The sequence below is a fragment of the Zootoca vivipara genome, chromosome 6, assembly GCF_963506605.1.
Source record: "Zootoca vivipara chromosome 6, rZooViv1.1, whole genome shotgun sequence".
NCBI classification, from domain to species: domain Eukaryota; kingdom Metazoa; phylum Chordata; class Lepidosauria; order Squamata; family Lacertidae; genus Zootoca; species Zootoca vivipara.
Window position 1 is genome coordinate 83768640 of NC_083281.1, and position 61386 is coordinate 83830025.

At 43.4% G+C, this 61386-nt stretch overlaps 1 protein-coding gene across 2 annotated transcripts; it reads right to left on the minus strand.

The window, feature by feature from the left end:
* Window positions 1-15400: 15400 nt before the first annotated feature.
* CTNNBIP1 (catenin beta interacting protein 1) lies at window positions 15401-60020 on the minus strand. 2 transcript variants are annotated; one of them, XM_035118309.2, is made up of 6 exons: window positions 59565-60019; window positions 44259-44344; window positions 40912-41019; window positions 39270-39391; window positions 37299-37389; window positions 15401-18360 (listed from the first exon to the last, which is right to left on the minus strand). In XM_035118309.2, exons 4-6 carry the CDS (start codon window positions 39363-39365, stop codon window positions 18302-18304), a joined length of 246 nt encoding a protein of 81 aa, XP_034974200.1. In that variant the 5' UTR covers window positions 39366-39391; window positions 40912-41019; window positions 44259-44344; window positions 59565-60019; the 3' UTR covers window positions 15401-18301. The 2 variants fall into 2 exon arrangements, with proteins under 2 accessions (XP_034974200.1, XP_060132211.1); XM_060276228.1 differs by lacking the exon at window positions 40912-41019 and having other exon boundaries at window positions 59565-60020.
* Window positions 60021-61386: the final 1366 nt, after the last annotated feature.

Consider the following 61386-nt stretch of genomic DNA (forward strand, 5'->3'; position numbering starts at 1 on the left):
TATGAGTAGGGTAGCTGGCAGGTCTTGAACCCTCAAGGAGTTAGTGACTTCCCTTGCATGCGAAGACCGGCTCTGGCGGATTGAGCGGACGAGACCAATAGTGGGTCCAATGGTGAAGGCGGCGGCTTCGGCATGTGCCATAGAGGGAAGTGAGGGGCAGATAGGACTCGTCGACCTAGGAAGGTGGCCCATCTAGGATAAAGAAAACTCTGGTCTGAAACCTTCGTTGCCTTCTGAATTATCTCCATGAGAAGAGGCTAAGCAACAAGGGGGCTAAGGAACAAGGCTAGATTTCTTGGTAAGGGAAGTATAGCTGCCTCTAATGAATAAAATACTAAAACAGCCATTAGATAACATTTCCCAAGTGTTCAAGCATTTTGCATATATAGTAGTTATAATCCTTACACTATGTATAGGGAATTTCAAGCCCAAGGGCTGAGTGCAGCTCTCCAGATCTGTCTGTTTGGCCATGCCCTCCTCTCCCTATGTAGCCATACCCATCTGCTTTATTCATACCCTTCTGGAGTGTTTTTGCCTGGCTGGAAGGTATCCTCGGACTCTAGCTTTTGCTTCTCAGGGGTGTGCTCCTGACTGATTGAATTGTCATTGTATCTCACATCTTTGGCTCTCAGGGCTTGGTTCACAACAGAAGCCGAACATACTGTCATCAAACATAAAAATCATAAAACGATAAGCAACAGCAAAGAGCAGGCATCCCCAAACTTCGGCCCTCCAGATGTTTTGGACTACAATTCCCATCTTCCCTGACCACTGGTCCTGTTAGCTGGGGATCATGGGAATTGTAGGCCAAAACATCTGGAGGGCCGCAGTTTGGGGATGCCTGGCAAAGAGTTTTAAAAGCACAAAACCAGAAGAAATTAAAGTGTTTTTTTTCTTTCTCCAAAAGGCTTGGGGACAATAAAAGGGTCTTCCTTCAGTGTTGAAATGATATCGAAGTGGGCACCGGCCTTCTATTTACTAAGGCCTTTGGCAGGTTTCAGTTTATGGAAAATTCTGGTTTCATCCTCTGCTTTTCTTGATTTATATTGGACAGCTGATGTGCCTTCCTTTATTTTTGCTTTTGTGCTGGCCTCAAAAAATTGGTGCAAGTGAGCTTGGACATTAAATTAACAAAAAGGCAAGAGAATGAAATATTCTTCCAAATGGGGACTCATGTAGGAAATCTAAGAATGTAAGTGGAGCTCTGTGGGCTCAGAGCAAAACAACAACAACACAAAAAACAGCATCTAACCCAGCATTTCCAACAGTGACCAATCTGATGCCTCTGGGAAGCCTACAAGCAGGGAAGTGAGTTTTCCCTGTAGCTTCTCCCAGCAGACAAACTGCCTCTGGTCATGGAAGTTCCACTGAGCTCCCATAGCAAACAGAAATACCCTCTTTAAACAACCGAGAGTCTTGGGGCACCTTCAACACTGATACATTAACTGATGCCACAATAAATTTGTTAGTCTTTTATGATGCCACAAGACTGCCTGTTTTTGCTGCAACAGGCTAACTCACACACCTGCTCTTCTGGAAATTACCCTCCATAAACCTGCCTGACGAGGACACACAGATGCTTTGTTGGCACCAGGAGAAGAGCACAAGGCTACCACTGTGCCCGCAGATGCCACATTTGTGACCCCAGATGTAAGTGTCCTGTCTGATCAATGAACACACAAAGCTGCCTTCTGTGTTCTAGGCAAGATTTTGCTTCCAGGTTCGTCTATTGATTCATAGCCGCTCTTCAAGGTTCTACCTGTATATGACTTTTTTTTTACTTTTTAAAAAAAAGCCTGACAGTTTATTAGAGAATCATCCTTTTTCAATAATAACATAGTTCAGTCTCCCTCATTCTCTCTCACTCCATGAACGCTTTAACTGGAGATGTTGGAGGCTGCGCTTGGAATCTTCTGCATGCAAAGCAGATGCTCTAACCACTGAGCTACAACCCTTTCCTTAAGAAACAGGAGCACCAAAAGCTGCCATAGCAAGACCATTGGTCAATCTGGTTCAGTATTGTCTACACTGACAGGCAGCAGCTTTCTGGGATTTTGGGCAGAGGACATTCCCATTCCTACCTGGAGATGCTGCCAGGAATCGAACCTGTGTCCTTCTGCAAGGAAAGCAGGTGCTCTACAATTGAGATCAGGTCTGTCTCAAAGGTGAATCACTGCCTCTTTTGTTTCAGATTGAACAGGAGGGTTTTTGTTGCTGTTCTTGTTGGTCAATAAGTCAGTATGCAACCTATGCAATAACTTTAGACTCTCCCAGGAAGATTTGATGGGGATAGAGAATGGAAAGCAAGAAAGCTAATGGATCCTAGCTGTGGGTTTTTGAGTGTGAAGCGGACATAAAGAAAAGTATTTTTCTCCATTTTCTTCCTACATTGTTCCTTATGCTTTAAAGTTGTCTTCATCTGTTACTGAGTGAGTGGAGGCGGGGAATCTGTTGTGTTAAAGAGGATTAATCCTGCCCCTCACAACCCTCCCCTCTCCTTTTCAAAAGTTTCCCTCTTCCTCTTTGATCATGTCTGCGGACTGTGTTAGGGGATGCAAATGAAGGCCTTGCCAATCGAGTAGAAGAAAATCATCTCCCTTGTCGTTTTTGGGGAGTGTGTAGGGAATTCTCACTAAGCCATTGAAGTACAAGCTGATCAGAAGAAGGAGGGGGGGGGGAATAAAACAGGAAAATTCAATAAGGCAGGGACCAGAAAAGAATAGAAACAGACAACAAAGAATGTGAAAAACGACGAGTGTTTGCTACGGGGTGGGGAGATGGAGGCACAGCACCCAGACCTGCTTGTTGAAGCCTCTGTTCTACACTACTGCATTGCAGGGTGTATAAATATGTAAGGGCAGGATATGACATCTGGGGAAAAAATTGAGATCCTAAGTAGTAGTGACAAATTAAGAAGTGCAGGGTCCCTTCTGGATGGTCACAGCCACGTCATCTCTAAGCTTACACAATAATCATATAAATATGGATGCATTGCAACAGTCATTGCAGATCTCCATGCGCTAGTTCAGCTAGATCCACTGTTTTCGATGCCTCACAAATGGGGAAATGATTTGGAGTCCTCCAATATCTCCTTTAAGAGTGGCTTGAGTTGTGTTTTACATTAAGTTCCATTGCATGTAACAGAACTTGTGCGGCATTCTCTCAGAAGGGAAGCAGCTTTTGTTTTCAGTGTTTCTAAACGCTTAGCATCAGAGCACACAGAACAACTCGTTTTCTGAATGCTTTATCCAAAGGGACCCTAGGAGCCAATCCTCAGCGGCTGATTGGCTCTAATCAGCAAAAAAGGGTGGGGATACTTTTTCTCAGTAGCCAGAGTCTATTAATATATGCTTGTGCACATGTGCAAGGAATAACAAGTTATGACAGTATCATCAAACAAATGACAACCCATAATTCAGAAATGCTTTTAGGTTTGTCCAGATCTTGACCTGCACCCCCCTTCTTTTTCAGAGAAGGGGACGTGGCACAGGTTTTTTTATTTTTTATTTTAAATCCTGCATCCAGTGTTAATCCTACTCAGGGTAGGCCCACTGAAAGGCATAGGCATGTACATTAAGTCTGTTGGTTCCAATGGGTCTATTCTGAGTCAACTTTAGCTTAACTACAAAATTTAGCTATGATTCCTGCATTGCATGCGGAAATTATTATTCAATATTCATTTCATTTCAACGCCACTTTATATTTTTTGGGGGGGTTGGAATCGAAGTGGTGTACAATCTATTCTTATTATTATTTATTAAATTTTTATATCACCCTTCCAAAGATCACAGAGTAGTTCACAACTAAAAAAGACAAAATGAGAACACAAAATACAAAAATCAAACACCCCCCCCAAAAAACCCCCACATTTAAAAGACTCTAGAATGTAAAACAGTCCAAGGCCTGGTTGTAGAGAAACATGTTTGCCTGGTGCCTAAAGATAGGCAATGAAGGCGCCAGGCAAGCCTCCCTGGTAAGAGGAGACAATCCCACAAATGGGAAGCCTACATTAAAACATCAGATAAAACAATCCCAAATAAAACATTACAGAAGAAAGTCAAATATAAAGTATACATTTGAAGCAACATAATTAACAGGAAACTTAAATATTACTTTAAATATTTCAAAACAAAACATTACAAAGGAAGTCAAGTACAGTCTGCACATATAACACAGCAAAGTTAACAAATATATAAATCTATCTTAACATTTAAAAATAAAACATTACTAAAGGAACTCAAATATAAAATGCACTTTTAAAACTGCACAATTTGCAAGAGAATAATATATTAACTTAAGCAATATTGCTGCTGCTGCCGCCGCCGGTCCTGCCAATGGTGGTTCATGGCAGGTGGTGGGAGGCAGCTGTGGAAGCTCCATGACTTAAGTATTCACTGAGAGTGAGTCAAGATATTCTCTGGCCTCTCCAGCAGCCACAGTTTTTGTAGCTGGAGTCCGTCAGGGCCCCACCCTCCCAGGCCTGGTGGGAAAAGGCCTGCAAGGCAGGGAGCTGGTCTTCCAGGACTCACAGCCAAGGGTTGGACTAGATGATTTTGGGGGTACCTTCCAACTCTATGAGGGACGTGGGTGGCGCTGTGGTTTAAACCACTGTGCCGCTTGGACTTGCCGATCGGAAGGTCGGCGGTTTGAGGCCCCACGACGGGGTGAGCTCCCGTTGTTCGGCCCCAGCTCCTGCTAACCAAGCAGTTCAAAAGTACACAGTGCAAGTAGATAAATAGGTACTGCTCCAGCGGGAAGGTAAATGGCATTTCCGTGTGCTGCTCTGGCTTCACCAGAAGCGACTTAGTCATATGACCCAGAAAAACTGTCTGTGGAAGCAGACAAATACCGGCTTCCTTGGCCTGTAAAGCAAGATGAGTGCCGAAACCCCAGAGTTGTTTGTGACTGGACTTAACTGTCAGGGATCCCTTTACCTTTACCATTTCCAAAACTCTATTATTCTAATGTATGGACATATAGGCGGCCACATGGCAGTGTGGGAAAGAACTCTATCTCAAGGCAGAAAGCCCGAGGAAAACAAAGGAATCTTCTCCCAGCAGGAACAAGGGAGGCGAAATGGAACCAGAGTTAGCTGCCAGCGCTTGAAGCTGCAATCCGTCACCTCCCCCCCCCCCCAGCTTGTTTTGAGAGAGGCACATTCTCCATCAGCTCCTCTTAAATAAACCATGGAAAACTCACAGGCAACAGCCTCATGGCATCTATTAATAAGCTGCCTCTTCCACGTCTCAGCATGCCACCTGAGAGAGAGCTGATCCCTGAGAACCAAGCTGATTTGCTGGCTTCTTCAGAGACGCGGCCCCCTGCCGTCACTCCAGGGCGACAGAGCCTCTTGCAAGGGAGGTTTCTCTTGTCTCCAGGGAGGCAGGCTGTTGTTCTCCTTCCTAGGGATGCACTCTCTCTGTATACATGGGTTTGCATCTGAATATATAAAGGTGGGGACCCTTGTTCTGCCTGAGGGCCACATGCCAGGGGTGGGTGGGGCCAAGAGGCAAAAGGGAGACAAAAATTGATGTAATGTTTGCCTTTGTACACTAGGCTGATTTCTTAACACATTCACACGCTCCTTTCTCTCCTCCATCCCAGGCAAGCAAAGAGGCATGTCCAGGGTTCAAGGACATTTTCCAGCCAGGCAAAAATACTCAAGGAGGGTGCAAAGTAGAGTCCAGAGGGCCAGATGAGAGAAGCTTAGGGGGCAACATGTGGTCCTGAGGGTTCCCACCCTTATTGTGTGTGCATACACAAACACACAACCATATATAAGCTTATTTAGGCACCAATCTTGGCATATAAGAACATAAGAAGAGACTGTTTTCAGGATCAGGCCAAGGGCCCATCTAGTCCAGCATCCTGATCTTGCAGTGGCCATCCAGATACCTTGTGGAAGACCACAAGGAGAGCCTGAGAGAGACAGCAACTCTGCCCACTTTTGATTCCCAGAAACTGATATTCTAGCCTTATCCAGCCTGCTTGTTAACACGTGAGGTTTGGGAACGCCTGGCCAGACCTGCTTCTGATGTGCAGCCTCAGCCCAACCCATTTCTGGGGGTTCCCTCACTGCGAGAAGCAAAGCTACAGGGAACCAGGCAGAGGGCCTTCTTGGTAGTGGCACCCGCCCTGTGGAACGCCCTCCCATCAGAGGTCTCAGAGATAAACAACTACCTGACATTTAGAAAATACCTAAAGGCAGCCCTGTTTAGGGAAGTTTTTAATCTGTGATATTTTAATGTATTTTAATGTTTGTTGGAAGCCGCCCAGAGTGGCAGGGGGGACCCGGCCAGATGGGTGGGGTATTAATAATAATAATAATAATAATAATAATATATTATTATTATTATTATTATTATTATTATTATTATTATTATTATTATTTCATAAAATGGTCAAGCAGGAGCCCACAGGGTACAGCAGACTCCTCTTGGACAAGAAAGTGCTGTGGGGCTGGATTTCAGGACCTTGGAGAGCACCCAGGAGATCTCTTCCTCCAAAGAGGTCTGGCACTTGGTGGAGGCCTTTTATCCTTTTGGAGGGATCGTGCTGCTCCTTTCAGGGTCTGCCTGCTTCCTAAAGAGTGGAGCGTCTTAAAAGGGGGGGGGAGTCTTGTGGCCCACAGCTTAGCCCTCCCATAACATCTCACTCAGATCTTGCCTTGTGTTTCAAGCAGGCACTGGGTAGTATAAGTCCCACAGCATAAAGAGGGGTCACACAAAGCTGCCAGACCCATAGCCCATCAGTATTGTCTACACGAACTGGTAGAGAGAAGAAACGCCATGGTGCACCTGTAGCAGCAAAACCGGACGCCTTTATCTGCCCTAGCTGCAACAACAACAACAACAACAAAAAGGTCTATCCTGTATTAGGCTCTACAGCAGCCACTGTAACTCTCCAACGGTTTGACTTTACCGCCTCCCCAGACACAACTCTTCCATGGTCTCCTGAGACAGACGGATACCAACAATGTGACTGGCACTGACTCAGTTTCAGGTGCTGAGAGTTGTTAAGAGACACCTACAATTCCCAGAGTTCCCTATGAAGGGGGATTGATTGCTAGATCACTCTGGAAATGGTAGCTCTTGGAGGGGAGTAGGGAGTCTCCAAACAATGTTCAGCACCATTAACAAACTACAGCTCCCAGAATTCTCTGGGGGAAGCTATGACTGCTTAAAGTGGAATCACAGCGCTTTAAATGAATGGTGTGAATATGTGTGTGGCCAACTCTTTTGGCCTTAGAATCAGAGTCAGAAGAGATCTTGGAGGTCATCTGTAATCTCTGCTCAGTGCAGGGTCTGCAATGCAGGATGTAGCCATCCATAACGCCCCCCCCCACAGTTAAAGCAGATTTAAAGTGTTTGATTTCCCCCAAAGGACTCTGGGAACTGTTTAACCCCCCCCAAAAGCTACAATTCCTGGTACCCTTCACAAACTACAGTTTCCAGCAGTCTATGGAGGAAGCAATGTCACATCATAGTGCTTTAAATGTATGGTGAGAATGAGCCCTCCTCCCTCTTCCTCTCCAGGAGCTACGCAGGAACTCAGAGGCATTGTCTGCCTCCGCAGCTCTGCTTGGAGACGAGCTCTGCTTATTTGTGGGCATTAATTTATTCCTTCTTGCTAATTTGAAATGAAGCATAAACACGAGTGCGCTGCTGTATAGCCCATGACCGAGGGTGCAGTTTAAACCCAATTATGCACTATCATCAGAATACATGCCCTTTTATTCTGGTGGCATATTAATTGTAGCCCTCCTTGTGCTGCTTATTAGCACAATTATAATCTTTCTTCCCCTCCTCTCCCCCTCAAGGCTCCCCTTTCATCAGCCAGCCTGCCTTTCCTTTCTCAAAAATTATTATTATTCCATCAAAACAACATTCTGCTGTCCCAAGGAGGCTTCAAGCATTATTATTAAGAAATAATGGGAGAGTTTGCCCGGGCCCTTCTCTTGCAGGGAAAAAAATGAAGCAGCATTCATCATTAAAGTGTGTGTGTGTGTGTGTGTGAGAGAGAGAGAGAGAGAGAGAGAGAGAGAGAGAGAGAGAGAGAGAGAGAGAGAACATGGAACTCGTCCTCTTTGATAAGGCCTGAACACAACTGTCTGGCTTTCAGGCCTTGAAAGGAAGTGCCTAACCTACCTCGCAGGGTTGTTGTGAACATTTTGACTGGGTGCCCAAAATGGCCCTCCAGGTTTCTCAACCTGGCCTGGGAGGCTCATACCACTCACTTTAGATGCTCCTTGATTGTCTTGGCCTGGCTGGAATGCCTCCTCGAACTCAGATCATGCCTCTCGTTTGTCTGGATAGAGAAGCGCATGTGAATGGGATTTAGGAAAGAGAGGGCATGTGAGCGCGTGTAGAAGCTAGCCTATTGCACATTTTAAATTTGATGCTCCACCCACCTTTGTCTCTGGCCATGCCCACCATCTACATGTGGCCCCTGGAAGGTTTCCCAGAAGTCAACGTGGCCCTTGGGCTGGCAAAGGTCCCCCACCACTGAGGCAGCCCCGTTCAGCCTGAGAAACCATATGGCTGACACCGATCAGAATAGGCTATGCTGGGCTAGGGGGATCAATAGTATGGTTGCTGCCCTGCTCTGGGCCATGGCAAGGCTCAACAGGAGAGCAGGACAATATGAGGTTCAAGCTGGACACAAGGCAAGATGGAACAAAGTTCAGGCTGGCTGCAAGCACAGGCTGCACTCTGGGAAACACGGAGCTCATAAGTTCCTCCAGCAAAGAACAAGTTGGAACTGAGTCCCCTTGCAGCAACAGCACCAGGTGCAGACTAGTTCTGAACACCACCTGTGCTACAGGATGCTTCTCTACTTCAAAGGGCCCAACCTTCTCTAGCAATCTCCACTTGTGATGGAGCAGGACAGGCTGGAGTTTTCCAGGGTCAGAAGATGGCAGTGCCACACCCCCAGGATGTGGGGTTGGGTAGAACTGGCCCCACAGAGCTTGTGGGGCAGGCCTTGCTTGGCCCCACCATTTCAGGAGTCCTCACCTTCATCACCTGATAATAATAATAACAATTTTATTATTTATACCTCGCCCATCTGGCTGGGTTTCCCCAGCCACTCCGGGCAGCTTACAGCATATATAAACATAATAAAACATCAAACATTAAAAACTTCCTGATACAGGGCTGCCTTCAAATGTCTTCTAAAAGTTATGTAGCTCTTTATCTCCTTGACATCTGAAGGAAGGGCGTTCCACAGGGACTTCCCTGTAACTTTACTTCTCGCAGTAAGGGAACCATTAGAAGGCCCTTGGAGGAGCATCTCAGTGTCTGGGCTGAACGATGGGAGTCGAGACGCTCTTTCAGGTATACTGGGCCAAGGCTGTTTAGGGTTTTAAAGGTCAGCTCCAACATACTGAATTGCGCTCAGAAACGTACTGGAAGCCAGTGCATAAAGAGGAATCCAACAGTTGGTCCCTGACACCTTCCTGGGCACCTGTTTGACTGCATTAATTTGTTTATATTTAATTAAATTTATTGGTTGCTTTTTTTGTTGCCAGTGCAACCCAAAGCGACTTTCAACAATATATAAGCAACATACATTAAAACTACCATAAAAGGAAACATAGAAAATCTAAAACACAATCATATTTTTCAAAAGGCAGGATTAAAATATCCCAGCTGCTCAAGGAGGTGCCAGGGAATTAAGAGCCAAAGGCCTAGTGAAGAATAAAAGTTTTTAACTGGTACCTAAAGGTATGGAATGATGGTCTCAGGTTAGCCTCCTGGCAAAGAGCATTCTACAAGCTTGGAGCCACCACTGAAAAGGCATGTTCTTCTGTTGCCACTTTCTGCACATGAAGGGCCTCAGATGAGATCTCAGGGCTGGGTTGGTTCACATACGGAGAGGCAGTCCTTGGCTCCTGAGTCGCATTATGCTTTAGAGGTCAAAACCAGCACTTTGAATTGGGTTTGGGAAATGGTAGCCAGTGCATTCAGACCATCTGCTCAAAACCTCTTGCCCTGGTGAGTAACCTGGCCACCGAATTCTGCCATCTGAATTCCGATGGCATGGCTGTTGGGGTGCACAGATAATCGAAAACTATCCCCAAGGGAAGGAGAAAATGAACACCCAGCAGGTGAACAAAATAGCAGTGACAGAAGAAATGGGGAAGAATTGGGCTGCCTTTTCTTGAAAAACACCATCTGGGATGGCTTTTCCTGCTGCCTTTTAGATAATTGGCCATCCGCCTAGGCAGTGTGCGAGAATAGCATGCTAACACATACACATGCACACACACCACTGAACGGATACGTTTGCCAATTCAGTCTCTCTGGAAAGTGCATCAGCACATAGCCACTGCCCTGAATATATATATATATATATATGAAATTGAAAGTCACAAGATGAGCTTGAAGGGCACTAGGTCTGTGGAGGAACCAACTGATGCCAAGCCAGTGATTCACTCTTGTTTTTCATACTCAAGGTTTTGAAGACTTCCGTTGGCGCTGGGTAAGGCACCCAAGCGGGTGGATCCTTGGAGAGCCAAAACAGTACCACCCACCCATAATCAGAGAGAAGCAGCAGGCTGAGGGAAACCCCAAAGTTTCCAGAAGTACAAAAGAACTTTACCAGCTGGGTACAAAGCCAAAAAACAGCTCAGTGAGGATTGGCTATGGTCAGTGTGTGTACAGGCTGCTGAGAGAAAATGGGGTGGAAGTAGCGGAATGTATTTATCCTCGAGTATCCTGGAAGGACTGGCTGGTTTCCTGAACAGGAGCATTCTGAGCTGCAACATTTTGTTGCAGTTCCTACTTGCAAAGATTAGCAGCCACATGAACTCAGCATGCTGACAGACCACATACCATTGGCTGTCAAGGGCAAACAAGAGAATGTCACTGCAGCTGTTGTGCCCTGCTTGCAAGTGGCAACTACTGTACATGAAAAGGTCCTGGATTTCTGACAATAGCATCACCTGGTTCACAGTAGCCACACAGGTACATACGGAAGCATTGTCTAGACTCTACACTGACTGACAGTGGCTCTCCAGGATATCAGCAGGGGTCTCTCCCAGTCCTACCTGGAGATGCTGTTGAGGATTGAACCTGGGAACTTCTGCATGCAAGGTAGATGCTCTAGCACTGAGCTATGGCCCTTATCCCTGAATCCAGATTGAACAAGAGTAAATCCAGATTAAAAACCATTTGAGGTTTTTAAGCAGAGCTTGGATGGCCACCTGTCATGGATGATTTAGTTGAGAATTGTGCGTCTCAGGGGGTTGGACTAGATGACCCTTGAGGTACTTTCCAACTCTTAAGATTCTATGAAATGGGGGAAGGGAAATGCAGGCTGGATTATTATTATTGTTGGCAATGATGTTGTGTGGATGCCATGAAAAAAACAGCATGCTTGAGGAACACTCGTCCCACAATGAATACCTGTCTGGGAGCATCCTGGGAATCAGGACTTCTCATTTTGAAAGATAGCACACCCACCTTTGATACTCTTTACCTGAAATGAACAGCTTCTGCATTTTTTGTTTTAAAAAGAGGAAGTGCAAGCCCTCTCTTTGTAAGAACATAAGAGGAGGCCTGCTGCATCAGGCCAATGGCCTGCTTGGTCCAGCATCCTGTTCTCACAGTGGACAACCAGAGACCCCAATTGGAAGACCATGAGCAGCGCCTGACTGCAATGGTGACCAACAACATCAGAGGTAGTGGAAGGAGAATACAGCCATCACAGCAAGTAGCTGTCTATAGCTCCATCCTCCATTAATTTGCCCATTCTTCTTTTCAAGCCACCCAAGATCGTAGCCATCACTACAACAAATTGATTTGTAAGAAATTTACCTTTTAGTGCAGGGAGATTTAACACACACAAGTGGCCCTCATGCCATTTTGGCAGCCCTTGGCAACATTTGAAAAGCTTCTATCCTGCAGCCCTTGCACTGCCTTCCCAAAGGTGGGTAAGCTTGGGAAGGAGGCTTGAGGGCGCCGACATGGTCCTAGAGTTCCACAGTCACTTCCCAAAGCCTTGTTAGCACTTAACAGCTTTGGGAAGGAGGTGGGAGGGGTCTAGGACCTTGCCAGAGCCTCACACCTCCTTCCCAAAGCCCAGCATCTCACTTAATAGGTGCAAGGGCTGCAGGACGTGTGTGTCAGATTTTGGCCTTGCTCTCCCAGTGGGTTCTGTCTCAAAGTACTCTTGCGGCCCACTTGGTATGAACAGTTGGACCGCCCTGTTTTAGTGTGGCATCCACACTTTGGAACTCCCCCTCTACTGAACAATAGGCAGGCCCCTTCACTGTACTCTTTTTGGCACCTGCTAATAACATCTTAGTTTTAGCAAGCTGAAACATGCTTGCATGTTTTCAATAGTTGTTTTTAACTGGTATTTTTAACTGGTAATTTTAGTGTTTTGTAAACTGTTTTTGTTTTGTGTTTTACAATCAAGTGGAATATACATTTTGTGAAATAAAAAAAAATTAATCCTGTGGGATCAAAAGTGCAGAGCTGTGTGAAGAAGCCAATCCATTGGTCAGCCCTGACACTTCTGACATTCAGCTTGAATGGCCCAGAGTTCTTGTATTATTGGACAGAAAGGGGGAGGGAAGCCTCTCCTTTCTGCTTTCTTCACACCTCTCTCTCCATCATGTCTCTCTCCACCATCTGCTTTAGAATTTTGGAAGGTCAAAGCAAGGTCAGGCAGCAGGGGGCAGAGAGGAAAAAACAGGTGGATTCCACTAGATCCCCATCTGGTAAAATAGCAGCTCTGAATGACTGTAGACCAACACTCTGCTCACAATCCCTTTCAGACGGGTGCTTCTGCTGGTGAGGCTTACCAGGCTGTCCAGTCTAATTAGTCTCTTCCCTCCATGGCTCACAAGCGGCTTATAGAAAAGCTGCAGCACAAAAGGATTATTTTTTTAAAAGGAAAAAAAAGTTCCCCCACTTCCTAGTGCTTCAAACAGGATATAAGAATGTTAAAATTCTAAAGGAGTGAAAAAGGAGCAATGGACCTCAAGCTCTTCTTTGAAACAACCAAATACTGTTCTAGAGAGCAGAGGTGGGGAGGTATTTCCAGAGGGCCACATTCCCTTCTGAGCCACCTTCCAGGGGCTGCATGCTAGTGGTAGACAGAGCCAGAGGCAAAGGTGGGTGGAGTGATAAATTTTACCTTTTGGTAGAGTAGGCTGGTTTCTACACACGCTGTTCTCTATCCTCCACCAAGATCAGCAAAAAGTTTTATCAGAGCTCAGGGACATATTTCATCCAGGCAAAAATGTTCATGGAGGGAATGAAGCAGGGTTAGTGATGGGAGTGGGGTGGCCAGGAGAAAGAGTCTCAAGGGCCAGGTAGACAGACCTGGAGTGTCAGATTTGGCTCCAAGCAATAGAGGTAGAGAGGCTTTGTTCCAGAAAGTTCCTCTGCTTTGGCAATGAAGGGGTGCTCTAAATGGCCTGGGGAGGTAGTGGTGTTAACTAGTAGCAGGGCAGGAGGTAAGCTTCTGTTCCCAAATTCAATTAAAGGCTGGCCAATGCCCCCTGCTGTCCTTCGTAGCCCCTTCTTTCCTTAATACTCTTCCTTGCATTGTTTAAAATGGGACATTGTCATTGTTTCATTTTCCACTTACATTATTGTATGTTGATAGGCCATAGCTCACCTTCATTTCATTCTGTATTCCTTACATTTATAGCCCCCTTCTGCTCCCCAATCCAATTTGAATTTTGGGGTGTGTCCATTCAGGAAAGCTGTATATCACCATTTACCATTCTGGGTGACATTGGACAGATTTATGTCTTACTGCCCTCATTCACTGGTTTGTACAGGTAAAAAATTAAACGTGCACACACATAGCTCATCTGAAGTGCTAAAGACAGGGGAAAATCTCCCTCCCCCCACAGAGCTGATTAAATAGAATTCCACATTATATTGTTTTAGGAATTGTTTTGTTACAATCCGATGCTGAGCTCTGATGGGGCCTTTTTGGTGCTGGTGCCACAATTGTGGAATGCCCTCCCTAGCAAGGAGCCTCTCCTCCCTCATCATTAATATTCAGAAATAAATTAAAAACATTATTCCTTACCTGGACATTTGATGACTGAATATTCCTAGCAACCTTAGCTGTGATTATGAGTTTTAATTATATAATTTTGTTATCTGGTGGTTTCTGGCCTGGGGCTCCTTTGGGAGGAAGACAAGCCAAAAAACTGAATACTGTAAATGAAACACATTTTTCCTTTTGGAATGTAGGCAAAGAGGGCAGGTTATGTATGTCATCATATGGAAGGGTATTTTTCTCAGTACTTTCAATTAGGTGGTCACTGTGTAAGGCTGAAAATAGATTACACTGGATAGTCAGCAGGGAAAAAAAAAACCCCTTGCTTCCATTTCATGCCACAATGAACAGTTCCCTCTGACGCCACATCTCCTGTTGGGTGTCAATTCTATTGAAAGGCCACCTCTGATTGTAAAAGTAGCCTTGCATCCTGCTGTATAAGCAGATCCCATTTCTGGACTCTCAATTCCTCAATTCTGGACTCCCCACCCCACTTTACAGAAATCGCCTACTTGCTAATGTAATGATAACCATCTAACTCTAAAGAGCACCCAAGAAAAAGTGATTGCAAACATCCGTGTCCATTTCAGGCAGCAGCTGGGAAGTAGAGAGGGCACATTTAGTGAGGCAGAGAAAAGCTTAGCGGTTGAGGGCACTTGGTTTGCACATGACCAGTTATCACATGATGACCTGCCTTTGTAAATCCACTGTATTTATGATGCCAGAGGCAGAGCTGTCCAAGTACATCAGACACAACAGTCCTTCGGTCAGCTGCTCATCATGGAATAGGCCCATTTTTCAGATCATGCGACTCAGATACTAAACCATGTTTTTGCATTTCAATCCCTTTCCATGTGTATTGACAAACCAAGCTAAAAGTGCTGGTTATAATCTTTAAAGCCCTAAAACAGCAGTGGGGAATCTGCAGCCCTCTGTATACTGCTGGACTCCAACTCCCATCATCCCTGACCACTGGGTCTTGCTGGAGGGGGCTGATGGGAGACTGGGAGTCCAATAACAAATGGAAGGCGACAGGCTCCTTAACTTTGCTATACAGACTCTGTCTATTTTTCTTATACTGCTATTGTTTTGAAGCTGTGACTTGCCTTGTGGGGTAGAAAGTACATGATTATGTAAACTAGGGCTGCGTTTGAAGGCAGAGGATGCCTACTCCAACAGTCCCATTGAGTTTGATGGGGCTTTCAGCCAGGGAAGTGTGCAGGGCTGCAGCCCCAAACTATTTCCCTCCCTCTTGGCATAAGGAGGGCGTCTGCTTTTAAAACTTGGATCTTGAATTTGCAATCTCACCCAAGAGCAACACAAGGACCTTTTTCATGTTCAGTTGGATCAATATAAAACAAGAAGCAAGGAACAGCTCTTACAAAGTGTATTTCCCTCACCCCTTTCAAGTTACATTTTTAGCCCTCCAAAAGTTTAAAAACCACAGAAACATGTAAGTTTGCTTCCTTAGAAAGATGCAACAGCTTGGAAATGCCATATATCAATGGAACACAGGCCGCAACCAAACAACAAGGCTGTGACAGTGTTGCCTGGTTGACCCAGCAAGCTACCAGTTGAACTTGTTCACTGAATTTCCAGCAGATGTTTTAGTTGTCGAATCAGCCACAAACTGGGCAACAATCCACTCCTGCGCAACAGAGGTACATACGTAGTGCAGAAGCACAGGGTGGAATAGCCTTTCTGCTACTTCTTTAAAAAACAAAAAAAGATGTGGAAGATCTGTGGGGGAGCATAGGAAAAGAAGATTTCTAGGAGGCAAAAAAGATTAATGAAATGTTGGGGCAATGCCACAGCAGGGATAGAGAAGCCTTAATGGACCACATGTTTTCACAAGAACTTCTTTCTGTTAACAGGGGAGTGTTCAGCCTCCATTGCAGTAAAACATAAAAGAGAAAAATAAGTTAATAAAGTTCATCCAATGACAAAGAGGTGGATGGGTAGGGAAAGGTGACCCAGACACTAGCACATCCACCAGCCACTGCAAAAGAAGTGACAGCTTGGCGGGGGGGGGGGGAAATCTCTCAGCAACAACACACTTCATTTTGAGATTTAGAGAAATTAGACTTCCCGATCATGGAAGTGTTTGGATGAGGGAAAGCATCAGGATTCTCTTCAATGGAGCAAAAGCTGCACATTTTGTCATGCTACAAAACAAAACACAACAAAACCCTGATAATTAGGATGAAGAGCTGTCCTTTCTGACACATTTAAAAACCGGTCATGGGGAATAAAACCTGAACTGCAAGGGTGAACTGCATTTATTGCTGGTTTTATTGGAACAGGTGTCATCGTCAGCCCCAAGAAACTGAGGCTTTTCACATTGGGAACTTTTATGAAGTTGCAAATAAAAACTCAAGTATTATTTCCAGAGAGGGAACACCTGCTCTTTGCAGGTAGACCAATTCATTTGGGATCGTCTTCGTTCCTCTTTTCTGTATATTATCTCTTATCATATGCTATTATTCTTGGTATCTCCTCCTCCCCCCCCTCCTCTCTCTCTCTCTTTCTCTCTCTCACACACACACACTCAGATAGCAATAGCACCCCTCATAACCAAGGGCACTTGGAAACTCTAGTTCAGGCATCCCCAAACTGCGGCCCTCCAGATGTTTTGGCCTACAACTCCCATGATCCTTAGCTAACAGGACCAGTGGTCAGGGATGATGGGAATTGTAGTCCAAAACATCTGGAGGGCCAAAGTTTGGGGATGCCTGCTCTAGTTTGCCACAGCGAGGTTCTCAAGCTGGTTCCTCTAGATAATGATATCTCATGCAAAGACAGTGAAACCACAAGTTTCTATTTCAATGTTCCCCCACCCCCTCAAATACTTCATCAGTACCATCTTACCTAGGTGCCTTCTTGGAAGTACTGTGAAAATTCACGGCACAGAAGGGAGGAGGAGACTCCTGGATATAGGCAGCAAACAACTCACAGAACTTAAGGGTTCTAACATGCAGCTTCCTGGCAAGCCAGAGAAAGTAGGCAATGAATTAATGCCACTGTCTCTGTTTTTCAACAAACCGGTTGTATCACCTGAAGCCACTTGGATATTTTCAGTGGAGATGTTCTGCCTCCAGAGATCAACAGGCACACAAAACCAAGCCTAATTTGAGGAATTCGTCAATTTCATCTCACTAAGTCAGTGCAGGCATTAGGCCAAAGCTACACAATTCAGGCTCTTACTGCACTGTCACATGTGAAGCAGCCAACAGGTTAAAATCAAACTGTGCAGACTGCTTAGAAGAACTGGTTTGCACTCCTTCCAAGTTTGACACTTTGCATCTCGGAGATATTTGGGAATACAGAATTCTTCCATAGTACTGACAGGCCTTCTGCAGGTGCAAAGGGAGTTGCCCAAATTTGCAGGAGAGGCTCATTGCCACAACTCTAAACAAAGTGTCAGGGGCTTCCAACCACCTCCTTCCTGCATGGGCAGAATTGAGAAAACCAAACATGCTTTCAAGCAACAATTTCTTGAGGAGAACTGAAGAACAGAGGAGACCAGCGGGGAAAAGTCAGCTGCATGTAGACTCTGCAGCCAACAGGAAGTCAACAGTTAAGCCATTTTTTTTCTTCAAAAAAGAAAAAAAGGCAAGCAAGCATGTAATAAATATGGCAAAACATTTTCCCCTCCCACCTTGACAATAAATGTGAAGCAGTAACTAAATACGTTAATTCCCTCTACCCTTCTTCCCTCCCCCCACAAATTTTAGCAAGGAAAACACTGATGTCAGCAAAACACCTGAAAGCCACTCATTTTGCAAACAGCAGCGGCAGTCCATTTCCAGTCTCACACAGCCACACCCCTCTCCAAAAACACACACAAGCATGACCTAAATAAGCACCAGAGCTTGAAGGCTTTTAGAAGTAGGATGTCAGCAATAATTCTTAAAAATACAAAATTAAAAATTAAGGGGAGTGTTTCCACTGGTCAAGTTTACTTCCTTTAGCTAGCCAATCACAGTCCACTTTTTTTTTGAGCCAATCATGAAAGCATTCCTAGAGTTGTCCTTGATTTAAACTGCCTTGCTGACCCACCAACAGGGCATATAGAACAGACGGCTGTGAAATGCATTCAGAAGGTCAGGTAACAGGAAAACTGAATTCAATGGGGTGGGGAAGGCTACCACGGGACAAGACAAAAAAAACCAGGGGAGGGCAAAGGAACTCATGATTGTCCGGCCATCTTCCTTGATTTCCTAGAGCTTATTTGCCCTGCTCCAGCTCTGAATTGCTCCGACAGCCCTTCAAGCTACTGCCTTCTGTCTTCAGTCTCCGATCTGGAAAATGCCATCACCCCATCCTCAGCACCTGTAGAGGAAGGCAAAAAATGGGGTATTATTGGACAGGTAAGTTTTATTTGCTTAGACAAAGAGTAAGGCATACTAGCCAGTTTCCTGTATTGTGAGGAGATCTATTTCCCAAAAGCTAGGAGGGGCTGTGGGTAAAGAGAAATATGCCGATTATTAGGGCAGATAATTACTATTCTTTATCACTGTGCAGGCTTTGAGAAGCTTTTAAATTATTGGCTACAAGGTTTTGAGAGAGAGAGTGTATGTTAAATGCAAGTTATAACACCTTATTTTCACCTTGTGTTCAGAGGAATCAATGTTGTTCCCAAACACTGATTATAATTAAAACCTACAGTGCATTCTGAGAGCGAGCTAAAGTGCTTCTTTTTAAAGATGACTGAAAGTGTTAAATGACTCAGAAGTCCAAAAGAACATAGTAAAGATGACAGATCAGAGACCTGGCATGCACAAGCCAGCAGTGCTGTGCGTGGGTTGTACAAGTGATCCTCCCATTCCTCCCTAATTCAACCCCCCCCCTGTATCATATGCAGACAGATGTTGACCCTTTTGTCCCACTGGCTAGAAAATTCACTACTTGTTCTGTTGAGTGATGTTGAATATGAGACAAAGGACTACAGGACAAGGTTAAACAGTGCTAGCTATTTTGCTTTCCTCCTCAAATCATTCATATATAATACTTATACAATACTGGGTATCCTAGATTTGCTAGAGTGGTTGTGGTGTACAATATTAGTGTTGTTAAACTGCAAAGACCTGGGTCTGAATCTCCACTTAGCCATTGAAAATAACTGGTTAACCATGAGATGACAGGCACATTTTCTCAGCCCAACCTACCTCACAGGGTTGTTGTGAGGATAACAGAGGGAGACCATGCTATGTATGCTAACCTCAAACTCCCAGGGAGCTAGTACATAAATGTAAATATAAATATAAATATAATAATAATAGCAGCATTTTAATTACAGGGAAGCAACTGGTCTCAGTCCACTTCACCACACCTGCTGTTACACAAGGCCCTTGCTGCCTTGGTGAAATTCCCTTATTCCTATCTTCTAGTGGCCTGTGACTGGAAGTTCCCAGTTCTTTTTCTTGAATAGCAAGATGTTTATGAAGTAATATGGGGATGGAATGCTTTACTGCTTCCAGAAACCACACAAACAGGAAAGTCCCTGGATGAGTGCAATCCCGAGTCTTCAAGTGGTAACTTGCTGCAGTCTGTGTACAACCATTTAGGAAGCCTGTCCTGTTAAAGGGAGATGAGAAGATCAAAATCTGGGGAAGCACAAACAGCCTTCTCCCCACTTAGGCAGGCAATACAGGCAAGCTGGCTTTCCAGATGGCTACATCAACCCTAACAAGCCACCATTCCATAAAACAGGTAATCTGCATCCACTTGATGACCTATTGTGAACTACTTGCTCAGTACTTTGCTGACAAAATCGCTTGGATCCTTTCTGATTTGGATGCTATAGTTGATATAGGTCCAGTGGATGTAACTTTGGCCTCTGCTTGTCCAGCGTAAATGGATACCTTTCCATTTCTACAGCCTGAGGATGTGGACAGGATCCTTGGAAATGTGAGAGCTACATGTGTGCTGGATCATTGCACAAGGTCTAGCAAGGGGGTGCCCCTCTGGTCAATGCCTCCTTACAAGAAGGCAGGATTCCAGTGAGCCTAAAGGAGGCAGATTTAAGACCTTTATTGAAAAAGCCCTCCTTGAATCCCACTGTACTGGAAAATGATTGGCCAGTCTCCAATTTCCTATTTTGGAGCAAGGTACTAGTGTGTGGTGGCATCTCAGCTCAGGGGTTTCTGGAGCAGACTGATTACCTAGATCCATTTCAATCTGGTTTCAGGCCTGGTTATGGGACACAGACAGCTTTGGTTGTCTTGGTGGATGACCTATGCCAAGAACAGGGAAGGGGGAATGTGTCCTGTTGGCTCTGCTGGATGGCCATGTTATCCTTCTGGACTGCCTTGCTGGGATGGGACTTGGAGGCACTGTTGCACAGTGGCTGTTCCATCCTAGAGCAGCGAACCCAAAAAGTGGTGCTGGAGGAATCCTACTCGATGCCTTGGCCATTGGCCTACAGCAGGCATAGGCAAACTCGGCCCTCCACCTAAATCCAAGGAAGCTGTCTTGGTTCTAAGTCAGCGTCTATCATCAGTAATGGACTGGATAAGGGTGAACAAATTGAAACTTAATCCAGACAAGACAGAGGCGATCTTGGTCAGTCGGAAGGGAGAACGGAATAAGGAATCAGCCTGTGCTGGATGGAGTCAAACTCCCCCTGAAAACCCAGGTTCACAGTTTAGACGTACGTCTAGACTCAGCCCTGAGCATGGGTGCCCAGGTTTCTTCAGTGGCCAGGAGTGCATTTGCCCAGTTAAATTTAGTGCACCAGCTGTGCCCGTTCCTTGAGGTGTTTGATTTGGCCACAGTGACACATCTGGTAGTTAAGCCACTTTTGTGCACGGCTGGGAATGCAGTACAGGATGGCCAAGATCTACAGCAGAACTTTCCACCCCCAGGGCCCACCTAAGAGGGCTAAAAACTATCGACATGAGTAGTTACAAAATGGGGTGCAGGGCTGAAGTCAGTCACAAAATGGCAGCAGGTGGAGGCAGAGTCTGACGTTATCAGTCAGTTATTACCACCATCATTTCCCCTCTTTGGAAACAGTTAAATTATTTGGCACAGCAGATTCCATAGTTCAGTCTTCTTAAAAGTTAAGGAAAACATTGAATGGTCATATTGTGACTCAGACTCTCAATTTAGGCAGAAACTGCTGTTTCAGAGGCTCTAGGGGAGAAGAGGACCTCTCAAAATAGTTTTACTTCATTTCGGGTCATTTCTCCTTTCATACTTGTACCCTATTCCAACCCCAAACTGACAGTTCCTTTATCTCTTTCTGCTCTTACATTCACTTCCTCCTCCTCTAATAGTTTCCCTCTTATTATCCTATTCCTCTTTATTCCCAGCTTTTATATTATACTATAGTTATTGCTATTATTATTATTTAAAGATTAACCCTCTCTTTCTAATTCACTTCAACACCACAACCAGTTCTTTCCTTTACAGAATGGAGGAGTGGCTTCCTGGCTTGGCAAATGACTGCATGGGAAGGATGGAGGAGTGGGGTGGGGGTGGGGGTATAAGCAGAGATGTGAAGCAGAGGGGCCAGAACCCCAAAGTGCTTCTTCTTTCCCTCTCAGTCTGCCCAACCTTTCTCCTTCCTTCCTTCCTTCCTTCCTTCCTTCCTTCCTTCCTTCCTTCCTTCCTTCCTTCCTTCCTTCCTTCCCCATCCCCCTCTTCTACTGTCCTGTCCTCTCCTTCTTTCCCTTCTAACTTGGTATGATACAGCCTCACTCTCTATCTCCTGCTCCCATGCATGCATGTACAGTATACCGTGTGCAAAGGGAGCGGCTGACATTGGCTAGGGGACAGGCGACTGCACTGAGGCCCACTAGTAATCCCTAGCCCAGCAGCCTGAGAAATGGTGATCTAGGACACATGGGGTGGTGGGGAGGGAGAAAGATGATCCATCCAGTTAGCCTTGAGCCCCTCTTTAAAACAGGCTTCTGGACAGCAAGGTGGTCTTATGGGGAATGTCTTATGCCATGTTTAATTTGCTGCAGAACTTCTGGCCTCCCAAGGCTGACACAAGAGGAAGCTGCTGGTACTTTCATCTGCAGATCCTCTAGCAGCAATGATCAGAATCAAATTAAGAAGCAGCATGCTCTCCAAGAGTCCCCACCCACATGGCTGCGGATGTTTAGCTAAGCCTTCAATTGATCTTTAGTTTTTAAAATGATCTTTGCCATTCAAGTGCAACTGATAACATAAAAGCATCCCCCCCCCCTGGCCCCATACCAACTAATTAGGCCTGTATGAACGGATTATTTCCTTTAATAAGGCTTTCTTTGAAGCCTCTTGGTTAAAAGGATTAGATAGCAGAGAGAGCAGTTCCAAATGCAACACACCAACAGACTCAAGTTTTTTCTTCCTCCTGAAAGACACTCAAGGAAGCCACTTTGCTGTTTTTGCTGATGGGAGATTAATTTAAGTCACTGTCTTTTGGCAACTTAGTTCAAAGCAATGCATTGCCCCTGGACAGAGATAAATAGTAAGGAGATGGTTATGACAACAGTTTTATGTCTTGCAAAGTTGCTTTAGTTATAAGTAGAGAAAGCAACTCACAGACCCACCACCCACAGGCTCATTTTGGTCAGAACATAGTACTCTTGGATGTAGAAAGGAAGCACGGCTACTAAGTGTCATGGACTGGTTGGATGCAAAGGAATGGTGGGAGCCAGCAGGGGAACCACCAAAAGAAGGCTCAGCCTGGGGAGTGGTGGTGGGACGATGATGAGTGGTCACAGGGAAAAGCAGGAAAAGATTGGGAGGTGCTGGTGTCGGAACACATCATTGGGGGAAATGTGTTCCTCTGACTGGAAGTTTGAGATCTGTGTTTATAATGTTCATTATATATTACAATTTACTAACTCTTAGTAGCACAAAAGGGAAAACCTGAACACCACACAAACAGGTTGTTGCAAGTAAGCATTATAATAGTAACACTAACTGCCAGGGGAATTAGTGATCCTATAAAAAAGAAACACACAGATTCACAAATGCCCTAGGGGAAGTAAAATCCTCAGTGGCACTTGGTTTCAACACCAAGTGACAGCACCAGGTTCAAATAAAGGACGAGGAGGTAGCAGTTATTTTTGGCAAAATAACTTGTATTGTATTCAGAATATTGTATTCTGAAATACAGTAATGGTAGATATGTTTTTATTAATGGGACAATGAATGGATCTGTATATGCACCAAGTTTGAAGCAACTTCATTTTATTCAAAAGGTATTACATACCCTCCAACATTTCTCTAATGAAAATAGGGATGTCCCATTCCATAATGATAATTTTACTATTTATAACCCACACATCTTCTTGGGTTGCCCCAGCTCTCTGGGCAGCTTCCAACATATATAGAAACATAACAAAACAGTAAACATTAAAAAAAAAACCTTCCCTGTACAGGAGTGCCTTCAGATGGCTTGGGGGTTGGATAACTCCATACCCTCCAACATTTTTCCAATGAAAATAGGGACATCCTACCATACCCTCCAACATTCATCCTGTGAAAATAGGGAAATCCTACGGAAAAGTGGGACATTCAAATTAAAAACTGGGACGGCTTTTCTAAATCAGAGATGTCCCTGGAAAATAGGGACACTTGGAGGGTCTGGCAATATGTAAATTCAATAAACTTGCTAAAGGGAAAAGTCATAATAGGGGGCGACTTCAACCTTAATGTAGTGTATGTGGAGTCTCTCTAAAAGACTTGAGCAAGGGCGCCACCTGGAGGAACTTTTTAAAAGATAAACACTTAGATTTTTTTCTTTTTACACCTGTTTGCCAAAAGTCGAGTTTTTACTTCCATATTCATAAAAGCATTGTTTCACTTATAAGAGGTTGACTAGTGTATTATTAATTTCTAGTCTATATCTTGCCTCTTTTATTCAATTAATCTGAGTTGTTTTGAACCTAAACTTTTATATTTAGTTAGTATATCAGTAATTTCCATTTCTAGTTTGGTTATTGTTGTAGAGGTTTAATATATGATCTTTCTTTGAGACATATACCTCTTGTCACTGCTTTCATAGCATTCCCAAAGCTGGTAGAATTGGTGCTGTTATTGTTGTATTCCTTAAAACAGAATTGTAGGGATTCTGCTATCCTTTATCTAGATAGTTGATTGGTCTCTAAAATAGGGTTAAATGGATTTGGATTTCATTGCTCAGTCCTGTGGTCACTTCTACTGGAGCATGGTCAGTGATCTTGATGTTACCAATATTCATCGATTGTGTGAAGGGAAATAACTGTGGAGTGAGCAGTTAAAAGCCTGTAATCCGGATTGAGAACCATGTTGGCTTGAATGAAATGTAAAACTGTATTCTTTTGTATTTTCTTTGCAACGTGTATCATATAAGTTCCATTTTGGAAGAGTTATAATAATTTGTATGCATCTTATTTTTCTCTCGCCTCCATCTTTTATGTGGAGGAGGAATAAGGATCTGGAAGAAACTACTGTCTGGACAAACATTACTGAAGCTTTAGTAAGCTAAGGAGCTTAGTGTGTTGAGATAAATTAAGTGGAAAGTCTTTAAAAAGAGCTTTAAGAAAAATAAAGTCAGTAAAGTAATCTTCTGCAAAACACCTATTAGTTAGTGAAAACATCTCAATCATGTGAAGGACTATTAAATTCTCATTTTTACAGGATGAGGTACAAATCTCAAACACACAAAATTACACTGAAAGATCAGTGTCCTAGTTCCAAATTAAACCAGAGAGCTTGGAGCAAAGTTATTTTCCTGGAAGTCACTGGGTGTAATTCAATGTAGCACAGTTATGTTTTGTCTGCACAAGCTTTTCAGTTTGCGTAATACAATGATTTCCCTCCCCCTCACTGCTTGGGGTTATCCCAACCCCCACACCCACACCCGCCAATTTGAAGTGGGAGGGAGTGCAGAGTGGGAGGAGAGGAATCCCCATTCACAAGGGGCTTATTAGGTGAATCCTGCTCATTAGTCAAACTGCAGTGGATAGATCCAACAAAGACACTAAAATAGATAGATAAAACTAACCAACTAACTAACTCCACTGAAGTTAAAAAGGCACGCTAGAAGGTCAAAAATTGAAGATTCAATGCAAGACCAGTTTCTGTTTGTGGTTTAACTATTGTGCCAGACCTTCTATATTCGTTTACTTCTTTGCCCTCCTTACACAAGTCCCAAGGATAATAATGCAAGCCATTCTGAACTTCTTAGAAGGCTAGGAAGTATAAAAATGCAACAAGAGAACCTTGCATCAATTCATTACCTTGAGGGCCATTATCGATCCTCTGCTGCTATTCTATCCTTTGTCAAAATTTATGGACTAGACAACACTAGTGTTGGAAAAACATCCATACTGTTTGCTATTTGGGTGTGTTTAAAAAGACAATTATTAATATGACGAATTCCAAAGAAGTAGCTGCAGAATCTGTCTTAAAAGCAGATATTTATTGAGAAACCAGCTTTCAAGAGTTGCAGGCTACTCCAATTGTATGGTGGACGATGTCCATCTCTCCATCTCTCTCTCTCTCTCTCTCTCTCTCTCTCTCTCTCTCTCTCTCTCTCACACACACACACACACACACAAGATTTGGAAACAATGAGATCAGAAGTCCATGAAAGGCGGGGGCAATAGTAAGAGGGTCCCATTTTCCTGCAGAGTCCAAATATATACTAACAAAGTGGAGCAGTCCACTTTCAGCTATCTTTCTTGCTATGCTGACTTATCACAGACAGCTGCTTATTGGGAGTAAAGGTAAAGGGGCCCCTGACCATTAGGTCCAGTTGCGGACAACTCTGGGGTTGCGGCGCTCATCTCGCTTTATTGGCCAAGGGAGCCGGCGTACAGCTTCCCGGGTCATGTGGCCAGCATAACTAAACCGCTTCTGGCGAACCAGAGCAGCGCACAGAAACGCCGTTTACCTTCCCGCTGGAGCGGTACCTATTTATCTACTTGCACTTTGAGGTGCCAACTGCTAGGTTGGCAGGAGCTGGGACCGAGCAATGGGAGCTCACCCCGTCGCGGAGATTCAAACTGTCAACTTTCTGATCAGCAAGCCCTAGGCTCTGTGGTTTAACCCACAGCGCCACCCGATCCCTTTTATTAGGAGTAGATCAGTCTGATTTTATTGCTTTGGCTCCATCCACAAAGGAGCTCAAAGGTGACAGAGGACTCTCTGTTCTTGTTACAATAATGATGCTGCTGGGTTCATAAGAGCAGTCCTACTGAATCAGATCAAAGGCCCCAAGTAGCTCCTTCGTAGTAAGAGCCTGAGAGAGATGCTATGCAGGTTCTACTAGAATCACATTATTTTGGGGAAAGAGGGGAAATCAACCAAAAAGAGCAAGGCAGAAGATCCAAGCAGGAGGCTTCTTCTTCTAATGTGCGCTACTTTTAAACCCAGAGGTGCCTTTGGTGTGGAAATTCCATGGAAGCAAAGTTTCCTAGCAACAAGAAGATAACAGATGACATCACGGCCCACAAAGTAGATGATCAGAGTTATCTAACAGACAGCAGATGCTTCTTCCTCCCCCATCCCAATCCCAATCCCCACTCTTTTCCAAAACCCCATTAAAAAAAGAAAAGAAAATCTCTAGTGGATCTTATGTAAGTACAGGAGACTTATTTCAAGATAATCCTCCTAGCCTTCCAAAAGCCCCACTGCCAATTTCAGCAGTCCAAATCAATTTTTCCCCCTTTGCCATATTACAGATTACAGTGGCCAGAGCAGAAGAGTTTACAAAGCAACACCCTAAGAAATCTCCAGCTGCACAGAAGACAGGAGGATTTCCACAGTTGGATTATATATAGCCAGATTACACAAAGAAGCTAGAGGAAAATGCAGAAATGAATGGCATCTATTTAATTTCTTAAGTACCATCATTCACTGCAGAACCCAAATCATTTGGAATAAAATCTTAGGTGAAGATGAAATAATTAAAGGTTGTAGTCTGTCTTAGTCCTACTCAGGGTAGACCTATTTATATAACCCTTTGAGGCCCAGTAACTTCAACTGGTCTATCCTAGATCTTGAAAGCAAACCTTTTAGAAAAGATAGTAAAGGTACTGTAATCAAGTTTTTTAAGTAGTCAATACCCAGTTAAACCTAATTCACTGAGCTACAAGAGGTTCTTTTCAGGAGACAAACTGTAGAAATGAATAAGTATCTGTGCAAACTGTGGAAATGAAGAAGTGTGCATGCACACGAAAGCTCATACCAATGACAAAATTAGTTGGTCTCTAAGGTGCTACTGGAAGGAATTTTTTATTTTTTATTTTGAGCAAATGAGGTAAGTAGATTCAACCAAAACTGCTCCACTGGGCTGCATGTGGGCAGCTCTGCCATACAGAGAGAAATATGTAAGAGAGAAATTTTCTAGCTTAGTCTTCAACTCATGCCAGTTTTCTGTGAGAAGAGAAATTTTCTAGCATAGAAGTTGGTCCCATAATGGGAGTTATAAAAGGCAGCGTGAAGCAACGCAGTTCAGAAACAAGTTTATTGCCTCATCCCATTTTCTGAAAGCGGACCTGATTTGCAAACATTTTTTGGGCCAGAAGTGGCAATTTGAGATGAAGTTGCCTATTAATTGAAAACCTGTGCTTAGTAAGCAGCTTGTGTGGCTGATTTTGTTTGTTTGTTTCATGTGTGAGTCAGCAGACACAGAGCAGACTCAGGTGACTTACAATCAAATTTAAGCATCAAATGGCAATGCTGAAAATAACCAGTCTGTAGAAATAAATGCTGACTGGGTTGCTGGAGATTGAGAATTCAGTCCAACATTTCATATAGCAGTTGAGGAATCTACACCAGTTACTACACCAACAACTCACAGGAGGAGTGAACCTAAGATCACTCCCAAGCTGAAGTGAAGGTTTCAGTTGCAGCTTGTTCAGACAAAGCTGTTGGTGCAAAGCCTAAGATACAGGTGAAACTCAGAAAATTATTTTCCATTTAATTTTTACAAATACTTTCTTTTGGAAATTCCACAGTAATAAAACAAATAGTTACAATAATAAAAAAATAAACAAAAATAAACATCGCTATTAGATTTCATTAATTACATTCCATTTATAATTGACCCGCCTAATGACAAATAATTACAATTACAACAAATAAAGGCTTGACATATCTTGCTTTGCATGTCATGCATCTATGTCATATATTGGTTTCACCTTTTAAGTCAGGCATCCCCAAACTTCGGCCCTCCAGATGTTTTGGACTACAATTCCCATCATCCCTGACCACTGGTCCTGTTAGCTAGGGATCATGGGAGTTGTAGGCCAAAACATCTGGAGGGCTGCAGTTTGGGGATGCCTGTTTTAAGTTGTGTTACTGAAATAAATGCACTTTTTGACGATATTCTAATTTTCTGAGTTTCACCTGTAGCTGGCTACGCCACTGATGAGAGTATCAACTCACCCCTAGCCAAGCTTATAAATAGCCAACTGCCTGTGGAGACTAAGAAATTGCTTCCAGGTGATCAGGTGGAACAGTTGTTAGGGCACAAATGAATGCCAATGATACATGGAAGCAGGTGGGCTACTTTAAAAAAAAAAACCAGACCTATTTGCAAAGCTGTTCATGTGTGTGCAAGCACAGATATTTTAACTCTTTATCTTGCATTAAGCTGCCTTAAGTCTATACTGTACAGGAAAAAATATTTAAAGGCATTGTGTGGTCCAGCATAATTCTTAACATGAAAAATAGCTTGCACAAGGCAGTGGAAGAGCCTGTTGCCACAGGACAATTGCTGTGAATCTGAACTGGTGAACCATGAATATTATTTCCCAGGCAGCAGGACCTGAAGCTGTGTCTACAGTTACAGTTCTGAGCAGAATTTACTTCCTCTCTCCCTCCTGCCAGACCGAGCTTTGATTTTTATACCGTAGTGGCCTCAGGTTTCATTACAGTTCCTGTCTGTTTCTCCAGCAGGACAATGGCACCTTCTAGCTATGGGGCATCATCTGCTTTTCCCGTATTTTATTTCCAAAGGGAATACAGTTGTTGCTCCCCCCGCCCCGTGCCCCAGGTAGAGTTGCAAAAGCATACACCAACAAAATATTGAGTAGGAACCTGGGTCTGTTTTGGGAGCAAATTAATCTGTTTGAAAGTGAGGTATCTTGGATACTTGCCTTAAATTGACAGAGTTATTGGTTTTTACTTTTTCAAACTCTGGCAGACATCAGGTTTGACTCATTGTAACCTTGACACTCCCCATCCCAATTAAGCTGTTTTTGGTATCCTTCTGTGTCTGACATTCTATAAGTGTATGGAAGAGAAGCTGCTTTTCACTGCTCATGTGCAGTATATTATCACCATATTCGAGAGACTATATGCAGCTATACTGTACTGCTAAAAGCAGCGTTTGTTTTTTTAAAATCATTTAAAATAATGAATCCTGTTACTCAAAGGCAAAGGAAACTAGTGTGATAAATTCACCAGTTGATCAGCAAGAGTAGCAAACTCTTGCAAACAAAGATCAGAAAGTAAGGGCACAGGTCCATAGCTCAGACAGGTAACCTTTATACAGTAATGAATATGTTTTAGAAAGGAAAACACATCAAAGTAGAACATTTGCCAAATGCCTGAGAATCAGAGGTGAATCTATATGAACATTATTGCTGACACTTCCAGTAACATGAAGAGGAACTAGAAAAAAATTCTGTGCACATGTTTGTTGGCCAATTGCTATTCAAGCTGCCTGCTTACAAAGGTCTTTGGTATCTCATATTGTCTTCAATTTTTTCAAACCCAGGAACCACCTTTAGCTCAAACATGCATCTGGGGACCAGTTTCTTATATTTTCCTTACTCTGTGGTGCATTATGGTAGTGCTACCAGTATGTTCACATGATATGCAAACATCCTTCTACTAGTCAGTTAAGAACCCAGTTCAAGTGGCGCACAAAAAAAACAAAAAATAGCAGACCTTAAACCTGTTTAATTCTGTAGCTGTATGCCCAAACGATGCTCTCCAAACCACCTCCAAGAGGCATGCCCTCCCAGGGTGACTGGGGCAACCCAGTCCGATGGGATACAAATAAAAAATATTATTATTATTATTCCAATAATTAGCTGCTTGGCACATAAAACTGAAAATGGCAGGAAAAGGGGAATTCTATCTCAGTGCAGCAGTCTTTTCTTTTTATTATTATTATAGATTTATTCGTTTAAAAATTACGTGCATCCTCTCTTTTTTTTCAAGTTGTGTTTTCTACAGATCAGTTTCATTTGTTGTGAGACATTAGTGTTGCATGCAGTATTAGGTTGGGAAGAAAAGAGGGGGGAGGGGTATGGTAAGTGGGGTGGGGTGGTAATGCTTCTATTCTTCCATATGTGGGGTTTTGTGTCAGCGTCACTTGGATGAGTTCTCTAACTATTCGCTTGTTATATTTCCTTGGAGGTGAGAGAGGTTGGGGGTGGCCTAGGGTGTGGTTTGTTGTCTTTGGTTGGCTGTAGTGAGAATTGTTTATGTGTGTGAGGGGGTGAATTTTTGGATCAGGTTAGACATATTGATTTGTATGCTGTTGGTGGATTCTTGTTGTTGTATTCTTAGGCTATGTATTTGATAAAGGGGAACCATACTGGGGTGACACAGCTTCCACTCTGGAAATATTTTCATATTTTCTTGCCATTTACCTCTTTTTAGAAAGAAATTGAATAGCCTTGAAGGTTTGGAAACTGGTTAATAGTGTTGAACAGCAGAGAAAGCTGCAGGTGCTCACTAGGTGCTGCATTCACTAGTGGATATGTCTGTTGTTCAGCATGAACACAGACTTTGTGAACAGACAAAACCAAGTAGGAAGCCAGTTGTGAAGATTCCCATTAGATGATTCATCTTAGCAAGTCCCAGTTTACACAGGTCTCTTCAAGCTGCTCAATTCCATGGCAGATTAGACTCCAAAATTATGCCCAAAAGCTATGCTGAGTGACTCACACCAACTGTGTCTGGGCTAGAAAAAGGCAGATGTGACAAATAATGGAATCACAATAATAGGTGGGAGGGGAGCAATTTTATAATGTGGTCTGGCTTCCTGTAAAGATATCTGACGTTAGGAATTAGGGTGTTTTCTATAGCATGATTTATGTGGTTGAAACTCCCTTATTAAATTCTTCTCTACCTCTTTAGAACCTAGGCTACAAATCTGCCTTTTGAAAATGGCCCTTTATTTATTTATTTATTTATTTATTTATTTATTTATTTTCCTCCAAGGAGATCAGGACTCTCCCATCTCAGAGCCACCCTGCGATTAGAAGAGAGCAAATGGCCCCTAGTCACTAAGTAGGTTTCATGGAAGAACAAAAATTAAACCAAGCATTTCCCTGGTCCAACACTTTACTGATGCCCTCCAAATGTTGTTCCCATCATCCCTGATCTCTGGCTGCACTGGCTAGGGCTGATGGGAGTTGGAGTCCTACAACATTTGGAGGGCCACAGAATGAGGAAGGATGTACTACCCTATACCAGCTCTCTAACCAAAGGTGTTGCAATTCTGTAGGCAGCTGCTGGGAACATTTTCAGTAACAGCTTCAAATCACAGGTAGGTAGCCGTGTTGGTCTGAGTCGAAGCAAAATAAAAAAATTCCTTCAGTAGCACCTTAAAGACCAACTAAGTTTTTATTTTGGTATGAGCTTTCGTGTGCATCAGTGCATCTTTGTTTCTCTGGCATGTATCTATAACATTTTGGGAATGAGTGGTGAAAACACAAAACATTTGTTTGTTTGTTTATTTCGTTTTATAGAAGTATTTATATCCTGCCCTCTTATAACATATCAGGGCAGTGTTCAGCAACATAAATACACACACACACCCCATTAAAGAGAGTGCAGAACAATCATTAACATGTCTGGTTACTCAAGAAAATGTCAAACAACTGCATAGGCCTGACAGCATGTTGCTAAAGGCAAAGCATTCCTCCATAGCCTTCAAAGTATCCTTTTCCTTTGTTCATGTGCAAAAAAAGATCCTAAGCGTGTGCTAGCAGGAAGGAACATACAGAACAATGCAAGGCATCCCAGCAAAACCAAGTACAGTGGTACCTCGGTTTATGAACACAATTAGTTCCGGAAGTCTGTTCATAAACTGAAGCGTTCATAAACTGAAGCGAACTTTCCCATTGAAAGTAATGGAAAGTGAATTAATCCGTTCCAGATGGGTCCGCGGCGTTCGTAAACCGAAAATTCGTAAACCGAGGTGTTCATAAACCGAGGTCCCACTGTATTACAATCCTGAATCCAAATCTGATCTCATCCCCGTCTACTTTTAAACCTCAGGCAACTTTCTTCCCCTGAAACAGTACTCTACAACCTTGGGTCCACCATTGCTGTAGGATTACATCTCCCATCATGTCTGATCACTGGATTAGCTGGCTGGGGATGATGGGGAGTCACAGTCCAACACCAACTGAGGACTTAGGGTTGAAGAATATTGCACGAAATTAATAGTGTAGGCTGAGTGGCTCCCCTAGTCCATTAACCTATCTGCACAGAGTTTATTTGCATCTCAGCTCTGTGCTCCCCAAGGGACCTGGCTCTCTCCAAGAACCAACAAGGCACGGTTGCTGCAGCAAACAGTAGCAGCAGAGTCACCAAGGTTGATACTCCCACTTTAACGGTCACACAGATTCTGTTTTCCAGTCTCATTATACAAATAACCAACAGCACAACCTAATTGCAACCTCTTCATTTTAAAAAGCAAAAAAACCCAGATGCATCCAACTGTATTTACACAGAGCGTTTCAAGAGTGTAACGCCTTTCAGTTTATCTGACAAGTAGCAGCTTAGCACAAACCCTCAAATGCTGCTGCTTTTGCTCCTTCTTTAATAGGCGGGAAACTAATGCAGAATAGATCAAAACAGATGACTGGGGAAAGAAGGTGGCCAACATTCCCCCAGGCATGTACTTACATAGATTAAGGCCTCCATTCTTCAGATCTTTCATACCTCTGAGCCCCTGCCGAAGAACAAACCTTGGAGTTCAGTTTCAAAATATCCCTTGGTATCAAAGACTCCAAGAGGAACAGCTTGCGTTTTGAGAAGTACTGTGCTAATTACCTTCCAGTGAATTGTTAACATCACTTTCACTGCGGCACTTCCAGATTGCAAGGTAGGGAATTCTAGAGCTTTCCAGCTTTCACCCATGTTTCTACGACAGCCATGTAGCTTATTCCCACTCTGAACTCCTCCACAGAACTTAAAGCTTCTCCAAATCCTTTCTGCCAACATACTTGGCAAATGTCTAAATCACACTGAAATGGGAGCACACCCCATCTGTTAAAGCATGAAGACTGAACAGCATAACTGATGTTAAATCATCTAACGTGGCTATTCTGCACATAAGAGACCAATGTATTTGGGGTAAGTGACAAAGTAACCCTACCTGAAGACAAGATTTGCCACTCAGCAACCAGTTACCATTTTCTAGTGTTGAGGTAGCCAAAGTGGTGCCCTCCAGGTGGTGCTGGATTACAACTCTCATCAGCTCAGCATGGCTAATGGTCAGAGATTATGGAGGTTGTAGTCTAACAATACCGGGGCGGGGAGCACTAGGTTGGCTACTCCAGCCTAGGGACTAGAAATTGAACCAGTCTTCCGCATACACCTCCCTGCTTTCTAGCTATGTCAACAAAGGCATAGCTGAGCAACTGCCACAGTGTTTTGCCATTGCAGAGGCAGGGAGTTGGTCCAGATGAGAACAGAATATGCAAAAGGCAGAATTTCTATTAAATGGAAAAAAGCAAAACTTTCATGTACGATCAAGCTATGAAAGTTTGACTTTGCAAATTTAGGAATGTGGCTGGATTCAGGAGAATGTGGAACTCCATGGTCAGGATCTGAAGAACCATTAAATTAATACCAAGCCCCAAAGGGGATTTAGATGGATCTTTGATGCACATCAAAGGCTTTGCAAATCAGATTTTAAAATTTCCTTTGACACCTAGATGCAAGATATAGGGGTAGGGGGGTAGGAGGTAAATAGACACTATTTTCTAGGGGAAATGGGAATATTTTAAATTCAAGCATTTCAAAGGTTCTGAAATTGGTTTTTTATAGGAAGCTACTGCCATCTAGTGGAGAAGATCTCCATTCAGACAACCGATTTCAGTTTGGCTAATTAAGACACTGGAATATAGGGTACTTGATGTTATTTAATTACCTCCATGGCTACCTCTTCTTCTGTCTACAGAATAAGAATGAGAAAAGCAGTGACGCCCTAGAGCAGAAGTTCTAGTTCCTGTGAAGCTCTGCAGGTTTAAGATGCTCTTGGTTTAGAGCAGTGGGAGGGCTTCTGCAACCCTCCAGATGCATTACCATCCCTGACCATGGACCATGCTGGCTGGGGTTGATAGGAGCTGGAGTTCAACATTTAGAGGGCTGCACAGGTTCTTCGCCTCTGATTTAAAGTCAAGATTTTGTGAGGTTATGCTTTTCCCCAGAAAGCATAAGGCTTCCATCGGTCAGCTGGAGTTTGCTTAGGTGGAAGTAGGGCACATACTTGTCTGTACTACACAAAATAGGGGGGAAAGCCCCTATTTGTCCAAGGAACACATTCTGAGGTCAGGAAGGGTTGGCTTTAGGCTAACATTTGTAAAAACAAAACTCCTCTAAATTAAATAGAAGGGCACTTTCATGTGCCTTTTACTAGGCCTTATATTACCAGGTATTCTATTTCCTCTGCACCACATTTTGCATAGAATATTTGGGCTTGTGCACCAAAACCAGTATAAGTGATAAAGCAGCGAGAGTACCCCAAAAATGCATCCCCACCAATGTCAACTTAAACAAATGAGTAAGCTGATGTTTCACAGCAGATTCAATACTGCTTCTGCATCTAGTGGGGGGGGGGAACAAAAAAAATATACAACCTTTTTCTAGCATCACATTTTATGTTTAGGGAAACAGAGGAGAGGGAATACACTCTTATAGTGAGCTACACACACACACACACACACACACACACACACACACACAAGTGCTTGAACAACTGAGGCATTTCAGTTACTGTAATCTGTTAAAGCTATGGAAAATATTTGCAAGTGAAAATATTTCCAACTCTGGGACACTAAGCAAAAAAAGGGGATATCTTAATATAGAGACTGAACATCATAGCACTCTATGGCCCCAACTTGGAAGGAAATACTTCAAGTTCTACCTATGAGTTTAACCTTTTTTATATAAAAACCTCTAACTATACTGTTTTTCCATGACAGATGTCATCTTCCCCAAAACTCCATTCTCGTCATTCTTGTGGGCCACTTTGGCACTCAGTATCAGGTTTAAAATCGCAACTGTGTTGTTGACAAAGGCAGAAACTGACACATTTAAATAATCTTAAACCTCTGGCTTTTCACTTATTTTTGTGACTACCTGTATCCTGCTAGGATCCAGAGCCTACCTAAATGCAGTTTAATTGTGCCCTGCCCACAAAGATCTACACTACATAAGCCAGTTCTCAATATTCTATCACACTTTAGAATAAAAAAATTAAAATAATTATTCAACATGTCTATATTTCAATTTAAAATTTACACAGCAGTTTGCAATCACTAATAAACATACAAAATAGAGAACTGTGGTTTAATGTTAGTTCACAAACAGGGATCTTAGTTCATGTACAAACTGTTAAATTTAGTAAACTTTAAAGTTAGTAAACTGACATCAATTCTGTTTTGGACTTAATAGGGAACGTTAACCTAAGTAAGACTGGCATGCCAAGGAAGGGACGTAGCAAGCGTGTCCCAACATCCATTTTCAGCTGCTAAACTATGGCTTGAAAAGCTGGGCAATGTATGACCAAACTAGGTTATATTTCTTGTACTTGCCAACTGAGTGGATGTTTCAGCTTGTTCTGTATAACCTTTGGGGGATCATAGATATCATACCAGCTGTGCATCCATTAACATTTCCACAAGCTACAAGACTCACATTGGCATCAAAATTAATGCATTTCTACATTGCTCTCTTAATTTTGGTTTAATGCCTTAATGGGGAATTCCTTGAGCCCCAACCTCAATAACTTTTGAGGAATAATGCTCCAAGAACAAAATGATTTGTAACCTCCCTCCTTCTAACAGAAGGCATCAGAGTACTCCAAAGGTTACTTCCAATTTTGGAAACCGAAACAATTAATGTCACAATGTCAGCAGGGGGCTGCTAACACCAAAGGGGAGATGTGGAGTCAGAATTAAGAATTCCTTCTGCGACTACAGATGCAGCTTAGCTCACAGCCAAGAAAATGATCAAAACCCAAGTTCCATCATACAGGAGCCTGGACCTTGCTACTGTCCTTCAGTGAACTCCCCTGCTGGTGGATGGAGCATTTGAAGCCCTTGTGGCTTATGCTGCTTTTTGTTCCTCAAGCATCTCTAGGGTATTTAAAAAGAACTTCATCCATCATTAAAGCTGAATTTTCATCTTCTGCATCTTACATAGATCTTTGCTCCTTCCCCTTCCCACAAAAACAACAGCAGACAAATGTAATACAATCAAATAGAATCATATTTGACAAATTTATGGAGGCACAAGACTTAGCTTTATTTCTTGGCAAAAAATTGTGCTACCTTTCTTGCTGATTTTGGATTTATTTTAGCACAGGGAGCACAAAGTTTTTTCCTTCCTGAGCCTTGATCTTCCAACTTGGTAGCATCTATGCTTTTCAACTCCCTGTCTATGAGCATTAGACAGGCATCCTCACTGTATTATTTTAGATCAGGGGTCCCCAGACTTACCGAGCGGCGGGCCGGTGCCCGCCGCGCCGACCGCGCGGTGGGCCGGACTGCAGGGGAGTGCGCGCGCAGCGGGCCGGAGGGCGGGGGAGTGCGCGCCCGTGCGCATGCACACACGCACACGGGCGGAAAAAAAATCGGCGAAAATCGCTTGTGCGCATGCGTATGGGCCTCCCCCGACCCGGAAGTGCACCAGAAATGACCTCTTCCGGGTCGGGAGAGGCCCGTACGCATGCGCACAAAGGATTTTCGGCGATTTTTTGCCGATTTTTCAGATCGCCGCTGCGCCGCGCGCTGTGAGAGCGGGCGGCGGCAGCGGGCGGCGGGGGTCGTCGCGGGCCGGATTGGAAGGCCGATTGGGCCGCATCCGGCCCGGGGGCCGTAGTTTGGGGACCCTGTTTTAGATGCTAGCTACAAAATGTTTTATTTCAACAAGTCTATCCAGATATTTACTTTTTTCCTAAGTAAAATAATGTAAATAAACCTATTCTGTAGCTTTAAAATAAATTAAAAGCCATTTCCACAAAGAACACTTATACCAATAAATATTTGGAAAGCTTACATGTCTCCCTTTCCTTTGCTACTCACCCTGATCAATTGAATGCTGAGGAAGTTGGCTAAGTTGGCTATTCACTACCCCTGCGTACGTCCTCAAGAACTCCTCTTCACTGGTGGTTAACTGTACAAGGACAAAGAAAAGCAAATACACAAATAGAGCAATAGAAACTCAGCAGTAGGGTCTGCGCCTATTCCCATTTGCTATTCAGAGTACAATTCATCACAGTTCAGTTCAGTTTTCTTTACTGTCACTTGCACCTTCTTCCAGTCACACAAGAAGGGGCCATAAAACCAACTTCCCCTTTTTGTGAAACAGAGTGTTGACACCACACTAAATGATTCCCATGAAATAAAACATAATTTGGAGACAGCTACTGTTTTATTCATCTACGCATGGCAATATAAAATGAAATTATTTTCCCCAACAATTTTAAAAAAGGAGACAGAGAGAGAAAAAAAGAAAATCCTGGTGCTACAAAATATTATTTATTATAAACCCAGTAAGTTCCCGGGGGGACGGGACGTTTAAGGGAACATTTTAAGCAACATTTCTAACATACAATGGATACTGAGATAACTCCTGTGTCCCTGGTGCGTTAATAAGCATTCCCTTGATAAATGATTTTTTTCTGAAATACATTGGTGCACAGGAAGTAAGATTTTGTTGCACTTGAATTTTCTTCCCCATGTTCCTTCCCACCCCCACCGATAGTATTGCTCCCCTGATTCTGTGGTTGGCTTCCAATGACCAAGAGAGCCTGTTATGTGTCAAAATAAGCCAATGAGTAGTCCCCAATGAGTCCCCAAGTAGACACTATACAAGCGTCATCTAGTAATATCATACATTCATTTTACAGTTTTAATTTTCAAAAAGCAGTAGGTAGAAAAATTACAGAAACCTAGATGTAGTATCTGCAAAATAATGACTAGCATTTAGGCTATTAGTCATCATAGCTATTATCTTGGGATCACAAGTGAGAGAATGAAAGTGCCCTCATTTTGTCTTTGTGGACTGCTTTTAGGCACCTGGTTGGCCACCATAGCTGCCAGGTTATCCCTTTTTTTAAGGGATTTTCCCTTATGCTGAATAGGCTTCCTCGCGAGAAAAGGGAAAACTTGGCAGCTATGTTGGCCACTGTGAGAACAGGATGCTGGACTAGATGGCCCTTCAGTCTGATCCAGTTGCAAGGCTTATCTTTTGTTCTTATGGGATAAAGGTTTGGGGGCAAAAATTTAGTATTATTGTATCCTTTTTAAGATGTAAAGTCAAGCAGTAGTACAGTAATATTATCCTGTACCACATTCAAAGTTGTTTAATTAGAATCATGATCTTAAACATTCCTGGTGGCACCTTCATCTGCTCAAGAGAAACTGGAACCTTTAAGGAAAGCTATAGGTAAAAAAGATAAAGGACCCCTGGATGGTTATGTCCAGTCAAAGGCAACTAAAGGTGCGGCACTCATCTCGCTTTCAGGCTTTCAGCCGGCGTTTGTCCACAGACATCTTTACAGGTCATGTGGCTAGCATGACTAAATCGCTTCTGGTGCAACAGAACACCGTGACAGAAACCAGAGAGCATGGAAATGCCGTTAAGCTTCCCACCACAGCAGTACCTTTTTATCTACTTGCACTGGTGTGCTTTCAAACTGCTAGGTTGGCAGGAGCTGGGAGTTCACCCCGTCGCGGCGATTTGAACCGCCAATCTTCTGATCAGCAAGTCAAAGGGGCTCAGTGGTTTAGACCACAGCGCCGCCTGCATCCCTAAGGAAAGCTATAGAATAATATAGTCACAAAAGTCCATGATTGTAACTAGCTACCCCTCTAAGTTGCCCAGTACAAGAAAGAATCAATTTGAGGTGAGCAAGCAAGAAAAGTTTTGCAAACTGGAAAATGGCTAGCTCTCTTTAAACCCCTAGAGTGCCACTATTCTAGAAGGCTAGTACAAATTACGCTAAACTAGTAGCTTCTGTGAGGGTCTACAAGGCTGCCTGCAATACTTACATTTGATCCCATCTTCCTAAGCATTAGCAGGACTCTGACTTTCTGCTGAATATACATCTCCTCCGGACTCTTCCCGGGGACACCCTCACGGTTCATTCCCCTCTTCCCAGTTCCTGAGACTTCTAAATATTAACCACCAACAAAAAAGATACAAGAATGGTTTACTATGTTAAGAATAATAGGCAAGGAATAGGCTAAGTATTAACAGTTAAAACCAGCAATACCCTTTTCATAGGAGCTGCCTAGTTAGCAGCAGTTCTTTCCTAAACCAGGGATGTGGAGCCTGTGGCCCTCCAGATACTGTGAGGCTCCAGTTTCCATCAGCCCTTGCCCACATAGCCAGTGGTCAGCGAGAATGGAAACTGTAGTCCAACAACACCTGCGGTACACCATTTAATTCAGCTACAAAATGTCATCATGCTGGATCTCCTGGAAGTGCTCAGCTGGGGCCACAATATAGTAAAGGCTGACAAGTTCACTTTCCGCAAGAAAATAAATGGTTTACAGCTGCATTGAACAAGATGCTGTTAGGAGAACATGTTATAATGCTACAGTCCTGTGGGCACACTAATAGCATTTGACACAGAAGCAAGTGACCAGGTATTGAAGTCACTGTTTTTAGTTTTTATTTATATGTTTCAACTTTATACATTTCACTAATTTTACAATCATTTTAACATTTCAAAGTTTGACTTCCTTCCCCCTCTTTCTGCGGTTCTTTAAAAAAAATTAAAATATATTCTGCATATCCAAATTCATTTAATTTGATCATTTAATTATCTACTTTAAATATATACCCTTATGAAACTGCAGGTTATTACAATAATCCTGCCAATGTTTTTATCTGTTTGCAATTTATCTGTAAATATTCAATAAACCATTTTCATTCTTTTATAAAAAGTTTGTTATCTTAATTTCTTATTCTTCCGGTAAGTCTCTCTTCCTTGGGAAGCACGAGGCAAACAGGCTCATTTGACAACAATGAGAAATCAAGCCATTAGTACCATCGGCTCAGTCCTGTGAAACACTCTGCCAATAGAGATTAAGTGAGCACCTTCTGTGCAAACTTTTAAACACCTGCTGAAAATTTTTCCAGGCCTATGCAGGCAATTAAGAGTACATCCCCCACAATGGTTCACTGAGGTTTTTTATTTCTTTTTTACTTTTAACTTACTTTTAACTTTTTATTACAGTGGACCCTCCGGATACAAACTTAATTCGTCCTGAGGGTCCGTACTTACTCTGAAAAGTCCGTGCACGGAGAAACCCACAAGTATACACTTCTGGGTTTGCCGTGTTTGTAACTCGAAATTACGTTACCCGAAGGTAACGTAACCCGAGGTACCACTGTATTTGGTTTTATGTTTTTTAATTGTTGTAAGCTGCTGGGATATATCTTTATGAGACAGCAGCATATATATTCACAAATAAACTTTTACAATTACAGTCCTAAATTAGCAGCAACATTCAGCCTGCTTGCTAGCTTAATCACCAATATGAATGTCTAACTTAGCTATATTAAGATACCACACACAGATGACAGTTTATCCATGCAGCCTTTCAATTCTTCCAAAATGCACAGAATGGATCATAGTTTATAAGAAGAAAAAGAAGTTAAGAATAGACCAAGAGCTAACATTACCTGCTTGCCTAGTAATCTCAGGGTATGAGAACGTTTAATCAAGAACAGCCAAGGAAGGAGAAATCAAAGATGCAATCTGCGCTTAGGGAAAAGCATGCAGGGCTCCACCTACAAGAAACCATACAAGGAGAATGAAATGTGGTATCCATATTTGATTGGGTGCATTGTAATTTCTATATCATTTGTTTAAACAAAATAAAAAAGTGATACTATGTTCTGGCAATCTGTGCACAGTTTAACCAAAAGCTCACTGGTTTCCTGTTTGGCAACTGCAGTGTATGTTGCTGTTCTTAGGCAATTCATCTTTATCTGAAATAAGTCATAATCTTTCAAGAGGACCCAGCTTTCCTTTATAAGGGAAATAAATACCCATCAAAACACGATCCGGGTATTAGGGAGCAGGCTCTAACAAATTCATCTGCTGTGACTCTAGACCTATCAAGAGATAAGCATGGGAAGTTCATCAAAGGCATCGAAATTAGCCAGATATTGAAGGAAGCATTCCTCCTCAGAGATGGAGCAAGTTATAGCAAGATGGCACCAGCCCCTTCTTGACACCATTATAATCTTAACTCCTTTGAGGCCAACACACCGTTTCTTATGTGACCTCAGGAACCAGTCTGTTGACTATATGACAGAAGATCTCACTTTGCCCAACAATGGCCCATGAATTTGGGTGGTTGCTCCACAAATGGGCAACTCTAAATTGGAGACCTCCCAAAACTTTTTAAGGGTCCTGCAATGCCTGTTAATTTAGCTTGTCAGCAAACCTATGGTGGGAAGGGCCAGGTGAAGGAATGTTAGTATAATGTGTTCTAAAGCCACGATATATCCCAACAGACTATAGGCAGAGGTATGGAACAAGTCAGACACTCTGGAAATTAAAAGGAAGACGCTTCTTTCCACCAACAGGTGAAACACATAAATAGCTTTTTAAAAAGGAAAAAATGAGCATTTTGTGCTTAATTTTCCAGCAGGTGGCACCACTTACCAGGATCAAGAAACACCAGCCCCATCCCTCAGACAAATTTTGCACAATTCAGCAGGTTACCTTAAGCCAAGGGTGAAGTATCTGTGGCCCTCCAGGTGTTGCTGGACTAAAACCCACGTAATCCGTGACCTTTGGCTATGCTGCCTAGAGCTGCATACAGTAACATCTGCAGGTTGCAGTTTCCCACCCCTGCATTAAGGTGAATGCAACAGTACCCTTCCTTTCACTTCATACCCAAGGTGGGAGGAATTAAAATAAGAGTAGACTACAAGTGGGAAAAGGGAAAGGAAACAGAAAAAAATTATATAGTTATGATTATTCAGTTCAGGCTGTGGCTGAATGGCATTTATCTCTGAACTGCCAATGCGGCAATCCAATAAGGATGATAGTATAAACCTCGTGCCTCAAAAGATACAGTGGTACTTCTACTTATGAATTTAATGCGTTCCAAACGCACATTTGTAAGTAGAAAAAATTTGTAAGTCGAATCCCGTAGGAATGCATTGGGATAAAAAAATCGTAAGTAGAAAAAATCCTATCTAAAAATTCATAAGTAGAAAAAATCCTATCTAAACCGCATCCAAGATGGCGGACGGAGTTCCATTCGTAAGTAGAAACATTCGTAAGTAGAGGTACCACTGTACTAGAAAAATGAATGAATCAGAGGGAAACTTGACAACATAATTACAAGTCCCTGAATGTTAGAGTCACTACAATTTAGATCAGGGGTAGTCAACCTTTTTATACCTACTGCCCACTAATGCATCTATCTTGATGGTAAAATTTCCTTACCGCCCACCAATGCTTGATGGAAGGAGGATTCAGTTTCTGCCGTAGAACCCCCTACCACCCACCCAGAACCCTGAAATGCCCACTAGCGGGCGGTAGGGACCAGGTTGACAACCCCTGGTTTAGATAAAAGGCAAACCTTTACTGCTATAGGGGCGTTGAAGCAAGGCATGATTGCTACCAACCAGCAAGACAGCCAAAAATAGGCAAAAAGATCACATGCAGGGAAGCTAATCATGCTAATCCTCCTCCTCTGGGCTCGGCAGCTAAATAGTCAGGTTCCAATTGAAAACATAAGCCAAACCATGGCTTAGCTCAGTATACAACAGGAGCAAAACAACTGGGGAAGAGCTAAGTGGCCACAATCTCCTCTCTGGGAGCCTGCATAGTTTGGCTTAGTGGGATGTGAGAACCAGGCCACTATCAAGAGATGGTGTTCTGTTCTGTTCACAGTATACATTTTACTTCACTTTCTGATGATGCTCTAAAAGACACTCTTTGTCGAGTTCTCAGAGGGAAGGAATTCTGCAATCAAGGGGCACTCACTCTTCTATAAGCTCCTACAGTCCTAACTGGTGCATGAACTTAAAAAGGTGTTACTCATCTATTTTAGATACCACCGTGGGACACAGGGGTGATTATGGTTATTTGGGATATGTAGAGCTAAGTGGTTTTAAGTAGCCCACTGAAATTGTCCACAAAAACATGAAACCTGTACAAATGCTACCATGTTGGCTTTAAGACAAGCTACATGGGTGAAGGCAAGCTGCCCATGGCATCTTCCAATATACAGTCATACCTCGGTTTAAGTAGGCTTCGGTTTGAGTACTTGAGTACTCCGCGGACCTGAACGGATTACTGTAATCCACTTTCCATTACTTTCAATGGGAAAGTTTGCTTCCGGTTAAGTAAGCTTCAGGTTAAGTACGGACTTTCAGAACCAATTACACTCATACTTCGGGTTAAGTACGCTTCAGGTTGAGTACTCCGCGGACCCGTCTGGAACGGATTAATCCACTTTCCATTACTTTCAATGGGAAAGTTCACTTCAGTTTATGAACGCTTCAGTTTAAGTACTCCATGGACCGTCTGGAACAGATTAATCCACTTTCCATTACTTTCAATGGGAAAGTTCACTTCAGGTTAAGTACAGACTTCTGGAACCAATTGTGTACTTAAACCGAGGTACCACTGTACAATAAACTGGAATCAAGTTATGCTTGCTGTATAATTTGAAGGCTCAAGGGCAGCCCCTGGCAGTTTCCCCTGCAAGGTTTACTGCCTAAACTCTTTCCTCAGTCCTCACCCACCCACCCCCTGGCATGAAATAATAATACCATGAACTAATGAATGGAACCACCACATATATTGATCATTCAGGACGTAGAGCCCCATTTCTATGAACAAATTATTCTCAGCCTAAGTATCTCAAGAATGTTGGTAGCAGGTCTTGAGGGTATGGACAGGTGCGACATTTCACAAGAAGCTGTCAGATTCTATACTACTTTCATCATGCACACTGGAGCTCAAAACAAAATATTGGATTCAGGATGCTTGTTCGGTTTACCTGGCTCTATTAAGATGGAGAAAAGCTCACTGGACTATTCGCCTCGCCTTGGTTATCACAGCTTGGAAACACTGCAAAATGCCACCCTGTGGAAACAAAACAGTGATTTTAATATACAACTTAACACATATTAGGTATGCTAAATATTTTGACTCATTCAAGTGTTGTCTGACAAAAAGCATAAGTTGTCTTCCTTGTAATTTATTAGTACCCCAGTTTCAATAAGCTTTGTTGTTCAGAAGCAAAATCAAACTTCTCAGCTGCTGAAAAGAAGCTTCTGTCACTAGAAATCAAGAGTTTAATCAAAAGAAGGTCAATTAATTTCTGTGCCACAAGACAGACATGCAGGTGGAATGATCTCCCTCCTCTGCCTTTTCTACTCCCTCTTCCCTTGTGTTTCTTCTTCTTTTTAGCTTGTAAGCCTTATAGAAGGGTCTGTCACTGACTGTTGATATGAGCTGCGTTGTGAAACAATAATTGTCTGAAAAGCAACATAAAAAACTAATAAAGTTTATTAAGACCATAACCATGCAGGTGACCAGGGATTGTGGGGACAGTTGATGTGATAGATTTAAAACATAGTAGTAAGAACAGTAGAGGAGGTGGTAAATTTGTCTCTGTATTGCTCAATTTCATACTACTTGGGGTGGGGTAGGGGTGCTCACATGATGGAATGTTACAAACAAACAAACAAACATCCCCACAGAGAAAAGTGATACAGTATCTCAGAAAGAAGGCTAAGACAGAACTGCTTTTTCCAAGCAAGCTTGCTTTGTAGATGTAGGGATTTAGTTTCTTTTTCTTTTTTGTAGGAATGACTATTCTATCAAATGAGCTGTCATCTGTAGCCTGAAGCAGTATAACCCAGATACAAGTTTAGCAAGTCACCTAACATGGGTAAAAAGTACAACAAATTTAATTCAGTCATCAACTATAGAACTACGTGGTACAATTTGATTTCAAAATACATGGCTGGGGTTGATGTCAGTTGGTTTAAAACTTTTTCCTCAATGACTTGCCTGCCCAGAAATCCCTGTGTCCTGCCACAGAACCCTTGTGTATTCTATAGTAGCCTAGGGCACCCTTGTTTTTAAGCACTAGCCTCATAACCATAGACGACCAGGAACTGCATGCAGGCAAGTGCATTCAATTCTATGCAGACAGGTGAACAGGATAGCAGAGGAACCAGCACAGAAACCAAACAGGCTGCTGGAGGAAAGCCCCCAGAAATGCAGCTCGTAGTCCCTCCTCTGCCAGCCCCCAACAGACTAGTGATTCTTTTTCTTTTTTTCTCTTTTTTCATGCTATTAACTTGTGGGGGATTATTTACAAGACTATTACAAGGGGGCAGTTTACATAAGTCTCCGGAGAAGCCTATTAGTTCATGTAGGGCAACAATGAGACCAAAGTTTACACTGTAAACCACACCCTACCCTTCCCTATAGCTGTGCATTTCAGAAAATATCAGTAGCAGGAGAGCAAGCTGTCATTCAAGGAAGCTTGTCTGCAACTGGTGATTACTGAGGAACCTAATAAATGTCTGAGGACCCTCAAGCTTCCTTGAACACTGGTTGAAAAAATTGTTGATTTAAGGAACACACACACACACACACACACACACACACACACTTCAATCAGAGGTCAGAGTCTGGTAATCCCAAGTGTCAGCTTATTTCTACTATCCCACAAAGCATCTGGAAGAGATGCCAAACTAATCCCCAGAATGTCACCATTCTGTAGGGGACACTACAGCTGAGATTCCTGCAAACCCTCCTCACTGCAACACACTAGGAAGGGCTAGAAGCACATTAAAAAGAAAAGTCAGAAGTATCATCTTGTCTCTGAAAGAGAAAATTCCCCGAGGAGAGAAAGAGCTATTTTAAAATCTTTTAACAATTTTTTCACTAATTACTTCCTGCTATCTTTGCTTTCTAAATCTGTAACACAGCCCTAGGAAATCTCTGACAAAAGGGTCATTTACAGAAACCAAGTGATCTTTTGATGTCTACAAAAATGAAACACCCGCTTCACACCCTCAGCAAACGAGCTTCAGAATTATTGAGAAAAGAAACAGGCTGGAACAGGGGTAGGCAACCTAAGGCCCAATAGCCTTCTCAATCCAGCCCGCGGACGTTCCAGGAATCAGTGTGTTTTTACTTGAGTAGAATGTGTCCAATTCGTTCATTTTTTTCTTCAAAATATAGTCCGGCCCACCACATGGTCTGAGGGACGGTAGACCGGCCCACGGCTGAAAAAGGTTGCTGACCCCTTGGGCTAGAACTACAGAAAACATCCATTCCAGCTGTATCCATTTTATTAATAGACAATACTTCGTTATTATTTCTCACTACTGCAGCAGGATGTTCTCAAACCATTGCTGTGAAAATGAGTATAGATCAGGCATCCCCAAACTTCGGCCCTCCAGATGTTTTGGACTACAGTTCCCATCTTCCCCGACCACTGGTCCTGTTAGCTAGGGATCATGGGAGTTGTAGGCTAAAACATCTGGAGGGCCGCAGTTTGGGGATGCCTGGTATACCGTGTTTCCCACATTTTAAGACACCGTCTTATAATTTTTTTACTCAAGAAAATAAGCCTATGGCTTATTTTCGGGGGGTGTCTTAGTATGGTTCCTGCCTCCTCCTGCCGCGACCGGCGTTGCTGCTGCTGGGCTGGCAGCACTCTGCGAAGGCAGGAGAAGCCGGCCAGACCGCTGGGGGGGTGGGGTAGAAAAAAGTTCGGAGCGCGTCCCAATGGCAGCACTCCTCATGCGCCACAAAAGCTACCAAACAACTGGGGGGGGGAGGTTAGAAAGGTGGCCGGAGCGCAGCCTTATGGCAGCGCTCCTCACACACCACAAAAAAGACGCAGAAAACTGGCAAACAGCTGGAGGGGGCTAAAAAGCAGCGGCGGCCACAGCTTTAAATGGCTGGATCGCGCCTTCCGTCCCGCGCCTGCGCTGCGCGCCAGGTTTTGCCCGATCCGTCGGGGAGCAGGGAGCGCTCAGAATCTGGTGAGGGGGGTCTTTCTTCCCATTTGGGCGCCCGAGCATCGCCGCTCGAGAGGCCGGAGGCTCTCGGCGGAGTGGTCTGGAGGAGCGATCGCAAGCTCTTGGCTGGCTGGCTCGCTTTCTTTTTGTTGCTCACGGAAGGCGGAAGGGGCCAGCAGGCCTCCCGCCACCGTCAGTCGCCCCGCCGCCCCTCTGCCTTGGGCCATGCAGCCCACAACGTTCCGGCAGCGCGGCTCCCGCTGCCGTCAGTCGCCCCGGCGGCGCGGAAGGGCCAGCGGACCTCCGGCCGCCGCTCTGCCGTGGACCATGCAGCCCACAATGTTCTGGCGGCGCGGAAGGGGCCAGCAGGGCTCCCGCCGCCGTCAGTCACCTCTGGCCGCTGCTCTGCCTTGGGCCATGCGGCCCCAGAACGTTTCGGCGGCGCGGCTCCTGCCGCCGCCTGTCACCCGCCGCCGCTCTGCCTTGGGCCATGCGGCCCCAGAACGTTTCGGCGGCGCGGCTCCTGCCGCCGCTTGTCACCCGCCGCTGTTCTGCTTCGGGCCATGCGGCCCCACAACATTCCGGCAGCGCGGAAGGGGCCAGCAGGGCTCCCGACACCGAGGGGTTTCCCCGTCCGGGCGCTCGAGTGTAAAAAAGTTCTGGGAAGAGTGGGGAGGCTCCCAGCGCGGCTCGCCTGGCGACGCCGAAAGAGGGCCGAGCGCGCGGTGCTTGTGCCTCCTTCTGCTTCTCCCCCCCCCCCCCGCCCGTGTGAGAAATTAGCAGTTGAGGGCGAGGACGGATAGAGAGCTGCACGGCGCTTCAGCAGCAGCAACAGCAGCAACCAGTTCCAGGTGGCTCGGGGTATGGCTTATTTTCGGGGTATGGCTTAATTCCACAAAAGTGTAAAAATCCTGCTACGTCTTATAAAATGACTACGTCTTAAAATAGGGGAAACACGGTAGATACACCAAAGCACCCTTCTCTAAGTTGAAGCCCTCCAGATATTTTGGACTACAACTCTCATCAGCTCCCAAAAGCACAACTGTCCTAGCTGGGGCTGATGGGAGTTGTAGCCCAAAACAATCCACAGACTGAAAAAAGCAAATATCTCCTTGATACCAGGAGATACCAGGAAAGGATCTCAGATACAAACCGCAAGCTGAGATCTAGCCTAAATGTATCACCACAACAATCCACCAATTAAAGCAACTTATACATAAACATTGAAAGTCAGGTTCCAACACTTCTGGCTAAGGACACCTATGAAAACAGTAAAATATGAGCAACCTCCCCTCTTCACTATACATAAGTTAACCCAGAGATTGTTATAATGCTGGACACAGTTTTCTGTTTCTTCATATACAGTGGGTTGGATCTGGGCTACATTAATCACACTTAAGTTTCATTGTTTTAAAAGTGACTAAAGGGTGATCCACTTAAGTCTGGATCTAACTCACTGCCTACATGTTCTTGCACTCAACATAAATATATACAGGCGGCAACCATTTCGCACATGTTCAATTGACGCACGACCACCGACATGTGGGTAATTTTGAACCCGGAAGGGGGCATAATGGGGCAGGCTTATGTGTGCTCTGCCAACACGTGCGAATTCCTGGAACGCAACCCCCACGCAAACAGGGAGTTGCCTGTATTACAAGTGAGCAACGTGAAGCCCAGAGTTCCAATGAATGCATTCAAAGGCTCAAAGAAAGTGACAGAGCTAAGTGCAGTATCTGATGACCTTGATTCCAAGGACTACACGGCCATGTATAAGGATTTTCATTTCAACTAAAAATCAACATGGACTTTCAAGAAATAGGATCCCCAAATACTCTGTAACAGGATATTTTGGGGGAGATGTGGGGTGTGTATGTGTGGAGATGACTAAGGTCCCAAAAGCAAGCAATGCTTAGCAAGACAGCTGTACGACAGCTGACCCATCACCACCAAGGCCTGCATAGTATTGCTCATTATGCAGTTTATGGAGAGCCACAGTGGTTTCAGGGGGCACGGCCAAATTCCACAGGTACCTCAGCCATAGATTTAATGCCAGCCCCAGTTACCCTTTTGTGGAACCTGCTATTACTTGCAGTCATGTATACAATTGAAAGTATGCTAGGGGACTAACATATCTACCATTAATATCATGAAGGAAGCCACAATAATCTTCTTCCAAAGCACCATTTTCAGCAGAGGAGCACCATATGCACACAACCAACTCTCACAACTTCTATACCAGGGCTACTGAGCTGACACTCATGGGAGCAAGTAAAGTGATTTAGATTCTTGACACAAGCCCTGACCAGAGGTTTTCCAACCTTTCTACCTTCAGAGAACCCTTTCTACTCCATGAAAGCCTGAGTTTAAGCTGTTCCCTTAAATCAGGCACCCCCAAACTGCGGCCCTCCAGATGTTTTGGCCTACAACTCCCGTGATCCCTAGCTAAGAGGACCAGTGGTCAGGGATGGTGGGAATTGTAGTCCAAAACATCTGGAGGGCTGAAGTTTGGGGATGCCTGCCTTAAATGGACACTGCTACCGTATTCTCCAGTTTAATCTCTGTCGCTACGCAGAACACTTTTAATGGTTACAATATGATCCCAACAGGCAAAAGGATGTGACATCTTCAAGACTTGTTCATTTATAATGAGATCTTCCAACAAACACCAAATAATTGAAATCCAAAAACCCATTCCACACTTCTGATTATTTTGTACTCACTCAATCTGATTCATGGCCTTCAACCGCAGGCAGCTGGAGACTGCATTAATTCACTTCTCCAAAGGGATGTCAGCAACACAGAATTCATAACACTTATCCATTTATAATTGAACAGCAAGATGGAGAATACTTGATGTCTTGTCTTTTTTAGGTTTTTTTGGAACACACCAAGCTTCTAAGGGACACTCAGGCCCCTTGGTATACAATTTCAGCTACATTTGACTTCAAACTGAATTCTCCAATGGTAGTTTCCATCCAAATGGCTAATACTGTATAGCTTTTAGACAAAGCTTTTACAGTCCTTCCCATGAAAATAATAATAATAAAAAATAAGCTGCAGTCACCTATACATTAATTTCTAAACCCAAATTGGGGGGGAAATGTTCCTTCCCTGGTCATGATCTTTGAATTTCTATAGCTTCTTTCATGAACAGATTTCAAAACACATTGAGAGCATTAATGAAGTCAAATTCAAGAACTCCCCTAGGTAATTTTGCCTGACCACATGGAGTCAAGTTAACTGTGAATTATTGTAGAACTTGTTACTCTCTTCTGTCCTTAAGCTGTAAGCAACTTATTGCATTTTTTGCAAATATCACTTTGTCAGCAGAGAAAGACAGCTTCTGTTGAACTTCAAGCCAGCCAGCCAGCCAGCCAACATATCTAGCCTTATTAAAGTCAGTGTTCATTCTAGAGAAAAGCTACAACTTCATTCTGCCTTCAGGCAACTGCAGTATTTGGATACATAAAACAGAAGTGTGTTTTAATCAACCTCTTCAACTTGATGCTGTCACAGATGTTTTTGGACTACAACTCTCACTGGGTGCAGCTGATGGGAGTTGTAATCCAAAACATCTGGAGGGCAACAGGTCGGGGAAAGTTGGCCTAGGCCTTGCTGCACCATACCCTAGAATGGCATGTCAAACAGTTGTGTAATATTTAGGTCTCTCCATGGCTGGATGAAAGCCAAACATTTTTGTTAACGTGGGAGGGGGTATCTTGTTACAAATTATGGACAACTACACCTCCTTAAAGAGAAGCCTGTTCCATCTTTCAGAAAAACTACAAAAATGGGACCGAATACAATACTGTATTTGTAAACCAAGTTATCCTTAGCCATGAGGCCCATCTTTATAGTTGTTAACACATTGCTATGCCTGCTATTTGAAGACCTGCAATCTCCCTAGAAGTCTCATATAATTGGTAACAAAAAACAAAACAAAAAAGAGAAATTGTTATGTTTTGTGGATAGTCAACTTTTCCTCTATTTTAAACCCCACTTCATTTTCAAAAGCAGCTTGCTATGTAGCATGGAGGGTTGATGTTAAAGATTCATAAACCCAAAATTGTGTCGGTTATGCAGAAAACTAGGGCTGACAGGCTTGCTTGTGATGATCCATTCCCAAGGAATGTAAATCTATGGGGAGAGTCAGACTAGAAAAGCGAATCAATAAAAAAATTCAAAAATGTAGAGAGCTATTTAGTCGGTCTTATAAACAAAAACAAACATTTACTAGCCCATAAGCTTACTCACATTTATCTGTGTCTCTCAATGCAGTTTGAGTAATCTCTGAAAGGAGCTGGATCCTCAGATATGAAGCAGAGTGCAATAATACTTTACAGATATATAGGTCAATTTTAGCAGAACTCAAAAAGAAGCATACTATAAGCTTTGTGACATGTCATAATAGGGTTTCCAGTGCTTTTTTCAGGGGGTACGCATACCCCTAAACATTTTGTGAATCTTTGTACTTAAAGCAAAAAGTACAACCAGGACCCCCTAAATATTTTTGAGCTTTTTTAAGACAAACCCCATTGTTGAGCTTCTTTTTACAAAAATGCCAAGAAAGAACATAAGATGTATGGCAGCCCTATGTTATAAACATCCAGAGAAGTTGTGTAACTCATTTTGATTTGATTTGTTTATAATATAGGTAAAGGCAATAAAGCATTTTCTAATGTAACACTTATTTTGTAATTATTTATCTTCATCATGTCTCACATGACATTTCATGCATTAATCATTATTTCTGGGCATGTCAAAAGTTTTCTCAAACACTATTTCATTATGACAGCTTGGAAAACATATGCCACAAATATGTCAAGTTTCTGTGTTGTCAGCAAGAAAATGAAACAACTGGGAAATGCTTTGGTTGCTAAGAACATATGGCAAATAATTAATCAGTGCAAAGTCACTAAAAAATAAATCAGTAGATAGCTCTTGAAATAGTGTTTCTGGTGACTAAGAAAGGCATAAAACCTGTGGCAGGTTATCATTTGGTGTAAATAAAACATGGCAACAGTGCATCTGATCATTTTTGTGAGTGATTTTGTATTTTCCTAATTATCAACATAAGTTGATAATTTTAATCTTTGTCAACTTATTCCTCTGTCTTTCTTAAAACTCTTGTTCAGACCACAGGTAGAAAATATATTTCTATTTTGTAGGCACCAAAGTTTTACGTACTTGGTAGCCTTCCAAACTAATCACTAAGTACCCCACAAAATCATTGACTGCATTATTGTGATACTATTGGGGGGGGGGGAAATCAACAGGAAGCACAAGACACTTTTAATTTCACACTGGAGGGTTATTAAACCAATTAGCACAAGCTACACATTGTTGTTTCAGGAGTGGTCAGGAAGTCGATGTCACCTCGATCTCCTTAGCTCTCCACAAATTCAGAAGCTTCCACCTTAAACTGCAGACTAATATATCAAAATATTTCCCACCTGCAGTTGTCTGTGTTTAAGTTTTATGACACTAGGTCATTACACTAACAGCTAAAAGGGAAAAAAGCAGAGAAGGAAATGTCCTCAGCAGGGTGAAGTTTCCTTCCTTTCTAGACCAAGTTAAATATATAAATATGCTATGTAGCAGAACCAATATACCAAAGGTAACAGATAACTTGTTAGCATGGACATTAAATATATACTTCTTACATCTTCAAATAGAAAGACTTGATCAGTGTTAATCTACTGCATTAGTATTTTGCAAAAAGAGCAAGTGAAATTGATGTAAGGCTGAAGAATCATATGAGTTACTACTAAGCTCTATGGAGTAGCCTGCAATTAATCATTGTACTGTACAAACTTGAATTATGCAGGATTGACATTAATTATGTTAAATACTTATCACACTAGACTTATTCAGAAGTGTATGTTCTAGAGAACATTTATCTTGCACACTAACTGAACAGAAATTATACAATGTACCCCACGATTAACCCACATGAACAGCTTAGTTACCAAAACTTCATTGTTCATTGGTAATTATAGTTTGAGGATTTCTGGAGACTTATTGCATACAATTAAGACAGGACCTTTGTCAGTGTTCAACCAGAATTTTATACTTCATCTGCTCTTTAAGAATTTTACTGACAAAAAGAATATGGTTTAAGCATCCTATGCACTGAAGGAAAATGTCCTCTACGAAATGAAAGAGGTTTGTGTTTTAACTGTTGATCTCTCTACCATATGTTACAGCTAATGGCACAAGACAAGTTAAGACTGTACTCTGCTGAACAATGTCATCTCTATATAAACTCACTTATAAGTCTTCAATTGTTGACAGCACCAGTTATGCTTAAAAATGCAACAATCATGCTGTTCTGGGCAAGGATGTCAGCCACAAGCTACCATGTATGATGTTTCTAACAGCACAACTGTACAGTATATAAAAACTCATGCTATTCTACAACTTGAGGTAGCTGAAATGCACACCTCAGTGGGCTTTTAATGTCCAGGCCTCCTGAGCCACAATTCCCAAACCCAGAAACTGCATTTTCCCCTTGCAGCTCTACCTGTCAGTTCCAAATTCAGAAGTCTCTTCTCCCAACCCAAATCATGTATGTACTCTTCTTTTTACCTAATAAACTTGCATGTTAATTAAACTTAAGTTTCTGAGTGAAAGAAACAACCTTTTTACAAAGTGAATAAAAACTACAGAAAAAAGAAAATACTATAATACCTGATGCACACATAACTGCAGGCAAATTCTGACTGTGCAAGTAGATCATGTTAGCTCATGCATTCCAATTCTTATTTTAAGGATGAATTTCTCAAGCAGCACCCTTGAGTTTACCTTCTCATATTAAAAAAGTTAATCAGCAGACAAAAGATAGATTAATCTTAGAGCCAAAATAGAGATGATGCACAGTGCATTTGTTTTAGACCACTGTCCAATAACCTAATTCGGAACATAAAACATTCTGAAACGCCAAAGGTTTAGGTTGTATCCAATGTGTGCCAATCCTACTCAGAGTAGACTCCATTAAGTTAATGATTGTTACAAGTCTACTCTGAGTGGGAGTTAATTGGATACAACCCTGTGTATGCAGACAGATTCAATATTTCTCTCAGCTCTTGACATTAATGAAAGGGTACGTTTAAAAATAATCCTGGGGGAAAATATCATTGATACAGAAATACAAGTTCTTGCTTACTTTTATGAAGTACGTTTGTGCAGAAAATGTCACTGTGAATGTAGCAAGGGCAGGGGCAGTATGAGGAGAAGGGGCTTCACATATTCACATTATATGCGAAACACTCCTTGAAGAACTTCTTGGTTCACTATTCAAGTTAACTAGGATTAGAACTCCTACTTTGCCCATAGACTCCAGCCCCATTCAGGCATGCTGCTCACATGCAAATGCTACATGTGAGCAGGCTGAACATGCTAAGCTTTAGCCTCCCCCGCTCCCACACCACGTCTCTATGCCCATTGCTGCCTTATGCCAAGTCACACCATTGGCCCACCTAGCTCAGAAGTTTTTGCTAACCGGGTGCAGCTCTCCAGGGTTTGAGGCAGGGAACACCTCCCACTTCAGACTTCCAACTTTTGGAGGGTGATGGGCATAGCAAATAGATAATATATACAGTATATGAAAAAATCCCATAGATCACCTACGCCGGTTTTTAAACTAATATTGATTAAAATTACAAAGGAAGGCTTTAAGGGCACTGAGTTTAAGTGACACTGAGAATGTGTCCTAAAGCGAGTTAAGAGATAGGGTTGTGCAATCTCAGACCTAACAAAATGGTTCTGAAGTGGGACAGGGGGCGCGGAGAGAAATCTTGAAGTGAAAGAAGATGTAGACAATATGAAGAGAGGTGTGGTCAGCAATTAAGGCAGGTATGGATAATATGTGGGCCTGCAGTTGTTGTTGGATTAAAAAACCCGTGGCCTTTGGCCTTGCTAATTGTGGCTGATGGGAGACCGAGACAATAACATATGGAGAGTCACAGGCTCCCCATTTCTGAATTAAAAGCTGCTTCAAACAGTACAAAAGGGGAAGAAGTAGAACCTCTTGAATAAATGCCAACATATTAGACATCTGAAACATTAAACACAAGACAGTAGCATTCACAGGTTAAAAAAAAAGGAAAAGGTGGGCAACTTTGCAAATTAGGCAAAGGACTGTCTGGATTTAACATAAAGTGAACATACAGCAAGGATCTGCTGCTTGTCAAAGCCGGCTGTAAAGCAATGGTGTTAACATCTTTGTCAAGTTCTCACAAGTGTTTCAGCTGTTTTAAATGTACAGTACATCTGAAAATGCAACATACAAAGCGGCAACTGGTAGTCTAGAGCTAACTGCCGGAGGAAAGACTAGAAATGGGTGTGGCAGGAGGCTGCCAGATAGAAACAGTCTGACCTGATTTAAGGCAGATTCCTCTATCTGTCCACCTTGCTTGATGGGCAGTGTCTCAGGCATGGAAATTTATTTCACGTTCCCAGCTATTTTATTCTTTTAACTGGAGATGCAGGGAACTGAACCATGGACCTTTCCAAAACAGGTACTCTACCTGTGGGTCCTCCCCAAAAGGATTTTTTCACTGGGATGCAAGCTATTTCCTTGCCCCGACTTGAACCCTCGAACTAGCGAGACCTGCGCTTTGGCTGGCATCCTGTGGCTTGTGCTATAGGGTTTAGTTGTGAGAATCAGGGGTTCCAATTAAGCCAAGATACCATTTTTTCATTCTGGTGCGCAAATATACAAGAATTTCATATTGGTCTGGACACTCTTCGGCCCCACTGGACGTTGTTACTCAATCCATGCACAAAACCACTTATTTTACATAGTTATTTGTCTTGTTTTTCGGTCGCTGTGTCTAGTATTTGGTTACAGTTATTTTTCTTTTTTTATACATTTCAAAATTAAATTAAAAACTTTATGAAAAAGAGGAGGAAGAAGGGCCTAGCAGGCCCTTCAAGCAGGTGTGGGACTGGGGCAATCTGCATGGGATTAGGAAATACTGCTATTCTGGCTCTAAACAGGGGTCATTTAGTTTACTAGTTATGAAGAATATGTGAGTTTTGCAAAAACAAAAAAATTTTTTTTACAAACCACCAGCTCCTTGAAAGCTTTGCCCACAGAAGGTCATGTAGAAATATGGCAGCCATATCCCTCCAAATGACTATTAGGTGAAGCTGCTTATGATGCCGCTGTAAGAGCAAGAAGAGTACAGTAAAGAGAACTACAGCTAGGTTTCCTCCCTGCATGCTAAAAAGAATGCAGCACACAAAAAATGGACAGGATTCGGAAAGCATAGGGTAATTTTCTGCATGTGTGTAAGACAAAGGTTTAGGAGATGGAGAGGAGACATTAAGTGTGACAGTCCTGAAGGAATCCCTACAGGAAGCATACAAGAAAAAAACACCCAAAGAGAAGGAAATAAAAAGAAGATTTTGAACAAATGATTTTTGGGTGGGTGAATTAAGATTATTACTTTTTTGCTTTAGCTTCTTTAAAGAATTAAACTAGTTGATTACAGTAAGTAGTGGCAGAGCTCATTGGAAACAACCGGCTGAACCAGTTGAGTAAGGTTCCCACACACACCCATTTCACCATCATCAACTCCCCTCCAAAATATTTCATTTTTTAAAAAAACATCTAAACCACTCTTTCTTTTCCTGATGTATTCCAGGATGGTTTACAATAATACAGTTGCCCCATCTGCACATAAGGCCAAGTCAAACCATGGGTAAACATGAAAAAGCAAGTGTGCAGATACACTGAGCAAAAACTGGTGCTGCTTCACTCCTATCCAGGTCCTGCCGCTGCCGCCGCCACACTACCTAAGGCTAAACCACTGTTCACCTTAGCATTAAGCACAAACCAGGTCAGTATAATACAATATAAATATAACTACATACAGTGATAAAACTAAGAGGTAGCAAATTATAAAACTATAAAGCAGATATAACCATTGAAAAATGCTTCAGCAAATAAAAAGTTTATTGACCTGCCACTGAAAAGACTGTTGTTATCAAGCTGAACCACGTTAGGGAAGGCATTCAAAAGGGGTGCCACCACAGAAAAGCCCCTCTCCTTTAACATCGGAACATAAGAAGAGCCCTGCTGCATGAGACCAGTGGCCCATCTAGTCCAGCATTATGTTCTTACAGTGGCCAACCAGATGCTTCTAAGAAGCCCACAAGCAGCACATGAGAACAATAGCTTTCTCTGGCTCATGTTCCCCAGCAGCAGGTTTTTCAAGGCATGTTGCCTCTTATACCAGGGTAGATAGTCATCACAGGGAGTAATCACTGATGGCCTTATCCTCCATGAATTTGTCTAATCCCCTTTTCAATGCTGTCCAAGTTGGTGGTTATCACTACACCCTGTCAAAGCTAATTCCTTAGTTTAACTATGTGCTATGTGAAGAAGCACTTATTCTTGTCTTAATTTTATTTTTGAAATGTACAAACTGTCCTTCATCCCCAAAAAATGGATTGGTACACAAAGAAACACAAAAGTTACTGACACACTACTACACAAACCAACAACACTAAGTCAAATAAAACCATTCAATTACCACAGAGAAGAACCCTCTCCCTTGCACATGTACCTGAAGTACTTCTAAAGATGGAACAGGTAACATTCATTTATCACCAACCCACTCTGCAGAAATTTTGGAGAACACAATTTAGGAAGAGAAGAGAAGCAGGCTGTGAAGGTGGAAAATTGGTGTATCCTGTGCTGACCAGAGCCATTGTTAACAGGTGGCCCAGGGAGCCCAAACCCCCAGATCACTTACCCTTACCCTCCACCCGTTTTAAACTTAACATTTTAAATTTTTCTTTGCTTACAAAGTGGTTGAGCACAGTTCAATGCTCACTAATGACAAGGCCACAGCCATCCTTCATTGCTTTCTATTTGTGGCAAACATTGTGTTGATCTGTGGTCATTGGACTGGGTATAGATGGCATTGACTGGTGGCAGGGACTTTAAGTACGTATATGAAATAGGTAGATGAAGATGGGAAGGAGAAGAGGTGCTAGAGATGAATGTGCTCATGTGTGAAAGTCACGTTGTTGTCAAAGGTTAGTTTTAATTTGAATGTGTATATAACCAGAGGGCCCAATCAACACAATGCAGCCCCTAAACCCTGCTGGCATCCTATAGGAATGGAAAAGAAATTGATCCACATTTTGAAATGAACCAACCTAAATTGCTGGTCCCACAGTTATATGTGGATCAGCCTCTGTATGAATTTGGCAATGCAGTTTTTTGTTTTTTAAAAAGGCACAAGTACATTTCACAGAAAAAGGCATACTTAGGGGAAATGAAAGCATGCAAAACTGTATCTCTTAGGGGATGAATGTATACAATCTAAATGTGAATTTTTCATGTTTTGTTTTAATCTGCAAAAAAAAATGAGATGGGGTGGACTTACAGAGGCTGAGCCATCCATCCCATTCCAGAGCTCAGAGTAAGCCCTGGCAGCAAGAACCAAAAAAACTCAAGGGCAGATCCACAGTATACATTTAAGGCATGTTCAGTCAGTGCACATTTAAAGCACATTACTGTACTCTCCCACCCCCAAATCCTGGGAACTGCAGTTTGTTATGGACGCTGAAAATGGTATCTAAGGGGCAGAAACCACAGTTAATAGGATTCTATGGAGGAAATGTGTGTGCTGAATATGCTCTCAATGTATACCATGGATCTGACCTGAGAAGAGGCTTGCTGCTGGATCAGACCCACCTAGCTCAGCATCCTGTCCACGCAGCAGTCAACCAGATGCCCAGAAGCAGGACCCCACCGCCTCTGAAACTAACCCCTAAATTTATACGTTGCACACAAATTACGATGATTTTGTTTCACGGGCCTGTGTGAGCCCCACCACACCTTTTAAAAGTACTTAGCGATGCTTCTAACGCTCGTGGGGGGGGGGGGGGAGAGAGAGCCAGCGAACAAGAGTGACTCCATGATGGTGGGTGGTGCTGCTTAGAGGAAATGAGGGGTTTTTGGGGGGAGGGAAGGATGGTTGGATAAATGGGGGGGAGAGAAATGAGGCGGAGGGCGCGCGAGCAAGCAGTGGGGGAGGGTGGAGATGAAACGCTGAAGGGGAGTGACGTTTACGGGGGTAAACGTCGGGGGAGAGGCGCGGGCGCGCGAGCAACGGCCGGCTGGAGACGGACATTCGAACGAGCAACCAGGCGCGCGCAAACAGGCTGACGGACGAGCGCGCGTGCGCGAGCAGCCAAACGGACTGAGGGGGAGAGAGAGAGAGAGAAAGCAAGCAAGCAGTCGCCTACTCACCGCGCGGCGCCTTTTGTTGCCAGGCGAGGCGTAAAGCGCTTACCTGAAGTGGAGGCGGCGGCGGCGGCAGTTATTAGCAGCACTAGTAATAATAAGAATAAGAATGTTGTTGTTGTTGTTACTGGGTCAGGGAGGAGCCCTCGAGTGGCCCTCCCGCGTAGACAAGGAGGGAAGCTGAGGCAGGATCGTGCCCTCGTCCTCTCAGCACTTGGAGCGGCTGAGCCTCCTTCTGCGCCTGAGGGGAGAGAAGCCCCGAACGGTGTGTGTGTGTATAAGCGGCAGCCGCTGCTTCTGCTCTTCTTCCTCCTCCTCCTCCCTCCGTCGTCGTGACTCACAGCGGCGGCGACCGAGGGAGGGAGCGGAGGAGGCGCCTGGGCGACTCCGGGTGGGAGGGACCCGCCGCCGCCGCTGCTTGCCGCGTCCCAGCGCCCGAGGCCGCTGAGAGGCGGCAAGCCGCGTCGCCTCAGGCAGCCGCCTCCAACGGCAACCTGAGGTAAAAGGGGGCGTGACCAACGCGGAGCTTGCGGCTGGAGAAGGAAGCTATTGTTTCGGGGAGGGGCGTGGCCGAAGGGGAAGGGGGTCGGGGAAGGGAGGAGCTACAATGAGAGGGGGGCGTGAAAGTAGCATGGGGCGGGGTCGTCGTCGGGAGGCGGGGCTTACAACGTCTCGGGGTGGGAATAGGAGCAGTAAAGCTGCACTGAATGGAGTGCTGTTGTGCTCTGGTCCTGTTCATCGGCTTTGGACTGGCAGGGCTAGAGCCACTGGCCTGATACAGCAGCAAGGCTCTTTTTGTGTTTTATTCTGGTGCCCTCCAGATATTTTGGGCTATAGTGCACATCTGCCTCAGGTGCAGGGGGCTGCAGCTCAGCGCTGGAGCACATGCTTTGCATGCAGCTTTAATCCCTGCAGCTTCCGCTAGGGATGGAAAATATTCCCATTCTGAAATCCTGGAGAGCCACTGCCAGTCAGTGTTGACAGACGTACTGACTCTGTACTGTACTGGTGGCTGCTGTTGTTATTCCTACACCCTGCCCATCTAGCTGGGTTTCCCCAGCCACTCTGGGCAGCATAGTCTCCTATGTTTCCTTATAAAGATAAACAGTGACTTTTAATTACAGGTAGGTAGCCGTGTTGGTCTGAGTCGAAGCAAAATAAAAAAATTCCTTCCGTAGCACCTTAAAGACCAACTACGTTTTTATTTTGGTATGAGCTTTCGTGTGCATGCACACTTCTTCAGATACACTGAAACAGAAGAGCCAGACCCTTATGTATATTCAGAGGGTGGTGGGGGTGGGTGATGGGCTGATAGGAGTGGTAAACCTGTTGATGTGACTTTTAATTTAGCATAACAGTGAAAGTGTGCAAGCATTTTTTTGCATAAATCATGCAAATAAAACAAATAGCCATAAAACTATAATCTTAGCCACCTTTATCACCTCTGCCATCATTAAAATTGTTTTCAAACAGTTTGTCTGAATTTTACATGAAGGGGCATTATACCTTGTTTAAAAGGTAAAGGTAAAGGACCCCTGACAGTTAAGTCAAGTCGCAAACCGCTCTGGCGCTCATCTCGCTTTACTGGCCAAGGGAGCTGACGTTTGTCCGCAGACAGTTTTTCCAGGTCATGTGCCCAGCCTGACTAAGCCACTTCCGGCGAAACCAGAGCAGCGCATGGAAATGCCTTTTACCTTCCCGTGGAGCAGTACCTATTTATCTACTTGCACTTTGATGTGCTTTCGAACTGCTAGGTTGGCAGGAGCTGGGACCAAGCAATGGGAGCTCACCCCATTGCGGGGATTTGAACCACTGACCTTCTGATCGGCAAGCCCTAGGCTCTGTGGTTTAGACCACAGTGGCACCCGCAT

What these genes read in the sequence shown, in the direction of transcription:
- CTNNBIP1 (XM_060276228.1), bottom strand. Translation starts at nt 39,365, where the DNA reads ATGAACCGTGAGGGTGTCCCCGGGAAGAGTCCGGAGGAGATGTATATT. An exon ending in TTAGGAAGATGGGATCAAAT is followed by an intron (nt 37,390 to 39,269) that starts GTAAGTATTGCA and finishes GTCCTTGTACAG; the next exon opens with TTAACCACCAGTGAAGAGGA. An exon ending in TCAGCATTCAATTGATCAGG is followed by an intron (nt 18,361 to 37,298) that starts GTGAGTAGCAAA and finishes CTTCCTCTACAG; the next exon opens with GTGCTGAGGATGGGGTGATG.